General features: G+C 44.3%; 1 protein-coding gene across 3 annotated transcripts; it reads left to right on the top strand.

The window, feature by feature from the left end:
- Positions 1-1,889: 1,889 nt before the first annotated feature.
- ABHD6 (abhydrolase domain containing 6, acylglycerol lipase) lies at positions 1,890-47,726 on the top strand. Of its 3 annotated transcripts, none has more exons than XM_048857855.2 (10): positions 1,890-2,034; positions 15,308-15,369; positions 19,623-19,766; positions 29,503-29,659; positions 31,350-31,463; positions 34,164-34,296; positions 39,504-39,661; positions 42,240-42,294; positions 43,403-43,503; positions 45,690-47,726. In XM_048857855.2, the coding sequence occupies exons 3-10, from the start codon at positions 19,648-19,650 to the stop codon at positions 45,864-45,866; spliced, it is 1,014 nt and encodes a 337-aa protein (XP_048713812.1). In that variant the 5' UTR covers positions 1,890-2,034; positions 15,308-15,369; positions 19,623-19,647; the 3' UTR covers positions 45,867-47,726. The 3 variants fall into 3 exon arrangements, with proteins under 3 accessions (XP_048713812.1, XP_048713811.1, XP_048713813.1); XM_048857854.2 differs by lacking the exon at positions 1,890-2,034 and adding an exon at positions 2,168-2,325; XM_048857856.2 differs by lacking the exon at positions 1,890-2,034 and adding an exon at positions 2,539-2,558.
- Positions 47,727-60,598: the final 12,872 nt, after the last annotated feature.

The following is a 60,598-nucleotide window of genomic DNA, read 5'->3' as shown; positions in this document are numbered from 1 at the left end:
TAAGGTAACTTACTTCCAGAAATTATTTAAAACCCCATGGGAGGGAAGGGAAGGCAAGTTAAACAGAATTAATTACGAAGCCTGAAAAAAGGAGATTTTGTAGTTGTGAAGTGGAAATGGAATCACAAGACTACCCACTAAGTAAAAGCATGTAAAAGTTTCCTTCTGCTTTATGTTATAAGAGCTGTCTGACAGCCCGGAGGAACATATGCTGTATCTCCTTTATGAGTGCTGCAGCATGTGGGCTGGGATACTCTTGAAAGTATCATGACTCCCAATACTTCTGCTAGGTTGGGTGATTTGCACAGCCCCAATGCTGGAGATGTGCTAAAAAGCCCATATGAGCTCTGTGCGTTCAATATGAATAAATAAGTAAATAAAGCAAAGAGGAAATTCTTTTTGAAATGTGAGATCCCATTAAGCTTGAAAATGCCATTTTCTATTTGCCAGTTTTGAGGTTCTGCAAGTGACAAGCTGATTTGTTTGTGTTTTGCATGGATCTGAAATGGATATGGTTGTTTCTGTTTCATACTGTCATAAATTACATCTTATGTAAAATACTATCAGTTAATGTTACAGCAACTCTGGGAATAGAGTTCATTTGGTTTCTTCCAAGTCATAAGAGGGTACAATTTATTTAATGACAATTTTTTAAAGAGGTTTGTTTGTTTTAAAATACAGATGGAATAGTAGCTTTTTTACAACAAATATAAAATAACGGGGGAAAGTTTTTCCTATTCTAAATAACAGGTTTAAGGCAAATCACATTTCAAACTTCGAACAGTGGTCCAGGGAAAGGTGGCTAACAAAGGATTTTTTTAACATTAGGTTTATGCCCTTTTTTGCTGCTTGTCTTTTATTTTAGAAATATTAGGAATTTAACATTGAGACTTCCCTGGTTTTATTGGAGGGCCACTGGAAGATCTAGGAGATGTTCATTGTGAGCTCTCACACGGCACCTGAAGGGATGGAGGAGTTGAATCTTTTTAACAAAAATTTCCTTCCTTCAAAATGTTAATTAATTATGGAAGTTAATAATTACACTTTCCAAAAACAAAGAGTTTTAAGCAGTCTGGCTAAAAATCCCTTCCCCTTTCAAATAGCCAATTTTCATTCTCTTGGGCCCAACTCCTGCAAAGCTTTAGGCATGTGCTGAATTTTCTGCACTGTGAGTAAACCCAGATCAAGGGCGTGATTTTTGTGATGTGATCACAGTAGTGTTTTGCAGCCTAGACAGGACCCAATGTTCTAATGTTAAAAACCAAGCAGGGTTATTTTAAAGTTAACCCAAACTTTACAAGTCTTTAGATATATAAAAAAGAAAGAAAATGGCAAGTGCCCATTGTGCTTTCCTTTGTGGAAATGCTGACAGACTCTTAATGGATATTTTTAAGCATTTAGACTCAGTATCTAGATTTTCACAAAATCGAATATTAATAGAGATATTTTAATTTTTTTTAAGTTAAACAGTTTATTACTTTATTGTGTTTACAAAAGGAGAATCTGATTGGGAACAGGATCTTCTACTTTCACTATTTAAAATAAGCAAAATAAAACAAAACCAAAAATCCCCCCCACCCCCCCGAAGTATTCATTGTGAAAAATAAATTAGAAGTTTCACTATTCATTGCGTTGTATAACCCTGAACTTTTATTACTCGCACAGGAAAGGAAACGTTTTCATATAGGGCTTTTGATCTGCCAGTGTCCCTTTAATTACAAGAGTGTAGCTTAACTCAGTGACACAAAACGGCGGATTTATTGCTTGCAGAACAAGCCCAGCTGGGGCAGCCTCCCATCAGCTTTGCAGCAGCCTGTTAGTGGCGGTGCCCAGTATGATGTCATGCCACTTCTGCTGATGACGTCTGTTCAGCTCTGGAACAAAACAATCCAAATGCATACCCAGTGCAGCACCAGGGACCCTTAATCACGGCCCCCCTGGGGTGCCCGCCAAGAGCTGGTCGTCCGTATCTGTGCGCTATGTCCCAGGCAGGCACCAGCCCGTGGCTAAGGGGGAGCAGCTCCAGACAACGGGGTATAGCGATGGAGCTTTATGACATTCCATTGGCCCGGCGGGCAGGGCGGGCTGCTGTTCAGACTGAGCCCGAGCATTTTCTGTCGGAGGGGGAGGCTCCCGTGCTCCCTGCCTTTAAGGTGCAGGGACAGAGAGAGAGAGGGAGGCAGAAGCAGCGCGCGCGGCAGTTGCGGGGCTGCAGCCCGGGACAGCCGCAGCGTAAGGCGGCGTCGCGAGCGGAGCGGGGCAGCTGCTGCAGGGCCGGCCCCGGGGTGGGGACGCCGCGGCGGCGAAGCCGGAGAGCCCGGGCGGGTGAGGACGGGCTGAGCTAGGAGGCTGTGCATGGAGGTGCCGGGGAGGATGCTGCTGCTGCAGCGGCCGGGAGGGGAGGGGAGGGGATGGGATGCAGGCGGCGGCGGCGGCGGCGGAAACAGCTGGGGGCAGCCTGGCTTGGGCCACTGCCGGGGCTTGAGGCGCCGTGTCAGCAATCGGGGCGGGGAGAGGAGCTGCAGGTGCAGCCGGGGGGCAGACCCCGGAGCGCCAGGGTATGTGGTCTCTTCTGAAGCCTGACGGGAGCCGGGCCTGGGCAGCGTGTGGGTGGCTGTGGGGGGCCGCCACCCGCGCCCACATTCACCTGGCTCCACCCAGGCACATAGAGGCAGCGTCCCTGGCCCCCTGGGTCGGCGCCGCAGTACAGTCGGACTCCACACATGCATGTCCTGGACCTGGTTACTCCGCAGAGGCGGAAAAGGTCCCCTCAGAGCACTTCGCCTAGCAACAGCCACGCTCCTCCCCAGAAGCGGCTGGCTTTCGGAGGGTGCTGTGATGTGACCTCACCCGCGTGTGGTCTGTAAAGCGCTTTGTTGTGCGAAACCTTGTAAAACATCCTTACTGGGGCAGGGGGCGATCGCACAGGAAAGGTGGAACCAGATGGGATTCTATTCTAGAACGTTGTCCCTAGCTGCGATTTCCTGAGTCAGCATGGCTGTTCTCAGGAATTTACCAAAATTCTGTGAGAAGCTAACACCATGTGTGTCTGTCTGTGAATGTATATCTGTGATGGGATATCACTGGTGTTGCCAGACTGTTGAACAATGTTTGGTGTTTCTTTTATTGCTTAAATTGTGGTTCTCACAAGAAGGGCCTGTGAATTCTTCAGTGCCCTAGCCTCTCTTGTGGGCTGCAGGGATTCACTTGGTCATTCTCTAAAGTGGGTCTCAGGAATTGGCTTATTTAAATTTTTTAAAACAAGATTTTTGCACAGATCCCTGTGCCACTTCAGATATGAACCTGACATAAGACTGTAGGCGTTGTAAGTAAAATGGTTTACTGGTGAAGTTTGTTGAACGCTCTCCAGCCATCAGAATTACAGGCACAGAATGTTTAAGCTTGCAGAAGTTTTAAACTGAGTTTAAATATTTATTTCAGAGAGCATTGAGCACAGTGAGTGGGATTTCTCTTGAGATTATAGGGCATAAGGCACATTCCTATCTGGGAGAATCAAAAGCAGTTTGGGGGATTGTTTTCAGTTGAAAATTCCTAATCTGTTTTAATACGGGGGAAGTCTGTTGATGTACTCAATATAAACCGAAGTGCCTACACGTGACCTCCTGAGCACCAGTGGAAACAACACTGAGCTTCTTCCATAACAGAGTAGGATATGTGTAATGCAGAATTTTCTCATCTCCGAGATCTCAAAATTTGGGCCAGGATTTAAAATAATGTGTTTTAGTGTTTCCTTTTTGAAACGGAAGAGTTGTTACTAATCTGTAATTTAAAGGGGAGGGGGATTTTGCTGCTTTATGATCTTAGACTTTAATGAAGGACAATGAGGAAGGCTAGGGGAAATTTCTGATGCAGCTAAGCTGACCAGATGTCCCAATATTATTGTGACCATCCTGATATTAAGAACTTTATTTTATATAGGCAACCTATTCCCCCCTCCTGATTTTTCACAGTTGCTGTCTGGTCACTAGATGCATCTGAGAACACTGATATGTCAGGAAGGATTTGTTAGTTATGTATTGCTTACTGTACTGTGTCTGAGCCATTACAGGCACCTTCGTTTTAGAAGTAATGGGACAATTTCATCAAAAGGGAGTATGAGTGTTGTGTATATGTATGTCTTTCATATTTTAACAAATCAGTGGATCTTCGTGAGCACCTATACAGTTCTTGTATTTAAAAAAAAGTTGTTATGTTCTCACTGTAACTGTTTTTAATTTGAAAGTAGATAAATAGCCACTGAAAAATGTCTCTATTGATTTTTAACATTGGAAAAGCAAAGTGGGATCCATGTCTATTATTTTGAAGAACCCGCCTTCTTCCAAAATGAAATTCTATGCGTATCAGATGGTGTAGTATAAATGCTACTTTGATCAATGTCTATACACTTGGAAAGAAATTCAGAATCTGGTTAGGCTGGAGCCATTCTTTAGATTTATTAGGGGAAAGCATATAATCTGTTCCCCCAACCTTTCACATTCATATCCTCTTATATATGAGCAATGATAACTTCAGACATACAAATGAAATAAATAGGGAAATTACGCAACTTGTGTACACCACTTAAAATGTGTCTTTATACATGCTGATGTATACGCATATACATAAGGGATGGAGATTATTTTTGGATTTGGAAGAAAGAAGGGGACTTTTCTCTGTGACTTTAAGCCAGCTGCTATTGTTGGAATCACAGCCAGTACCAGTTAAGCTTTTCAACGGTGTTTTAACCATGCTGTTGACAAGTACCAGTAATCAGTTGTTGCTGTGTTTTGATAACTGATACTGAAAAACAGGGATAGAAACTGAACCCAAATGACCTGATTTCAGTTTGTTTCTCTTGTGTTTTACAAAGTAAAAACAGGTCAAAGATACAGAGACTGTGAAACTCAGAAAAAAAATATTTATTTGTCTTGAAGCAGTCTGTAAATAAAGTCTAACAGTTGCTTTTCTTAATTCCATTCCTTTTAGGACTGGATTAAGCAGGATAGCTAAGTGGCTCCTGGACAAGCAGTTCCCTCCATAGCATTTCAAATATTAATAGATCTTAATTTACATTATACAATTATATGGCTTCTGAAAGACTGCAGAGCATAGCACGTGTGTGAAAAGTCAGAACAGCTGGAATAAATTATAGCAGTATCAAAATGGTACATCAAATTATTTCTTATATATATGGCATTGTAAGCAAAAGATGGTTTCAAAGAGAAACTTCAATTTTTCTTGTGTTATTAGCTAGTTCAGGTTGGGGTTCTGGTGACAGACGCTCTGCTATTGTGGTTTATCATAGCCTGAAAATCCCTCAGCGGGGTCTTACATTTGTATTATGTTGTTTCTTCTCTATTAATATTTCAAGAAAAAATAAGATGGATTTAAATTTTTTGTAACTTTCAGTATTTTTAATTTAAAAATCTATTGCTGTGTAAGTCAGAAATTGAGTGCTCTGGAGCCAAGTAACATTAAGCTAAATATAGACTATATCCAAAATTATTTTGATTTTTACAGGCACAGTTCTTTACTGATAATGGCTACGTTAAAGTTCAGCGGGCCTGTTTAATGAAAATATATATATGATTTCTACAGAAAGAAAGTCCTCCATGACCTTGCACAGATTTGCGCAGATGGACTTTTTTCTTCCCTTGCTGAACTGGGTCCTAAATTCTCACCTACATTTTTAGCTTCTGAATTCAAAAATTGTTTGGTATTTCAGTACTCCCAGTGGCGTGTATTATCCTCTGTATGCGAAACACCATTTCATCAAAAGGAGTTTGCCTTGTAGGTTATGTAACTTTCCCCGAGACACATTGTACAAAAAACTGGTGATACTAATGAAGAGTATCAGTGCTCTGTGCATGCAGCTCTGGTACTTCACTGCTTCAGATTTGAATTTCACCGCCCCCTACTTGAATCTCATAAACAATATTAAACTAGTTCAGATTAATTTAGTTTTGGTGAGGAGGCATCTCTGCTTTAATTGTGCCACTGAGCGTGCTGTTTTTGAAGCCTGTTTGGGGTTAACTTGTTAAAATCAAAAGAAACATTTGAATTATACCCCAAGAATTCTTTTATACCAATTCACATGCCAGCAAGGAACAAGACAGACTATAGACAAGGATTTTAAACTCATTCAGACTAACTAGCCAGTCTTTTGGCTGAGTGCTGCTGACAGTGCAGTTATTCTGCCATACTCAGTAAGTGGCAGCTTTTCTACTTTTGAAACTTAACATTTTTACATTTGAACAGGTTATTCAGTTAATTGAGTTCAAATGGGGAATAATGATTTATGACCTGACGAATGCTTGGTTATAAATTTCCTTGCTCTTCCTTCTGCTTTTGATAATTATTCATTAGATTATTTTGGACGAAGGGGCTGTTGGGTAAATTCTGTGGGACTATCTGGAACTGCTCTTGAATGATTTAAATCCTGTTTCACCACCTACGTTACTTCTGTCACTCACTTACATGCTGTTTCTGGCAGCAGTAAGACATTTGGGATGACAGGGTTTTATTTTGAATCCCTTTCTAGAGAATGCTTTAATCTTAGAGGCGTGTGGTCCAGTGGTTAGCTCAAATCTGGGCAGCAGCACTCATGGGTTCTAGTCTCAGCTCTGCTGCTAGCTCATTGTAAACGTCAGTGTTTTTCGTTACCCACCTTGCATTGGTATTGTATTATAAGGCTTGCCTAATTAATGTTTAGGAAGTGCTTTGAGGACCTTGCAAGGAAGGCACTGTAGAAGCCCAGAGTGGTGTTTTTCTCCCATCTGTTGCTATGCAAACAACACTTGGTTACAAAGCTCTCCTTGGGATAATTTAGCCTTTGAGAACAGATTGTGATCCAATGACGTGCAGCTTTTAATGAGTGCAAGTCATGGGTTTTGGCTTTTGTTTTAATTTAGTTTCTGACAGAATCAAAATGTTGCTTGTTGTGTTTCAGTGATGGTTAAATTAGCATCCTCTTTTTTAGTTGTGTTGCGTTTTTAATAGCAGTAATATTATTTTGTCTTTTGTTAAGAGCTTAGGTGTTACTGTGGGCTAAAAAATACAAGCTAACCAAAACCTGAGGTGGCTTCTGAAGAACAAAACAAAATGCATCCTTTCCCTAAGGGACAAGTTTGCTGCTTTCACACTCTTCCTGGTCCCTGCTGGCATGGCATGTGGTGCAGGAAGCCAATTTTGCTCCTGCTGTACAATTTTTGTTGTCTTTTTAACTCTATCCTTTCTTTAAAACAACCCACAACACGGTAAACAAGACACTTTCTGGAGGGTAAAAGACATTTTAAGTAGCTTGCTAGTCTGAATCAGTGCCACCTGCAGTTTGGGGATTGATTTGAAGAATTAATTTTCTCTATACGGTTTTGCTTGTATGGTTTTATGCTGCCCTCCTTGCCCTTCCCAGCATACGGGGTGTGAGGCAAGGTGAAGGAGTGCTGGGGTTTGATAGTTCTTGCCTATTGCCACAGCCGCAGATGGCTGGGGAGAGAACCACCCTCCCCAGAATCTAGGGAATGCAATAGGTACTGCTGGGGGAATTCTGTGCCACTGCATGTGCGCAGAATTAGTGTCCCCCTCAGATTTATTTGCTTTCCCACAGAAAAATGACTTTCTGACAGGGAAACAAAGGGAAGCTGCAAGCGCAGTCATGCATCACTTCCTAGGAGAGCAGGTACATCATTTCACGCACCCGGAGCAGCTGGCAGAGAGATAAATTACTGCAGGGCTAGGGACTTTAAGGTCAGGCTTGACAAAGCCCTGGCTGGGATGATTTAGTTGGGGATTGGTCCTGCTTTTAGCAGGGGGTTGGACTAGATGACCTCCTGAGGTCCCTTCCAACCCTGATATTCCATGATTCTATGACACCCCAGCCAGTAGCTTCTGCCCTGAGCTGCGGTCAGCTGCTGGTCCCAGCTGGGCTGTAGGCAGGAGAGGACAGGACTTCCTCTTCCCCTGCAAGGAGTGTCTGGGCTGTGTCAGAACCCACCCCCAGAAACCGCCCGCAGCTGCAGGAAGCTCAGCATCTTACCCTGCTTCCTGCCCACATCTCTCCTCAACTGCGGGGGGAGGGGTCACTATACGGGGAGCTGCTCCCCCATCCACCCAATGCCCATGTATCCGGACCTCCCATACCCAGACACCCCTGCCAGGCCTCACCGTGTATATCCAGAACTCCCCTAGCCCTCCATACCCGAACCCCACCCCACTGAATCTTAACCACTGCATCTGGAGCCCCCCTGCATGCAGACTCCCTGCCTCCGGACCCTTACTCCTGCACCCAGACCACTACCCACTGAGCTCCCTCCACTCAAACCCCCACCCCGTGCATCACCCTGAGCCCCACATCCAGACCAACAAATAGCTCCACCTCCACCCCACCAAGCCTCACTCCCCCAGCACCCAGACAACCCCGCCCCCCGCACTGAGACCCCCACACCCAGATCCCTCCACTGAGCCCCAACCACCTTCACCTGGAAGCCCTGGCAGAGTCCCATTGCCCCTGCACCTGGAACCCCCCCAAAAAGCCTGTGTGCATCCAGATCCCCCCACACTTAGACCCCCCACTGAGCTGCCTGCATCCAGATTGTCCCACACAGAATCCTCTCACACCACACCTGGATCCCCTGACACTGAGCCCCTCCGCACTTGGATTCTGCCTGGTTGAGCCTGCGTGCCCACACTTGGTGCGCGTGGTGCAAAGGGGGGGCCCCAGGGTGTTTCTGGGGCAGGCCCAGGCCCAGGTGCTGCATAAGGGTCAGGTGCAGCCTCACCGCTGAGTCCGTGTCCCAGGGGTGAGGGGCCTGCATGGTGATCTCCCACCTTTGTGCAGCCAGTGGCCTGTGCTCCCCACTGCCATGCTGGAGTCTCTGCACTTATTTATTGACAAATTAAACTTGAAGAATTTTAAAATATTTTGTGCAGCATTTTTAATGTTTTGGCCCAGAATGCTCTTAGGAGTAAATAGGATGGATTGATTTAAATCAAAGAAGTGTAAATCACTGATTTTAATCAGCAAGCAAGAAACCTATTTTTAGGCCATCGATTTAAATTGTGTACTTTTAATTTTCCTAAAGCAAGTTTGATTCTCATTGGTTGGTAACCATTAAAATATGTTGGTTTGCAACTAAATATAACTTTTACACTAAATTTGGTACTTCTTTTTGCTAACCAGGAGCATACACTATTTAATTTATTACACATTTATTTAAGCAATCAGGGATTTGGAGCAATCAAATTTTTGAATTGCTCCACTCCAGCTCCACTCTGGCACCAATAGTGACTGCTCCAGCTCCGCTCCGCCCCCCAACTCAAATGAATTTTTAACTAAATAAAAGAGTGCATACTGTAATTTTGAAAAAATATTATTTTTATTCAGACTTTTAAAACAATTTAAATGTCAACAATGATACAAACTAGAATCATTCATAATTCATTCTGTAAAAAATTATTGCAGCAATCAAGTTGTCTTTAATAGCCTGCTGCAAATCATTTAAAATTAACTTTAAAGCTAAAAGCAGTCACTCTACACGAGCTTAAGTTGTTGGCATGCTCGAAGCAATTCTACAGGCAGCCTGAATGCAGTGTGAGTAGCTGTGAATGGCCTCAAAAACAGACTTAACTTTTAGCCTACCAATAGACTCCATCGCCTCACAATCTTCCCAAAAATTTATCTCGAATAATGCTTCATTACAATTATGAATTGCAGAAACTCGCCGGCGTCTTTCTTGTTTATCCAATTCCTTTTCGAAGGCGTCATCTTCTAAAGAATTGGTGCTTGAATTATCTCCATTTCACTGTGATGGTTGAAGACATCTCAGGGTGGACGCTCGAACAAGTTCAGAGTGGAGATGGAAGTTTGAGACCAGCCTGCTATTTCTGAAGGATGTGAACTTTCTGAAACTGCAAATTCAATTGTTGATGACTCCTTTTTTTGTGTTTCGTTTTCTTCAACTTCTTTCGCTGAGTTCAAATGTAGCAATAGATTTTGTTGTTCGAGTCGTCGAGTAATATCAAGGAGCCTTTCCTTTGCCTTTGTTATTTCTCTTGAGCATATTTCTCTTGACCATGGGTCAACATAAACTCCAGCAAGGAAATTAATATTGTCAAAAAGCTTCTCTTCGCGTTTGTGCACAGAGGATAGAATTCCTTCTGCAATTTGTCCACCATTTTCTTGCAAGAATTTTGACAGGTTTCGCCATTCCTTTATTAAAACTCCCGGGGTTACATCGACAGCTTGAAGATTCACAGTTGTTTGGTTTGGCTTTGCCAAGAGGTCTCGCAGGTTCTTCACTTTGTCCCATTCAGCTTTTGTTAACTTGAGTTCTCTTGTTCCAGGAGCAGCCACTTGTTCACAGTAAGATTGAAAAAGAGAAGCCGATCAATCATTGCAAATGTTGAACCCCAGCGAGTCACAGTATCCAGTGATTGAGTTACCCCATGTAGATCAAGCAGAACACTTTGAATACTTGGGGTTCGTAGTTTGACAACGACTTGTTGAATTTTTGCCAGAAATTTCTTTGCATGTTCTTTGTTCAGTCCATCCCAGATTGCCAACTGAAGAGTGTGAATACCACACCTCATCAGTTGGACTTTTGAGTCATCCTCATGAAGCCATGTTGGAAGTATGAGGCTAGAGTCATTAACCCATTGTGCAGCAGCATCCATGTTGAGTTCGATTTCATCCATTCCTTTAGTTCCTTCATCAGGCAAAATAGCTTCATTTCTGTCCACATCTCTGTTCTCAAAGGTAGAAATGGTTTCATTGTCCTCGCTGAAATTTTTGACGGCACACGTCATGTTTGCTGCATTGGTCAATGCAGACGCTCAACACTTGCATTTCACTGATCCCAAATTTTTCTAAAATAGCTTTTACTTTTCACTTATGAAGAATTGTGACTCCCTTCAGTGTCGATTTATGTCCAAGGTTTTTTACCACAGCTTTATCTTTTCCTTCTTCGTAGTACTGAGCATTGATTGCAAGGAAATTTCTGTTTCCACGGGTTGCCGCATCCATTTTCAGGTAGCACAATTTTTGCTCCAAAGCTGTCTTGAGCTCTTTGCGACCAGACTCAGCTATGCTGACAACTAAATGACGAACCGCATCGTGCCCCGTCGAAATGCCAAGCTGCCGACCCATTTCACCTACAATTTTTTGGAATCCTTTGTTCTTTAGCTTGAAGGTAGTGAGTGGTGTTGAACTCAAGCAAACCATTTCCATCAGCCCTTCATGGAAAGTATTGGCATCCACAGTGACTGTAGCCTTTGAGGACTTCAAATATGAGTCAAGTTTTGTTTGCTCAATTTTGGGTTTCTTTTCAGATGAAGCTCCGCAAAAAATATTTTCTCCAGGAGTTTTCAAAGAGCCAGATGAACGTCGTTTAGCTGCGTCCGCTTTCTGTTTTGCCTCATCTTCCTGGTCCTTTTTGTAACCAGAGCCTCATAGTTTTCAGGATGGTTACGTTTTACATGCCGCCAAAGTCTGAAACTTTTCACAGCGCTTGCTTCACTTGTCTTGAAGCTAATGGTTTGAGCTCACCATTCACTTCCTTTTCCACCTTGCACGTTGCCGATTTCGTCTTTGCTTTTCCCAAAAGCCCAAATTTTGGCTTTTCAAATTCAAAAGTAAGGACGTCGTTGAGATCCTTTTCCGTAAATCGGCTATCAATCATCAGGAGCAGATTTGATTTTTTTGTTGAAGCCATGGCCAAATCTTCCTGTGCTGCTACCGCATCCCAGTGTTTCTTGTTTTGATCTTTGAAAAGCAATGAACAAAAGCATTACATTTTTTTATAATGTACCTGCTTGTGATATCTTAACCGCTTAAGGTATTTCATTTTTGTCCAGAAAATCCAAAATAAATTCGATCTTATTTTCTTTTTACACAAAATTATTATTAAAGTATATTTTAATATTTTAACATGTTTCTTGCAGTTTTAATGAAGTAAGAAGTATTTTTAATATACATAATTAATATAAATTTTTATTTATAAATTGCAAGTTAGTTTTCCTTGTGAAATTTTGCTGTAAAAATATTTGAAATATTTTCCAAGTTTTTAATTAATATCTCAAAAATGCTTTAATATAGATATATCAATGAAATTTAGTATGTGCCGTAGCGTTAGTAGGTGCTATCGCTGTTCTACAACATTAATTGTTGGGATGTAACGAGGCTACACGTTACGAGGTTGAAAATAAACTTTAACAGGAAAGCGGATTCAAATTGCAAGCACAGTCCTTTTAGTAAAGAGAGCAAATGTTCAGAAATACGTTTTTGCTTCATCAGCCTGAATGGATTATACAAAATAGAACAAATAACAGGTTCTATCTTCTACAATGTTTCCAGCCTGATGAGGGAAAAACTTGTTTCTGAAAATTTGCTCTCTTTACTAAAAGGACTGTGCTTGCAATTTGAATCCGCTTTCCCGTTAAAGTTGATTTCCAACGTTCTGTCGTACAACATCATTCAAATAAAATTATTTAAACTACAGGCGTCGTGAAGTGGGGGGAGTGAGCCAATTTTTTTAGTATTTTTTAAATCTTTGACTATTTAACAGGTTCGACCCTGGAATATGATTTAATACTAAAACATGTATTAAAATGGTACTCTTAATTTATTTTGTATAATTAACTGTTTCTGAGAAAACTGTTTAAAAATTTTAATCTGCTTAGATGCTTAGAGTGATACAAACAATTTTACTTATTACTTATTTTTCAACTTTGGAATCATAAATTTTAAATGTAATAATAAATATTAACCAAAAATTATTAACTTATTAGGGAACATAATATTATCGCTCGTAGCCAGGGGCAGTCGACATCTAGCCTTTCTTGAAATATAAAATAAAAATGGTCAACCACCAGTTCGGGACGCCTATGGTTTAAATAATTTTGGATAATGTAATATGGTAGCACATACTAACACTAAGACACAGACATAATTTCATTACTTTTTGAGATATTAATCAGAAATTAACTTTTCATCACCTCCTTGAAGGGACTGTAGCTCCCTTAGGAAGAATTTTAGGATGCGTGTTCATTTTTTCTTAAAATGACCTAAGGATTCACCCTCAAAGTTGTGTTGGATGTTTTCCAATCACTCTGGATAGATCACAGAAATCACTCCTAATTTACGCAAAAATGTTTACTGTATATTTATATGCCTGCTGCACGTGACTTTTTCAGTAAATTTAAAATGACAAACAACGCTACCAAAAGACCATCGAACAGGTAACATATAAAATAAGTCCGGCAGAGTGATACGGGAGCATGTACAAATGAACAAATGTACTGGTAACGGGAGCCTGTGGGAGAAAGGAGCTTACGTGGTTAATATCTCTTGCGACATCTTAATGTATCAATAAACAAAAACTTTTTTTTTGGGCAGTATATGTTCGTGATATCTTAAATATTGCGTCTTGCATCACACTTTTCCGTAATTGCAGTACTCAGTGCGTCTCGTTGATCAACGCTTACAAAAGAACTATCAGTACATACTTATCTAACTAATCTATACGAGTACGTACTCGCCTAACCTTGGCACAAGGGTGGGAGCAGTCTGCAGTGTTGCTGGATGTCTGTTAGTTATCTGATTCTTTAATAAAACATATCTCCAAAAAACTTTGTAATTTTGTATCTGTACATTAAATCTTGATTTTGGCCGAAGTGAGAATAACTGAGATTACGTAAAGTGGTAAAGTAGATGTTAATATCAGTTGCTATACAATCTGAAACTTTTTGGCACTTTTAGGACTTTCTTGCTAAATATCATTAATTTTGGATTGAAAATGAAAAAAAAAAAAAAAACTGGAGCAGTGGAGCAGTCAAGATTTTCTGTGATCCGGCTCCGCTCCAGCTCCGGGCAAAAACCTGCAGCTCCACTGCTCTGCGCTCCAGCTCCAGATTCTTAATTCTTATTTTTAATTATGTTTGAAAATGATGAATGATGCAGTTCTTATTGACTGGATGATTACTTTTTACTTGTGATTTGTGTCTAGCTCTGTTTGGCTGAAAATTCAAAATGCACAAAAAATAGCTTTTTTTTTTTTTTAAATAAAACTACCTGAAATGTTCTGGATACATAAATAAAAGTTTATTTACAGTACTTTAAATTGGGAGTAAGTCAGCTGAAGGCAGTAGAGTTACTTTGGTGGCGTGGAGTGAAGAATAAAGCCCAATGCTATAGTAATGGAAACATCAGTATTTTGTATTTTTCACCCTGATTTAGATTTGAAATTTCAAATTACATCAGTCTTATATCCGGAATGGAAAGAGAAAACATGCACATGTCATTCTGTATCTTCATGTATACATGCATGTGTTATATTAGAGCTTGCGAGAAAGGCATACCATATTTCTATTCAGGTTTGTCAGACGCATTTGGTTTATGAGGGATATGTTTCCTTGAGTAGTGTAATGCTCATTGGGAATATTTAATCATATGAGTTGTAACAGCTGCCATGGCTTACCTCAGGAGCAGACTGCAGGCAGGAAGCTGGTAAACATGACTTTCTTTGCTTGTTGAACTCTAATGCAGAACAGACAGTTGGAACAAATAATACACTTCCTGGTTGCTGCCCCTGCCAGCACACCCCTCTTAAAGGGAATCACATCAAATAACTGGAACTCTTAACCAGGCTTTCAGACCCTACCATAGACATTAATCAAATGCTGTTTGTGCATTAAATGTCTTTCCGTGTGTTCTGTAACTTGAATGCTACTTTATCTAGAGCTGCTGAGTAACTCATCAAGAAAGCTCAATCTATTATTGTAGGAGTACAAAGAAATGTCCATCTCTCTAATACATTACAGTCCCATTTATTGAAAGGTTGTGGGGCAATATAAAATCTTTGGGGAAGAGGGTTTCAAATAAATAGGAACAGTGGGAACTTGACTGAGTTTTAGTTAATGTGATTTAATTGTACTAATTATTTAATGATAGTTGTGATCCTAAGTTTCCATCTTTCTTCTTCCCTTCAGTTCAGCCCTTGATGAGGCAGATCCTACTGTTAAGTGGATTCTTTCTGTTGGCTCAGAATGCTTTAATCTTCTCACTCTTTTTCAGTGTTTGTCCTCCGTGTTGACTTGCACTTTGTACATGCTTGGAACTAGTGTCTTGATATTATTTTATTACATGAAGTGATATAAAATGTGAAAGGTTGAACAGAGGGTAGTGACCATGTACTTTGAAGTGCTGCTGATGGTTTAAACAGCAGAAATGAACAGCATCTCTGCTACTAAATATGAAAGAAAAAAGCCCTGGAATATAATTTCCTTTTTTTTTCTTTTTTAATAATGGTTTCAGAACGTCATCGGAACCGGTGGCCTGTGGCAGCTGTACCCAGGAGGAGGAGGCTTTTCTGAACCGTAAGCCCTGCTCTTAAAGACTCTGATTGTTATGTTTAAATTCTAATCAGAGAATGGGGTGTTTTTCAATAAATTAATGTCTTTTTGAAAGAAGTTATAGTCAGTGTTCTCCATCTGCTGCACACCCACCTACTGTCTAAGTTAACAAAGCCAGCCTCACAGTTAAATGTGCTATTTGTGAGATCTACAGCAAAGCAAAGGCTATATAGTGGCTGTAAGCCACTGTGCATGCGGTGGCAAACTGGGAAAGTGCATTGCCCAAGCAGAAACTCTAAGGCAGGGGTTTTCAAACTTTTTTCCTCGTGACCCAGTTGAAGAAAATTGTTGATGCCGTGACCCAACGTAATTATATCTTTTGACTAGAGTTTTCATAAAATCATAATATTGCAATACATTCCAGCTTAACCCACTTTACATAACTAACACTAGACACTAGCTTTAGTAAGCCTATGGTAAGGAGTGTGGGAGGTGGCCCAAGGTAGGGCCGAGGGTGAGGTGCAGAGGTGAGTGCTCTGTCTGTGGGTGAGGGCTCTAAGGTGGAGCTGGGGATGAGGGATTCAGGGTGCAGGAGGGGGCTCAGGACTGGGGCAGAGAGTTGAGATGCGGGGTGGGGCCAGGGATGAGGAGCTCAAGATGCAGAAGGGGGCAGGGGGTTGGGGTGGGGCCAGGGATGTGGAGTTTGGAGTGCAGGCAGGCTGCCACAGGGCTGGGGCCAGAGGACTCCCCCCAGCCCTCTCCCTGTAGACAGCAGCTAGCTCCAGGGGAGGGGCCTTTCTCTCTACCTGCCCGCAGCACAGAGCTCCTGGGGAAGGGGCCCCTTTCTCCTCCTGCTGCAAGAAGCACAGAGCAGCTCCGGGGGAAGGGCCTCTCTCTCCCTCTGCATGGTGCTCCAGGGGAAGGGTCCGAGTCCCAGCAGCAGCGAGCTCCGGGCTGGGGGAGAGGCCCGCAGCAGCCCTGCAAGCCCCAACTTGCTCCCCTCCCCGGTTCCCGCTCACCCCTTACCTCTCTCCTCTTTAGGTCCCTGCTGCACGGCCCTTTAGAGCTGGCGCGCGGCAACAATCATTATAATTTGAATCAGCAAGGCGACCCAGTGACTGACATTCCGTGACCCAGTACTGGGTCCCGACCCGTACTTTGAAAAACACTGCTCTAAGGTGTTTGCGCACCCCTCAGTCAAAATTTTTTGAGCACGCTCCCCCAATATATCTATATTTATTTATCTAAGGGGGCCCCGGGGCCCTGGCCTGCAGCTCTAAAGCCCCTTTCGGAATGCGGACCTGAGAGCACGGGCCGGAGGACTCAGGAGGAGCAGGGACAGCCGCGCAGCCAGCAGCCGGAGAGAAGCGGCGCTTTCCCCTTCAAAGCGACACAATGGCTCCATATCTAGTTGGCAGCCGGTACCCCAAGGGTCGGTCCTGGGGCCAGTTTTGTTCAATATCTTCATAAATGATCTGGAGGATGGTGTGGATTGCACTCTCAGCAAATTTGCGGATGATACTAAACTGGGAGGAGTGGTAGATACGCTGGAGGGGAGGGATAGGATACAGAAAGACCTAGACAAATTGGAGGATTGGGCCAAAAGAAATCTGATGAGGTTCAATAAGGATAAGTGCAGGGTCCTGCACTTAGGACGGAAGAACCCAATGCACAGCTACAGACTAGGGACCGAATGGCTAGGCAGCAGTTCTGCGGAAAAGGACCTAGGGGTGACAGTGGACAAGAAGCTGGATATGAGTCAGCAGTGTGCCCTTGTTGCCAAGAAGGCCAATGGCATTTTGGGATGTATAAGTAGGGGCATAGCGAGCAGATCGAGGGACGTGATCGTTCCCCTCTATTCGACATTGGTGAGGCCTCATCTGGAGTACTGTGTCCAGTTTTGGGCCCCACACTTCAAGAAGGATGTGGATAAATTGGAGAGAGTCCAGCGAAGGGCAACAAAAATGATTAGGGGACTGGAACACATGAGTTATGAGGAGAGGCTGAGGGAGCTGGGATTGTTTAGCCTGCAGAAGAGAAGAATAAGGGGGGATTTGATAGCTGCTTTCAACTACCTGAAAGGGGGTTCCAAAGAGGATGGCTCTAGACTGTTCTCAATGGTATCAGATGACAGAACGAGGAGTAATGGTCTCAAGTTGCAGTGGGGGAGGTTTAGATTGGATATTAGGAAAAACTTTTTCACTAAGAGGGTGGTGAAACACTGGAATGCGTTACCTAGGGAGGTGGTAGAATCTCCTTCCTTAGAGGTTTTTAAGGTCAGGCTTGACAAAGCCCTGGCTGGGATGATTTAACTGGGAATTGGTCCTGCTTTGAGCAGGGGGTTGGACTAGATGACCTTCTGGGGTCCCTTCCAACCCTGATATTCTATGATTCTATGATTCTATGACACTTTGGCCGGCTTTGAAGGGGAAAGTGCCGCTTCTTTCTGGCTGCACGGCTGTCCCTGCTCCTCCACGGGCTGGGGGACTCAGGGCTGCCCCCCCCCCTTTTTTTTCCCCCCTCCGGCAGTGCTCCTCCTGCCATGCCGCCCTTTTGCTCTGGTGGCAGTCCTCCTGCTGCACTCCCCAATCGATCGTCTTGCGCACCCCCTGGGGTGCATGCACCCCACTTTGGAGACCACTGCTCTAAGGCACCATGCCCAAAGCTGGCACATTGCCTCCAGGAGCAATGGTGGAGTATAGCTTTTGCTGTACCCCCCTGAAAGCTTGCAATGTGTGCTCCCTGCCTTCTCCCACAAACTCCTTATACTATGCCATAAAGGAGAGAGGGGGGTCCTCACACCTCTAGGTGTTATAGCACCACTGAATTACTAGAGACCCTACGTCCTCCTGTCTGGAGAGGATACAGGCTGGGAGTGTGCTGTTCTCCTGCACAAGGGTAAAGGGAGGAGAGCCCCTACATATTCTCCTCAATCTTTTACACATCCACAATGTGGCCCTGAGTAGCGAAAGTGCCTGGGACACTTCTGGGTTAATGCCCTTGGAAATTAGACTGTTTTTGTCTAAAAAACAGAACATTTTCTTCAGCACTCTTTCCCCCAGCTAATCTTAGCCATTATATTTTAAAATATGTTTCTTAATTTTAATATAAAATATGACCCAGTAGTACAGCTCCAGTTCAGAATAGATTGTAAATACAATGTTTGATTCCTGTTCGGCAACGTAATATACCAGCTGTAGCAACTACTGTAACGCCTCAAAATAATCAAAACCCATCTGGAGCAAAACAGAAGTAGGATTATCCATGGGCCCTATTGTGAGAAGTTGAGCAGTAGTACTGGGAGGTGGGTGGTTAGTGAACCTTGGATTTAAATATGCTTGGATTTATAATTCATTCTTGTGAGGAGGCTAGCATTGAGAAATGGATGGTATGGCAGATGTTCAGCATCAGGAATTAAGGGATATGCCCAGGATATCTGTGTGCCAGGGTTTAATCCTTCAGTAGTAAAGTGCATGCATGCTGTTTAGTGATGAGAGTATAGAAATAAAGGAATCCCACATTATGCTGTACAGACAGTTGCATTTGAAAAGCAATTTGTATTAGCAATCCCAGAACATGGAAGTTCTTTGAGATCTTGCATTTGGAGCACTCTGAGGTTCTGGCAGGGGGCCTTTTAACATAGCTCTTGGGAACAATATATTTTCAGTCTAGTACGAGGATTTGAATGCTCTGCTATTTTCTAGAGAAGGGGACCAATTTGACTCTTCTGAGGGCCTGCAGACAAAGAATGCTATGCCAGGTCTCCTTCCCAGACTTCCTTGAGATCTTTAAGAGGCTCTACTCCTTGATTATCAGCTGCCTGTCTAAAGCAGAAATGAGTCTGACTCAGGACACATGAGGTTGAATTTTAGGTCAGATATTGTATGCTGTGAATCTCAGACTTGGTATGGAGGCTGGGAAGGCTAATTGGGTTAAATGAATGCTTAATAAGAGCTTTCTTACCCCAGTCTTCAGATTGGGGATAGCATGATGGTAGGGAGGGGGCGAGAATTTATGTTTTGCAAAGTGCCATAGCAACTAAATTATGACCAGCTGTCTTAGCTTCATCCAAGAAGATGAGATTGCAGTTTTTAGGGTCAGTTTGGGTCTGAAAGAAATAGGGTTTTAAAACTGAAAACAGTTTGCTGTGTTCCTGACCAATATCTGTTGTATATTACAATATCTGTTGTATGTTTAATGCCTTCCTCTTATCTTGGCAGCCTTTCCTTCATTCACTGTTTTGTTGCTAACCTCTGGTTCTTATTTAACATATGCAGGTGAGGTAGAATCTTAAAGAACAATATGGACCTTGATGTGTTAAACATGTTTGTAATAGCAGGAGGCACTCTGGCTATCCCCATTCTGGCATTTGTAGCATCCTTTCTCCTATGGCCTTCTGCACTGATCAAAATCTATTATTGGTAAGTTAAAGTATAAGAATATTAGCATGGAATGATTATTTTTGGTTCACACTATAACGTAGATTTAAAATGTGTGGTTGCCAGATAGACTGAGTGCTCAGTAAGTCCCACTTATCTTAAAGATGCGGTCCCCATTGATCTTATTGTTTATTATTCATATTCTTAACTCGTGATCATACAGTAGTACATGGGTCCTCAGACTCGGGTGGAGGGCCCCATTATGACGAGTGCTGTACATACACATAGTAAGGAACGGCACTTGCCCCAAAGAGCTTACAATCTAACTAAACAATGAAGATAAAGGCTGGGAGAGAGGAAGTATTAATTATCCTGATTTTGCAGATAGGGACCTGAGGTATAGAGAAATTGAGCAACTTGCCCAGGGTCACATATGAGCAGTGACATTGGAACAATTTTTACAGAGAGGGTGCTGAGAGCCATTGAACAAAACTGTAAACCCTGTGTATGATAGAAACCACGTCAAGCCTTGGCGTGCTGCTGCACCCCTAGTTCCAGCACCCCTGCATGTGAGGTCACTGTCAAAGCCAGGTACTGAACCTTGGTCTCCTGAGTCCCAGAGTTCAATGTTGTGTTCTCTTCTAGCCCATAGAGATGAGTAACAGAGGAGTCCAGCTTTAATACATTTTAGAAGACAGGATTGTTTATTGACAAGGCATGTTATGAAAACTTCCCAAAATCTCAGTCAGCTATTCTTGATACCAAGGTACACTGGCACCTGGGGGAAGTATTCTTAGGGCCCGTAATATAAAATTAGATTAAGACTTTAACATGTGGATGGAGTTTTATTATAATAGATTTGTTTTACTCTTAAAAAACATAACTTTAAAACACAGACTGAAGGAATACTATCATTCCTTATCACACTCTCCCAACTGAGGCTTTTTGGGTTATGTCTTTGTTGCAGGTTGCTAGGCAGGGCTTGATTATCCGGGTTGCTTTCATTTGAGAGGGAGGGCTGCCCATGGGAACTGGTGTCATTTGCACTTTTCACAGTACGGGAGAACAGACTGGGGGAAAATGGCCTGTTGGACACCCTCATCAATCAGGAAGGCTATCTGGATCTTGTGGGCAGGAGTGATTGTCGCAATGGGACCAGAATGTGGGTTCAAGCAGAGCAGAGAAACAAAACAAGGTGTGGGAGAGAATTAAAAGCAAGAGAGCAATTGATAGAGGCTTCATGATTCCTCTGTGAACTGGGACAGGGCAATCTTCCAGCAAGACAGAGTGGAAACCTGGTAATTTCATGCTCAGGACAAATAGAAGTGTTATGCTCAGGAGAAGTAGAAAACCCCGGTGCAGCAGTAATCTGCATTGGTAATGCAGTTGTCAGAGTCTGTGCAACTCCTCTTGACATCTCATGACAAAGCTGCATTTCTGTGAGTCATTCCTTTGCTAAGGAGATGATGGTAATGGGCTCTCACTGAGAGAAACATTAATGGCTCTAAGTTCGTTCCCCATGACAACTGTATTCAGAGTAACAGCCATGTTAGTCTGTATTCGCAAAAAGAAAAGGAGTACTTGTGGCACCTTAGAGACTAACCAATTTATTTGAGCATGAGCTTTTGTGAGCTATAGCTCACTTCATCGGATGCATACCGTGGAAACTGCAGCAGACATTATATACACACAGAGATCATGAAACAATACCTCCTCCCACCCCACTGTCCTGCTGGTAATAGCTTATCTAAAGTGATCATCAAGTTGGGCCATTTCCAGCACAAATCCAGGTTTTCTCACCCTCCCCCCCCCCCTCCCCCCCACAAACTCACTCTCCTGCTGGTAATAGCCCATCCAAATGACAGGTTTCAGAGGAACAGCCGTGTTAGTCTGTATTCGCAAAAAGAAAAGGAGTACTTGTGGCACCTTAGAGACTAACCATTTTATTTGAGCATGAGCTTTCGTGAGCTACAGCTCACTTCATCAGATGTTTACCGTGGAAACTGCAGCAGACTTTATATACACACAGAGAATATGAAACAATACCTCCTCCCACCCCACTGTCCTGCTGGTAATAGCTTATCTAAAGTGATCAACAGGTGGGCCATTTCCAGCACAAATCCAGGTTTTCTCACCCTCCACCCCCCCACACAAATTCACTCTCCTGCTGGTGCTAGCCCATCCAAAGTGACAACTCTTTACATAATCAAGTCGGGCTATTTCCTGCATAGATCCAGGTTTTCTCACATCTCTCCCACCCCCATACACACACAAACTCACTCTCCTGCTGGTAATAGCTCATCTAAACTGACCACTCTCCAAGTTTAAATCCAAGTTAAACCAGAACATCTGGGGGGGGGGGGGTAGGAAAAAACAAGAGGAAACAGGCTACCTTGCATAATGACTTAGCCACTCCCAGTCTCTATTTAAGCCTAAATTAATAGTATCCAATTTGCAAATGAATTCCAATTCAGCAGTTTCTCGCTGGAGTCTGGATTTGAAGTTTTTGAAGTACATTGGTCAAACTGGACAGTCTCTACGTAAAAGAATAAATGGACACAAATCAGATGTCAAGAATTATAACATTCATAAACCAGTCGGAGAACACTTCAATCTCTCTGGTCACGCAATCACAGACATGAAGGTCGCTATCTTAAAACAAAAAAACTTCAAATCCAGACTCCAGCGAGAAACTGCTGAATTGGAATTCATTTGCAAATTGGATACTATTAATTTAGGCTTAAATAGAGACTGGGAGTGGCTAAGTCATTATGCAAGGTAGCCTGTTTCCTCTTGTTTTTTCCTACCCCCCCCCCAGATGTTCTGGTTTAACTTGGATTTAAACTTGGAGAGTGGTCAGTTTAGATGAGCTATTACCAGCAGGAGAGTGAGTTTGTGTGTGTATGGGGGTGGGAGAGATGTGAGAAAACCTGGATCTATGCAGGAAATAGCCCGACTTGATTATGTAAAGAGTTGTCACTTTGGATGGGCTAGCACCAGCAGGAGAGTGAATTTGTGTGGGGGGGTGGAGGGTGAGAAAACCTGGATTTGTGCTGGAAATGGCCCACCTGTTGATCACTTTAGATAAGCTATTACCAGCAGGACAGTGGGGTGGGAGGAGGTATTGTTTCATATTCTCTGTGTGTATATAAAGTCTGCTGCAGTTTCCACGGTAAACATCTGATGAAGTGAGCTGTAGCTCACGAAAGCTCATGCTCAAATAAAATGGTTAGTCTCTAAGGTGCCACAAGTACTCCTTTTCTTTTTTTTAGCCCATCCAAAGTGACAACTCTCTTCACAATGTGCATGATAATCAAGGTGGGCCATTTCCAGCACAAATCCAGGTTCTCTCACCCCCTAACCCCCCTCCAAAAACCACACACACAAACTCACTCTCCTGCTGGTAATAGCTCATCCAAAGTGACCACTCTCCCTACAATGTGCATGGTAATCAAGGTGGGCTATGTCCAGCACAAATCCAGGCTTTCTCACCTCCCCCCACCCCCTTTTTTTCCCAGGGACACACACACACACACAAACTCACTCTCCTGCTGGCAATAGCTCATCCAAACTGACCACTCTCCAAGTTTAAATCCAAGTTTAACCAGAACGTCTGGGGGGGTGGGGTAGGAAAAAACAAGGGGAAATAGGCTACCTTGCATAATGACTTAGCCACTTCCAGTCTCTATTTAAACCTAAATTAATAGCATCCAATTTGCAAATGAATTCCAATTCAGCAGTTTCTCGCTGGATTCTGGATTTGAAGTTTTTTTGTTTTAAGATAGCGACCTTCATGTCTGTGATTGCGTGACCAGAGAGATTGAAGTGTTCTCTGACTGGTTTATGAATGTTATAATTCTTGACATCTGATTTGTGTCCATTTATTCTTTTACGTAGAGACTGTCCAGTTTGACCAATGTAAATGGCAGAGGGGCATTGCTGGCACATGATGGCATATATCACATTGGTGGATGTGCAGGTGAACGAGCCTCTGATAGTGTGGCTGATGTTGTTAGGCCCTGTGATGGTGTCCCCTGAATAGATATGTGGGCACAGTTGGCAACGGGCTTTGTTGCAAGGATAAGTTCCTGGGTTAGTGGTTCTGTTGTGTGGTATGTGGTTGTTGGTGAGTATTTGCTTCAGGTTGCGGGGCTGTCTGTAGGCAAGGACTGGCCTGTCTCCCAAGATTTGTGAGAGTGTTGGGTCATCCTTTAGGATAGGTTGTAGATCCTTAATAATGCGTTGGAGGGATTTTAGTTGGGGGCTGAAGGTGACGGCTAGTGGCGTTCTGTTGTTTTCTTTGTTGGGCCTGTCCTGTAGTAGGTGACTTCTGGGAACTCTTCTGGCTCTATCAATCTGTTTCTTCACTTCCGCAGGTGGGTATTTTAGTTGTAAGAAAGCTATTACCAGCAGGACAGTGGGGTGGGAGAGGGTATTGTTTCATGATCTCTGTGTGTATATAATGTCTGCTGCAGTTTTCACAGTATGCATCCGATGAAGTGAGCTGTAGCTCACGAAAGCTCATGCTCAAATAAATTGGTTAGTCTCTAAGGTGCCACAAGTACTCCTTTTTCTTTTCATGACAACTGTATTGTGACTGTACTTACAATGGCCTGGCCAGTCTTATTTCAAAATGGCTAGGCTGCAGAACAAACACAAGGTACCTTCATGTGGTAACTAACATGTGGCCTGTCAGTTTCTTGAATATGAATGTTAATCTGAGGGTTCTGATTTGTATCAGGTTACACAAAGCTTCTTTGAAGCCACATCTTTCCTCATGATTAAGAATATAATTTGAAATGTGAAAACTGTTAGTTACAGAAAGAAGGTTCCCAGCTCTCTCTCTTTCTTTACAGTGGCGTGTTGAAGACAAGTTGTATAATTTTCCTCATTATCCTATTGTACCCCATCCTTTCCAATAACAGAAGAGAACCACACTAGTTCTTTAGTCTTCATGGAAACGAGATGAAGCAATGATGATGATTGCAATCCCTCTGTTTATTTCAGATGAGGGTTTAAACAGAAAATATTCCTTTAAAAATGCCTCATCTGGCATTCCAGTTGTGTTAGTTCAGCAGGATTGCTGTACCTGATGTACAGTTAACAGTATGAGTTGTTTTAATTTGGTCACTCATCAGTTCCACTCTACTGCTGAGGTATCTTAAAGTCAAACTGATCTTCCGTAGAAATTTCTGACCATAGTGCAATTTGTAATCCCACTTCCACTCATTCAGGCAAGGCAGCAGTATCAATCTCTCTCTCTCTCTCTCTCTTTTTTTTTTTTTTTTAATGGACAGACATGTAGGTCTAACAGATTTATTCTAAGTAATCTCATAATCTTATGTATTCAGGCAACTGAAGGTTAAAACTGGCAGGATGTAATCAAACCCTGGAATACTGGTAACTAAATTTGTGTAAGGAAGAATTCCTTTCCTTCACGCATCACATCAGGAACTGTGAGGCAGAATGATGCTTCTGCAAATGATTGCTAAAAAATATCACCAATTCTCTGCTATGGAGATGTCAGTCCAGATGCTGGGACTTCTGTGTCCTCTGGCTTGTATAAATCCGATTAGCAAAAGAGGATTAAACAAGTTTCACTTCCTTTGTAGATGCTTTTCCTATTTTTTTTAAATCTCTATTCTGTGTGTCCTGGGAATGTGTCTCCATAGTGCCCTATAACCAGTAGAGGTATCAGCAGCCATTGCTGTAACAAAGATTGTGCAGACTTGTTTACGTAGATTGTAAACTCTTTGGGAGCAGGCACCATCTTTTGTTCTGTGTTTGTACAGCATTGAGCACAACAGGGTCCTGGACAATGACTAGGGCTCCTAGGTTCTACAGAAATACAATTAATCAACAAGAAGAAGTAGCACAAGCCTATTAACAGACAGCGTGAAGGCAGGTGCTGCAGAAATTAGTATTTTGGTGAGTGAAAGAAACAAAGATGCTTTTTCACTCCCATGATTAGATTGTGGAACTCGTTGCCACAGGATGTCATTGAGGTCAATAATTTAGCAAGATTCAGAGGGGGATTGGATGGTGATATGGATAACAAAATATCCATAGTTGTTATAGCACTAAAAGAAGAGTTTTGGAAAGGATACAAAACCAGTCATCAGGGTTTAAGCCAATCTCTCAACTAGTTGGGGTTAGGATGAGGCCTTCATGGAGAGGCAGATTACCCCAAATCTGCCTGTTCTGGGCTTTCTTGCACCTTCCTCTGAAGCGTTTGGTACTGGCTGTAGTCACAAATAGGGTACTGGACTGGATGGACCTCGGGGCTGGTCCAGAATGGCAGTTCCTGTGGTCTTGAAAATATTTAGTCAGTGGAGACATAGGCAAGAGTTTCAGAGTAGAGACGATGATAAGAAAAGGGCTCATGACAGAGAGCTCTGAGGAGCCAGGCTAAGTAGGGAGGTAAGAATGTGCTAGATGTTTTAAAAAATGAGAGGATGGGGGGAGGATTTTTCTAAAGAGATAAATGCCCGTTTCTTTCTTTTCTAAGCTTAACTTTGAGTCTACATCTGCAGTAGCTGGATCTGTAATGCCTGGACATAACTACGAGTCGTGGAGGAGTCTTGTGTACATTTTGTTATAGAATATCCAGCCGTTCTCCCCCCCTCGCACGCCCCCGCTTCCTGTGAATCTTGTTTCTTCAGCATTTTTATTGTTTAATTTGTTGTTTATTCTGTTCATTAGAAATTGTTTTTTTGTTCTCAAATCATATTCTCTTTGTGCACCTGTAGGAGGGAATGAGAGGGAAAGTATTGTGGCTACTACATAACCAAACTCAGTCCCCTTTCAATCCATGGACAGTTTCCCCTTCTCAGGGTAGACTGAGCTCTTGGGAGCAGACTGAGGTCACAGACCTGACAGGGGTAGCCAGTGACAGCAGGTTGCATCTCTTTTCACCACACCATTCAAAACCTGTTCTCTTTGTCCCCCCATTCCCTCTCTCCCCTCCCCATTCTTGTTCTTACGGGTTGCACTAGGTCTACAATGAGCTACACTCTTAATGATAGAGGCCATGGCCTTAGTTTGTAGTTGGGGTGCTACAGAATGACTTTTTCCTTCTCACCTGCTTTTGGTGTGTGTCTCCCTGCAGGGTTTGAGATCTGAGACTGCTCCACTGCCATCTGGCAGTGGATCGCTCCTCCTTTGCTTTGTGTGCTAATCCGTTTAGCTGCCATTCCTGCCGCTGCTAATAGCGTTAACACCTTGTGAGGGATCAGTTCAGCTTTGGACAGATTATTTTGTCTTTTGGTGAATTGATCCATCAGGATCAGTTGCTAAAAATGTTAATATCTTGCCCAATGATGGTTTACACAGGGCCCCTGAGGCAAACTTTAAGACACTTATTCATTCAGGGTGAAATTCACCTCTGAATGTAGTACGTGCACAAGGTCTAGGCACCACATAAATCCCACATAAGTCCTCAAAATAGGGCTTACAGTAAATAAGGATTGAGGTGCTGTATAAGCTTTTTGCTGGCTTTCTGCACCCTCACAATGACAACACAATCCAGCCTTAGTGACATCATAGTCGCCTCTTATATGAACTGATACTACACAAGCTGGTATTTATCAATATTCTGGTCACCAGATACTGTGCAATTATTTGTTTAATGTGCAGACAGGGGCCAGAGTCTAATCTCAGTCAGAGTAACTCTGTTGACTTCACTGAAGTCAGTCTTGGTTTTGCTTCAGTGTCATGGAGCTTAGAATCTGCCTTGTGTTGCAAATTCTTGCTTTGTTTGCCTGAATGAACCTCCATTTGTTTTAAAATGTACTTATGGCACTCAGGATTGGTCCCAGACAGAGCAAGAGCAAAAGCAAAAAGGAAAATCTTGTAAAAATAGAGTCCCAAAGTAATCAAAGTTAGAGTGAGATGAATAGAAAGCCCTTGTGCTGAGCCTTGAAGAGGAGGGATTCATGAGACATAAGCAGGGAGGGTGTTGCATACATGCAGCCCCACTCCCCAGCTCATTTCAGATGGACACCTGAGAGCAACGACAGCCTGGTTGACCTCTCTTGCCTTGTGAGCAGCAAAATGGTTGTTTGTGTACTTCAGCCCTACGTGACAGAAGGCCATAGAGACCATCAGCAAAACCTTGGTTTGAAACCAGTGCATTATTCCAAAGGGCTTTATTTCGGCTGAAAGCAATGCAGGATGCTGTATAGCTGTCCACAATATTGTCCCGGTCACTTTTTGCTTTAAATGTTTTTTCAAATATTATAAAGCAGCTGTCAACAATTCCCCTTTGACACAGAGTGCTCCCTTTCAGATGGGCACCCTAGCACCAGGTTTACTGTCCTACTTCCCCCCTGGAGCTCCTGATGACTTCACGACAGGCTCTCTTGTCTCAGTAATACACCTCCTTAGGGCAGTTTATTACAAAATGCTAGTGCAAACAATCTGTAACAAAAGTCCCGAAACATAATCCATTTCTCATGCCCCCCGCCCCCATGCAGTCCTTAAAATCACATGTGATCTGGTCAGTAGACATAGCACATACCACACTCTGGAGCCTTCCACCACTCCTGGGCTCTTCTTTAGTGCTCTCCTGTCCTGCCAGGACAGCTGCTGCATCCCTTCCAGCTGCAACCCCCAGCCTTTCTGCTGGGAGTTCATCCTCATCAGGGAGCATCCAGCTCTGCCCCTGTTCTGTTAAGCTCCCATCTTAAACAGGCCAGAAAGTAGGCCCTGCACCTGTTCCCCAGCCCTCAGTCCTCTGTCACCCTCTGGTTCCAGTGCACCAGCGTGGAGCTGTCAGCGGGTATGCCCCTCCGCTGCTCACCTGCCTTTAGCCTGCTTTGGGCCTCAGCTCTGCCTCTCCAGCTTGCAAATCAGTAGGCAACTCCGTCTGCTGCTTTTTTGCCTTCCATTCGCTCCGGCTTGGGGAGTTCATCCAGAAAACCCCTCTTCTGCCTTCCCTGAGGAACCTTCTACAGTTTCCTTCAGGGACCTCCTCCCTCTCTGAGTCTGCACCTGTTCTAGCACAGGGGTGCTAGACAGCTTCATTTAAAGGGGTCAGCCACCCTGTGGCAGCAGCCAAACTATTAAACTTTGATAGAGGTTTGCTAGCTCTTCTGCTCTGTTAAAGTTCTCAGCACCTGTCTGTGGGCTGTCTTGAGTGCATGTTGTCCCTAAGGACAGGTCCCCCACAAGCCCTGCATACCAGTGGAGCCCCACTTCCCATGTAAGTGGTGTATCAGTCCCTTGTGGGGACTGAGTCTCTGTGGCATTTTTCACTGAACTCAAATGAGCCAGCGTAACAACTGCTGTCATTACATATCCGTAATACTTCGCCTTTATATATGTCATTTTACCCAAGGGTCTCCTTGTGCTTTTCAAATATAAACTAAGCTTCGCGATTCCCCTCTGAGTAAGAAAGAATTGTTTGTGTCCATATTAAAGACGAGTAAATTGAGCCAAAAGAGGCTAATCTTCAGCACATCCTCTGAGGCATCCTCAGCCTCCATTGACTTCACTGGAGATTGGTGGTGCTGCGTGTTTGCAAGAGAGGCTCCGTACTGCTGAGAATTGGACTCTGAGGCCCAGATCCACACAGGTATTTAGGTTCCGACCTTCCATTGAAATTGGTAGGCATTAGGTGCCTAAATACAATTGAGGATCTGGGCATTAAGTGACTTGTCTGCGTTCTCATAGCAAGTCAGGCCTGGAATTGAACCCAGGAGTCTTGTCTGCCTTGTCTTGTGCTTGGACTATTAGATCATGCTCCAGTGTCATGTTTCGCTTAATTGTTTTTCTTTAGGTACTGGCGTCGAGCACTGGGCATGCAGGTTAAATATGCTGACTATGATGATTACCAGTTCTGTTTTTCTTATCGAGGGAGACCTGGATTCAGACCATCCATACTGATGTTACATGGATTTTCAGCCCACAAAGATATGTGGTTGTCTGTGGTCAAGGTATGTTTCCATTTCTCTAACAATAAATGGATACCGCCTTAGCGAGAGAACACTTTTATTTGCCGGTGTTCTGAAGGAGGAGCCTCCAGCTAGCACATTAGGAAGCTTAGCTATACTGATCACAGCTATGACAATTATTTTAGAAAACTATATCCTCAGCTACTGTACATATTGATCCTCTGATGCATTCCACCCCTTTTGTCATTCAAAGTTTAGAGGATTTATGCTTCCAGACTTAATAATGTCATAGGCTTGTTCTATACTACAGAGTTAGATCGATGTAAGCTGCCTAATGTCAGTGTACATGCTACTGCCTTGCTCCCCCCGAAGTAAGTACCCTACTACATCAACATCATAACTCCACTTCCACGAAAGGCTTATGTTGGTGTAGATAGGGCGATGCAGTGTCCGTGTAGACACTGCATTACTTACATTGGCTGTTGGATGTCATTCTTGTCAATTTCACAGTTCCTGCATGGAGCTCGGGGCCGGTGGTGGGCTCCAGCGAGACCCCAGCTGTCCTCCATCCCGGCCCTCTGCTCTGGAAGGTGAGAAGCCTTGGTGGCTGCCCCCCGCAACCAGCGGGGAGGCGAGAAGCCAAGAGCCTGGGCGGCAGCTGGGCAGCTGTGTGGAGCTCAGAGCCTTGGCTCTCAGCTCCCCACGCTGCTCCTCTTCTGGCTGGTGGAAGCGCTCTTGGTGAGGATGCACACCACCAACACAAGGAGGTAGTGTGGTCCTCCTCCACTGCAGTAATTACTGCAATGGCTGTAAGTTGACGTAACACAGGTTGACTTAAGTTTGTAGTGTAGACATGCCCATAGAGTTTAAGGTCAGAAGGGGCCACCAGGTCATCCAGTCTGACCCCTGTATATCACAGGCCCTTAAATTATATTTAATAGGATGGAGCCTTTTCTTAACAGCTGGAGTCTGGTGTATAATAATTCTGGTGAATAGGTCATTTCCGGTATTTAATCTATAGGGCCAGATTCGCAGTCTAGTCTGTGCCAGCACCTAGACAGAGTCCCCGTGGAAGGCCCTTAAGACCCAAAATCTGCTTGGGGAGAGGAGGTTGTAGTCTCAGAAAACAGGCTTCATATCCTTGACACTGGAGATGTTTTTAGGGGCCTTACACTGCCAGAGTGAAGGTGTACATGGGATGATTATGGGAGGTACTTATTTCACACTTCCCCATAATAACTCCCACCTGCAGAGTTCCTATGGAGCCAGCAGCAGGAAGTAAAGTTGCTCTCTCCCAGCAACATCTCTGATGGAAAGCAGCAAAGGAGAAGCTACCTGTGCTCTGCTGGAAACTATCTCTGTGTGGTGGCAAAGTTGTGCTGTGAGAGAGAAGTTTTGTGTGAAGGAAATCTAGCCCATGGTATTTCATCACTTCTCGTACAGGGTGTACACGTACCAAACATTCATAACACAGTCCCTTTTTCAGGATCTCCCCTCCTCTTTTTCTTGGATTCTATTTTTTAAATAATAAAACTTCTTCAAGCTTATAAAAGATAATACCAGCTCGCAGTGAACTGATGTAATATGGTGCAGCCATTGGCCACACTGTACTAATCAGCACAACATTTCACAGAGAGATTCTAATAGGAAATCAATTTTTTTTTCTGTAATTACCAATTTCCTTCATAGCATCCCTTCTCTAGGCTAACTGCCCAGCGCTTTCTTTCCGCAGTTCCTTCCGAAGAACCTGCACTTGGTTTGTGTTGACATGCCTGGTCATGAGGGCACTACCCGATCATCGTTAGATGACTACTCCATCAATGGGCAAGTTAAAAGAATACACCAGGTGATGGCCTCAGATGTGTTCTATGCCTGTTCTTCTTCATGTCCCCCTTCCTGGGCAATCAGAGTATATGGGTTTGATTTGTCTTTGAAGTGATTGGAAACCAGGATTTCCTCTCTTTAGAGGATTGAAGGTGAAACATGGAGGGCTAGATTGTGCCCTTGGCTCAGCCCTGTGTAGATGGCAGTATGTGAGTGTGCCGCCTCAGGAAAACCCCAAAGAAGTAATTTCATAGATAGATTCATAGATATTTAGGTCAGAAGGGACCATTATGATCATCTAGTCTGACCTCCTGCACAACGCAGGCCACAGAATTTCACCCACCACCCCTGCGAGAAACCTCTCACCTATGTCTGAGCTATTGAAGTCCTCAAATCGTGGCTTAAAGACTTCAAGGAGCAGAGAATCCTCCAGCAAGTGACCTGTGCCCCATGCTACAGAGGAAGGCGAAAAACCTCCAGGGCCTCTTCCAATCTGCCCTGGAGGAAAATTCCTTCCCGACCCCAAATATGGCGATCAGCTAAACCCTGAGCATATGGGCAAGATTCACCAGCCAGATACCACAGAAAATTCTTTCCTGGGTAACTCAGATCCCACCCCATCTAATATCCCATCACAGGCCATTGGGACTATTTACCATGAATATTTAATTACCAAAACCATGTTATCCCATCATACCATCTCCTCCATAAACTTACCGAGTTTAATCTTAAAGCCAGATAGATCTTTTACCCCCACTGCTTCCCTTGGAAGGCTGTTCCAAAACTTCACTCCTCTGAATTTCCCTGCTCTCCTCTTATTGCAGGGGAAATAATCTACTCCTGGCCTGTAGCAACTGCAATTTACTTTTCCTTCCCCATCCCCTCCTGCAGCTCAGCTGTGCATTCCTTTGGGTCACTAAATGGGCCAGTATTGCCTTTGCTCCTTGGCTCTCTTTCATGTGCTAAGCTGCAGCCATCCTCCAGAAGGAAGTTTGCAGAGTTGTCCCTCTGTTCCTTCAAGGACTAACCCCCTACTGTGTGACTGATTAGCCTGAACAGTCTTACTGCTTTAGGCACATTCGAATACATTAGAAAATTCAGTGTGCAAATTACAGCTAGGATCCTGTGTGCCAGAATCAGATGCGTTCTTAAAACCCTGCAGCTCACAGGAGCTTCGTATGATGGGAGAGCTTTTTTGTACTTTGCTGCACAGATTATAAGATGTGTAAATTTTCCTTTCAGCATAATGGCTGAGCCATGCAGAGTCATAATTCAGGTGTATGGCCGGGCTGAAGAAAAATGCTTGGGGGGGGGGGGGGCAGGGAGGAAAATGTGGAGGAACAGCCGTTGCATTTTCCCCAATCATATACTCTGATTTTATTTCAGTTCCTCTCCACCCATAAATCTTTTCAAGAGCCAGCAGTGAAAATGGGCAGGGATCCAGGATCACCACCTACAAGCCTCTCCCTCCCACCCCCGTCACTCACGCACCGCTCTATCAGATTAAGCACTGCTGAAGTGGTATTGAATCCCCATCTCTGTAAAAGCTGCCAAGCGTCTCTGTCCATTTCCTTTGGCATCATCAGCAGATGCCTTCCTTGTGACTGTGTTGCTTTCTACTTCACATTTGAATTAAGTATATGATATATTCTGGGTCAGATTCTTATTTATGCGAACATCTCTGCACTGCCAGAGTGGTGTACAGGAACCTCCATGTCAATGAGTATTAGGCCTCAATGGAGAGCGTTAAATCTCTCCTAAGATAAGCTCTGCAGCAGAGCTCTTAAAATGGAGAGGCGATTGGTAAGATGCTGCTGAAATAGACAGCAGGTGGGGACCACATTTTTGTATTTTGTAAGTCTGTATTTTTTCCCCTTGTTCCTTCCTGGCATGATCAAGATGGGTGAGTCTGGAATGTAGGACAGAAGAGGAACAAGACCAAGCAGGAAGGAGGCAGGAGATGAAGCAAGGGCTGTTGTTCTCTATAACGTGGATCAGACTGCAGATTATTTTTGTTTGTTTGTTTTCCTTTCCTTTAAAGAGGGATGTAGATGAGGCTGGATGGTTCAGAGGCTTGGTAACGGCCTGTGAAGCCTTAGCCGTTCCAATCCCACCTGGGTCAGTAGTGACCGAAAGTTATAGTCAACGCTTGTTTGCTAACCATCTGGTTTGTAAGCATCTGTGGGCCAGGGACCTGTGTTCTTGTTTGTCTGTCAAGCACCAGCCAGACCTGTGAAACAGTAAACATAACCGCAGGAAAGGAGAATGGTGTTCTCAGTGGGCACGTATCCTGTCACAGAAGCTGCTTCCACGCTTGTTGCTAATTTGACAATCTCAGCAGTGCTAAAAACTAAAAGGTCATGGACCCCTAACTACTCTTGTAGCTCTCGAGCTTGTTCCTCCTGCTCATGGACAAGGCACTTTGCTGGGACAAGGTGGGGAAGCTTATCCTGCTCTGTGGATGGTGATGTCCTCTCTCAGCACTGTTAAGCCAACACCTTCCATGGGAAATATGTTTCCTTTGATTTAAAGAGGACGCACGGGCAATCTCAAGATTCTGTGGATCCACCACACTGCTCTAGCTTTGCTTTTAGGATTTACTGCAATGCTGCCAGGAGCTCGTGATTGCTATATGCTGTAGCTTTGACGTTTATTTTTTCTAATGACTCTGATTGTAACTTTGCAATTGGTCCCTGTGGCCTCATTGCCCTTTCCATTTCAGTTTGTTGAATGTATCAAGCTGAACAGAAAACCTTTTCACCTGATCGGCACCTCAATGGGTGGAAATGTTGCAGGAGTTTATGCTGCTCAATACCCAGCAGAGATTTGCAGCCTGTCTCTTGTATGCCCTGCAGGTGAGTGGCACAATAAAAAGTGAGTATGGAAGTAAGTAGCTAGGTATATACTCTGTACCAAAGCATTAACCTAGAGAACCTCAGGTAGTACTGAATCCAGTGTAAACTTTGTGAATTAGATAGTGGAAAGAAATACTTGGCACCAACTGAGATTTTAGAATCCAGTTCAGATTTATTTATACTCCGTAAGACTAATTAGACTTCTAACAGAACAGTACATGTACTCCTGGAACTCAGCACATGAAGTGTGAGGTAACAAATGCTGTGAAAGCTGAATTCCAGTCTCTGTTCTAAGCCCCCTTTTTCACAACTTTCTCCAGCAAACTCCTGTTTAGGCTGAAACGTTCCATGCTTAGTTGCAGCCCAAAGGTGCCTTTTTTTTTTTTTTTATGGTGTGTGCAGAAAACAATGTGTTTGCATAGCTCAATATTGGCTGGAGCTGTGGGGACAGACAATCTGTGCTTTTGAAAAAGACTGGTTCTGAATTTATTTGAGCTGTGAACATTTAAAATGGAATGTTCACCCATGTACATAGTGGAGGAAGAATATGGACAGAAAGAGAGCTGCCTTAATTGGTCCCTCATCCACAGTGCTCACTGCAGAGGAGGACAACACACATCAGCGCCTTTGCTTTCTGCTATCTTGGAGTCTGTGCTACACCGAGGTGGAGGTTTTCAGAAATTGCTATGCTGGGAGTAGCTTTTCCATCTGTTGCAGGGAAGGGAGGGCAGAGATGGAAGTGTAGGTAAGAGGAGGGATCAGGAACGTGGAGGAGTATTTGCAGGCCTAGTGAAAGAGTTGCTGTTTTCTCACTGGCTTTTACAGATCAAAGGGTTGTGGCTTTCCTGAAGTGGTGGCATTTGGTATCACAGCAGCTACTTCTGTTACAGACACATTGAAAAGTAACTGGAATCCTAAATGTGGACCCCTACATCTTCATAGGGAGGCACAGAGGTTTAGTTCCAGGATTGCCATTGGAATTGGAGTGAGTTAAGAACATAAGAATGGCCATAGTAGTTCAGACCAGTGGTCCATCTAAACCAGTATCTTGTCTTCTGACAATGGCCCGTGCCAGATGCTTCAGAGGGAGTGAACAGAACTGGGCAATTATTGAGTGATCCATCCCCTGTTGTCCAGTCCCAGCATCTGGCAGAGGCTTAGCTGTGGGGCTAAATCCCCACGCAGCTCTGAATGTTTTGGTAATGTGTGTGTAAGCGTTCAGTGTCGTTTGTAACTGAGAGATTGCTAAATGTGTCATCTTCCTGTTTTCAGCACGGTGGGAGGAAACCCTTAGACCTTTTTTAAAATCAGTTTTTTGTAATACCCATTTGACTAGAAACTTGTAAATTGAAACACCTTCCAACAGTTATGCTTCTTGCCAACAGCCTAATCTTAGCTGTTGGGTAGCTAGGCAGCTACCTTTGTGCTCTGTGTGATGTTTCTAAGGGAGAGAGCCCAAAGCTGTATGGCTTGGACAGGAGTGGCTGAGATGAATGGAAATGGGTATGGGGAGGGGTATCAAGAGAGGTGTTCTGAACTGACTTCACAAGAAGTGTCTGTTTTAAACCTGCAGGAGGATTTAGCTGTGTAGTCTCATCTCTACAGGTCCAGTCCTCGCTTACAGTAAGGCCTCTCTACAGCACTCTGTCAGCTCTGTAAGATGTCTTGAAGTGGGTGTAAATTACATTGACCCCGCTTTAAGACATCTCTACACTGGCAGAGTGCTGTAAAGAGGCCTTACTGTAAGTGAGAATTGGGTCCTTCATGTTCTGAAAGCCTAAAAGGGAAGATTGCTTTAAAGCTACAGCTATGGCTACACTTGCAGATGTAGAGCACTGGGAGTTAAAGCAGCCCTCAGAGACCACAGCAGGGAAAGTGCTGCCGTGTGTTTACACTGTCAACTGCAAGCACGGTGGCCTGGCCACATTAGCAGCTCTTGCAACGCCACAGAGAGCAGTGCATTGTGGTAGCTATCCCAGTGTGCAAGTGGCTGCAGTGTACATTTCAAATAGTGGGAGGAGGTGGAGTGTGACAGGGAGTGTGTTGTGTGTATGTAGGGGGAGAGACTGTGTTTTGGGGGGCAAAGAGTGTGTCAGCAGGCTGTCTTGTAAGTTCAGACAGCAGCAGGGGGAAACCCCGACATCAGCCCCTTCCCCTTGCAACCTCTCTCACACAGTGCACACACGCCCACCTCTGCAGCAGCAATGTTCCACAGTAATGGTTTGCTTTGTGTCCCGGAGCAGATAAGCATGCCGGATGTCACACACAGAGCTTTGAAAGGGGATATCCGCATGCCTGCAGCAGAGTTCAAAACAATGACCAGAGTGGGCACTTGACTTCAAGGGATTATGGGACTTTTCCGGAGGCCAGTCACAGCACAGTAATGCAACAGTCGTCCACACTGACACCCGGGCGTTTCAGCCAGGGCGCAGCAAGCTCTATGCTTCTTGTGGAGGTGGATTACCGGGGGCGCTCCAGGCACGGAGTCCATGAGCTCTAAGTGCCTTGCCAGTGTGAACACCGCAGGACTTAGGGCACCTGGGGCTGATTTAATGTGCTCTAACTTGCAAGTATAGCCAAGCCCTACATCTATGCTATAAACTTCAAAAGCGCTGCTGTGGGAGCACTTTGAAGTGCGAGTGTGGTCACGCATGAACTCTGGGAAAGAGCTCGCCCAGCGCTCCTGGTAATCCACCTCCAGGAGGGGAATAGCTCTGAGCACTGGGAGCTGTCCACACTAGTGCTTTAAAGCACTCAAACTTGCTGCACTCAGGGGTGATTTTTCACACCCCTGAGCCAGCAAGTTAGAGTGCTATAAAATGTAAGTGTAGACAAGCCCTTAGTTGATTCTGCCCAAATCTGCCACTAAATCCCCAATGCTATCTCCAGCTGTTTAGAGACTGTTACAAGAAGGGAAGTTACTCAGTAAATGTGAATTTTGAAATACCTGGTTATGCAGAATTTCACATTTCATCAACTCAGTCTTCTGTCTTGATACCTGGCCAGACTATTCAGTACAAGCTAGGGAATTAAATGCTGCAAATGTGTCTGAGTGTTGGCAAAGTGTTATCTGCATGCACAAAAGGCTTTGGTGTTTGCCCCTGTTGTCATAACAGCTGCTGCTGCTGTTTCTTATCCAATAAACTGGTGATTCCAAGGCAAGAAATAAAGAGCAAAGTGGAATGTTACCTAGCTACCGCCTATGCTGCTCTGGAGAAAGAAAGTGATGTGAAGAACTGTCTGTGTGTATGCCAGGCATCTGTGAATTAGAACCAGTGGTTCTCAACCAGGGGTTACACGTATTGCTGTAGGTACGCAGAGGTCTTCCAGGAGGTACATCAGCTCATCTAGATATTTGCCTAGTTTTACAACAGACTACATAAAAAACACCAGCAAAGTCAGTACAGACTGAAATTTCATACATACGATGACTTGTTTAAGTACAATGTTCATATTCCAATTGATTTAATTATAGGGTAAAAATGAGAAAATAATCAATTTTTCAGTAATAGTGTGCTGTGACACTTTTGTGTTTTTATGTCTGATTTTGTAAGCAAGTAGTCTTTAAATGAAGTGAAACTTGAGGGTTCACAAGACAAATCAGACTCCTGAAGAGTCACCTCCCAGTGAAGAGGTTTGAAGTAGAACTGGTTGGGGAAAATTTTTGCAAAAATGTTGTGTAAAGCCTAGAGTGTCACTTAATGATAAATATTTTATTCCACTGGTTCTGTATTTTCCCTGCAGCGTTCATTGTTAATTTCCCAGCACATAGAGATAGCTTAGCAAATGATGCATACAGTAATAAAAAGCTGGTGCTTCCGGAGTTCCCTGTCTGAGAATTCATTTTGGTGGGCAGGTTACTGTTGCCACCTGCAAATTGTATGTCCCGCATCATGAGGGGACCTACAATGTCGTGCTGCAGCTTAACTATAAAAATAATTAGAAAAAGATCATAGAAAATAGAGATTTGTTTGTTGTTTCTATCTTCATCAGGATTTTTGTTGTTGTTTCTATCTTCCTGTATGTGATGAGTTATTCAGCCCATTAGCTGTTCGTGGTATTACCATTTCAGCAAGCAAACCATCCATGCATAATATATGTAAAGTATTTGTCAGATTGCATCCTGACTTTCTCTGCACCCACTGTATGCTCCTAGCTCCCCTTCTGCATCTCCTTCCACACCTGCAATTGGGTACCCACCTTCCCTGCTGCTGCTTATGGCTTTCTCCTGTGTAATGCATTTGGGAGGCAACCAGCCATGGGAGCAGTAGGGTCAAAGCTATGGTGAGTAGGAAGGACTGGGATATAATTTTGTAAATACTATGCATATATAGTGTGTAAAAAAAAAAAAAAAAAAAAAAAAAAAATTCCTCTTGGTTGAATGAGTAAGCAGGCAAGTAGGCCATAGAAATCGGAAATTGAATTCCCCTGGGTGAACTTCAGTCATTTTCAGGAATAGATTATATTGTACATGTAATATATTGTATAATACATATATATATAGTCATAAAATTTTAATTCCATGGATGGCACTGGGAATGAGATTCACTGGATTTATCTATTTATTTATTTATTTTTTTGAAAGGACGTAAATTGTGGCCTATGGAAAGTGACAGTGTTCCTTTTGATAGGCTTTTAAAAAATTATAGGAAAAACAGTTCCGGAAATTAGAAAACAGGAGAAATCAAGATCTACCAAGGACTGAGAGAAAGAGAGAGAATAAAAAGAATTATTTTGTGAGAAGACTGACAAACTAGCTGAAATTCTGGTTTAACTGAGAAATTACAAAGGTTCTCCCATCCACGTCACACAATTTGGTAAAATTGGCAGGTTCCATTTATGAGAGGCTCCCACAGGACAGAGATGCCATGGTGTTGCAGGGCAGAACCATATCTTGATTAACACTGCGTCAGTCTCAGTTCATTTTTAATAGTATGTGACAAAACCAGAGGTTTTATTTTTCTTCAGAAGAATGGGGGACTGGGAGGAACACAAAGCAGGCGTGTATTTGCACTGTGTTTAGTGCTATTAGTTTGATTACCATAGCTATTAGCAGAGGCTGTCATGACTGCGTGAAAGTTTACAGCAGTCAAATGTACAGTACGTCCAGAAGTAACTACCTTCTGTGGCAAGTTGCCCTCTCTAGGAAGGGCTGTCTTGTCACTTTTGGATTTTAGCATGTGGTTATTTTTGTTCATTGTATGTAGGTCTGCCATATCCAACTGATAACAAATTTCTTAAGTGTCTGCGGGAGCTGAAAGAGTCTGAACGTATTGACAGGATTCCTTTAATTCCATCAACGCCTGAGGAAATGGCAGACATGCTGAAGCTTTGTTCTTATGTGCGCTTTAAAGTACCTCAGCAGGTAAGAAATCCTAGTCAGTCATCATCTTTAATCATGACAGAAGGTAGTAGATTTGGCCAGGATGAGCCTGAAGCAGAATAACTCTCACAGAGAGAGTGAGCGTGCAAGCTTGCCTCTCACTGAAATCCATGGGTTTTAAACAGAACAGTTATGTCAAAGGCAATGAAACTGACATGACACAATCTAGGATGTAGCTAAGAACAGTGTAATTTTCCAAGTAACGTTGCTGTATATTTATGGAAGGGGAAAGAAAGAACTGTTAGCAATTTACACAGAATGCTGGCCCCCTAAGACACAGTATGAAATTGTCCATCAGGGCAAGAAATTTGTATTTATATTTCAGGTTTCAGAGTAGCAGCTCTGTTAGTGTGTATCCGCAGAAAGAACAGGAGTACTTGTGGCACCTTAGAGATGAACAAATTTATTAGAGCATAAGCTTTTGTGAGCTACAGCTCGCTTCATCGGATGCATAGAATGGAAAATATAGTAAGAAGATTATATATATATACACACACACATACAGAGAAGGTGAAAGTTGCCATACAAACTGTGAGAGGCTAGTTAAGATGAGCTGTTATCAGCAAGAAAAAAACTTTTGTAGTGATAATCAAGATGGCCCATTTAGACAGTTGACAAGAAGGTGTGAGGATACTTAACTTAAAGAAATAGATTCAATATGTGTAATGACCCAGCCCCTCCCAAACCCAAGTTAATGGTATCTAGTTTGCATATTAATTCAAGCTGAGCAGTTTCTGGTTGGAGTCTGTTTTTGAAGCTTTTCTGTTGCAAAATTGCCACCTTTAAATCTTTTACTGAGTGGCCAGAGAGGTTGAAGTGTTCTCCTACCAGTTTTTGAATGTTATGATTCCTGATCTCAGATTTGTGTCCATTTATTCTTTTGCGTAGAGACTGTCCGGTTTGGCCAATGTACATGGCAGAGGGGCATTGCTGGCACAGGATGGCATATATCACATTGGTTGATGTGCAGGTGAACGAGCCCCTGATGGTGTGGCTAATGTGTTTAGGTCCTATGATGGTGTCACTTGAATATATATGTGGACAGAATTGGCATCGGGCTTTGTTGCAAGGATAGGTTCCTGGGTTAGTGTTTTTGTTGTGTGGTTGCTGAAGAGTATTTCCTTCAGGTTGGGGGGCTGTCTGTAAGCGAGGACTGGTCTGTCTCTCAAGATCTGTGAGAGAGAGGGATCATTTTTGTTCAGGTCCAATCCTGCAGTCTTCACTAGGTCAAACATGCTTTGATACATCATTGATGTGATCCTAGCTGAAGTATATCTTTAAAGTATACACCGAAATGTAATCATGGCATTTGTTTCTTCATGCTCCATGAAAGGAGCCCAAAGAGCTAATGAGAAGGTGTGGGACTTCTGCCAAAATCCCTCTCTCCTCCCCTTCTTGTGCTCCAAATCAACTTGGAAGGTGTCACCCTTATGACTAGTCGTTCATTTTGAGTATCTCTGAAATTAGCTCTTTACAAAGGGGCATGTTATTCATGACTAATTTCATTTTATTAAACCAGGAAGAATGATAATGGACATACAGGTCGTTCTGGTGTTTGCATAGTTCTACCAATAGCTTTATCTTTTTGACTTCATAGAAACTTTAGAAGGTTTCTCCTCAGAAATGTAACTTCTTTACAGCAACCCTTGCAGACAGCGTAGGTCAGTGTTCCTGGGGGTCTCTTGCTCCTGTGATGCCGCCCTCCTCTGGAGATTTATCCTTCTTTGGGATGAAAATGTTGATGGGAAAATATTTTCCAAGGTCTCTAATTTTCCATAGACTTTAAGATCAGAAAGGGCCATTATGATCATCCTAGTCTGACCTCTTGTATAAAGCAGGCCATAGAACCTCCCCCAATAACTTCTGCATCTAACTAGTATCTTCAGTGGTTTAGACCACTTTCCTTCTGTTTTTTCCAGCCATACTTGCCTGATGCTTCCCTGTTGGAAGGATCTAAATTCTTTGGCAGCTTGGTGGGAAGTCTGGTTGCCTTTAGTATATATAGATAACAGGAAAAGCTAGATAGACGAAAAGTTATTGTCCAGTACATAAGAGATTTGTTTGTTTTTTCCTTTTAGCAAATGCAATGGAAATGTTAATTGTTCCATTGTGAGGAGAGAGGAACTTAGCAATATGTTTTCCTAGGAAGTCTTTGATGAATAGATTATAGGAGAAGAGGAAATGTAAAATAATGCCAAGTTTTAGTAATGCCAAGGTAAGGTAATGAAAAGTATTAATTATTATGTGAATAATAAAGAAATGTGTGATAACTCCTGAGGCAACCTGGCAGGAGTGCATAGTCTGGCTTGATAGCAGATTCCAACTGCACAATATGAAGGACATTCTTCTGCTTCCTTTTTATCCTACAAGCTTGTAGCCCCTTTATGAGTAGTCAGATCTTGTGTGAATAATATACTTACTCTCTTGCTCTGCAGCAGTGTAACAGAGCCTTGTGTCCAGTGTCCCCAGGAAACTTCTCCACATGCTGTCTCCTGAGTGTCAGCGCGTGGGCCATGTGTGGTGTATCTGTTCTCTTACCCTGATACTTATTTATTTATAGATCCTGCAGGGCCTTGTTGATGTTCGCATCCCGCATAATGAATTTTATCGGAAATGTAAGTGTGCTGGTTCTGCTCTGCTAGAACCAAACACAAAGTCTCTTGATCTGTATCCTAAGTACCCAGTTTGTGTACAAATCTATCCCCCTCATGCAGAAGGGTACCTAGCTGCCTCCACAACAGGGTTTCCCTGTGGTGGGTGATCCACCAGTGTGGAGATTCCCTGCTGGTGGAGGAGTGGGTAGGGACAGTGTCATGGGGCACGCATCATCTCCCCTCTTGCAGCCAGCCCCATGAGGAGTGACACAGCCAGAGTCTAGGTGTCTCTTCTGCACCCCTCTTTCCCCTTCCCAGAAGTATTGTGAGCTGACAGAGTCCCCACCCAGCTCCAAACAAACTACACATTCTTCACAGAGGGACTCCCCCAAAAGAGAAAAAGAAAACAAACCCTCAGGTTTATTAATCAGATGTTTATTCCAGAAAAACCCCGCCTGCACCGCTAGCCAAATCCTTCTCCATAGGCTTGGCTGCCTTTCAGGGCCTGACTATTCCAGGCCCTAGCTCCCTCTTCTGAATGTAAGGGAGGTGGGATAGAGCAGCTGCACCTGCCCCAGTGAGTCCGCTTCAGGGGCTGAAATAAGGGGGAAGTAATGGGGAGGGGAGTGCAGTTCCCCTTCTCATTAAAAGAATATGGGTGTTCCCCCCCCCACCCCAAGCTCCCTGGCTTGGGATAGCAGCCCTCCTCCTCGGCTGGAGCAGTTAATTTCCCCCCTCCTGTTTGTATCTGCTTTAATCATTGGTCAGCTTTAATGCCTGCTAACAGAGTGGCGCCGTGAGAGAATCTTGTCATGCTAGAGATCACAGACGTCCTGTCCTCCCACTGATGGCTCCTGGAGTGATCTGTGGTTTGTGGGCAGGCCCTACATCCTGTTCTGCCTCCCCCGTGGGCCAGCTGGGGTACCCCCCTTTGAGAACACAGTAGGGTTTTCCTCCCACTGTTGCCCCCTCTTGCAGGGTTTCCTGATTCATGCAAACCCTCACTGGCAGCCACAGGAGCCTGCTGAAGGAATAAAGGAAATCACTTACTCAGGATTCGGGCCATGCTGATTAACAGTAAATGGGACAAATCCCACTTGTGTTTGACTAATTCTTCTCTGCTGAAAAGTATTTTTAGAAATTACAGATGAAAAGTCCAGACATGCTCTTCATGAAAACATGAGCAAGATCAAAGCCCCAACGCAGATCATCTGGGGAAAACAAGATCAGGTACTGCTGCTGCTGCCCTGTTTTATTTTTTTTTTATAAAGGATTGGTGCTCCGTTTCCATCTGTATGAATGTTACATAAGGAGCTAGCACTAGTGACTTGCATGGTGCTTTACAGACCAGTAGTAAGAATGCAAGGTCCCTGTCTGCCCCAGGGATCTCCCAGTCAAATTAGATATGGGAGCCTATGAAGGATGATAGGTAGGAACAGACAACAGAAAGGAAAGGGGACAAGGATTGGCTACCGAGAGCTCAGATTCTGTCTGCTTAATTGTCATGAGGGAGGGAGCCGCTAGTGGAAAGCTCACTGAAAGAAGTGGGCTTGGAACAAGAATTCTGAAGCAAAAAAAGAGTTGTCTTGGCAACAAGGAAGAGAGAGGCTGTTCCTTGGGTAGGCGGCAGAGGAAAAGAAAGGCACAAGGATGCAAGACTGGGAAGGAGACCAAGGGAATGTTAAGGAGTGAGGAGAGGAGTGTGTGTGTGCACACGTTTGCAAAGGAGAGAGGAGAAGATTGTGTGCATGCATGCAAAGGAATACAGGAAAACAGGCTGAGACATAAGCAGGGGTGGAGCTGTGTAGAAGTGAGGCTATAAGGTCAATTGTCCCCTGCACCAGAGCCCCTTTATGCGGCTGTGATGGCATAGAGGTGGTGGAAATGCTGCAGCAATAGGGAGCTCCCCTGCTAGAGTAGCCCTACGCCAGTCCGTGTCATAAAGGGTTTTCAGAGATGGTAGGAGGTGGGGAGGGAGCGAGGCCAGTGTACTGTGCTCTCTGGATCTCTTCTACTTCCCACGGCTCATAAGAAGCCAGGAGCAGAGTTTGAACTAGAACAACTATGAGGTTGCTTTAACTTATACTCAGAGCCAGGCAGGCTCCCAAACAGCCCTGGAATCCAAGGACTGAAAGGGAGCTTAGAGCCACTTCTGCCCTGCTCTGCACCCCAACCACATCTATCAGGGGACTCAAAATTGGGGCCTATATCGTGGATTAGAAGGGGAGATGTAACACCGTCAGAACCGGTGAGTGGTCTGGAACCAGCTGGAAATAGGATGGATTTTAAAATAAAAAGGAGTGATGAGCTTGGAACTCTATTTTATTTCATTTTTTTAAAGAGCGTGGTGCTTGTGAAAGGTACCCTAGTGATAACTCCTTCCCCACGGGAGTCCCTGCTTCCCCTCCCACATCTCTCTTTGCCAATGGGGTCATGTCCACCTTGAATAGAATATGCCTGATCAGGGCTGGCTTCCCCTTCGTCTGCTTGCCTGCCATGGAGTGTGGGCTGTATGAATCCTACTAGTCATCTTCCCCAGTTACCCTAACAGAGGGGGGAGCAGCCTCTGCTGATGGGAGAGGTGCTATCAGCATTGGTAGGAGAAAGTGCTTCTGGAGCCCTTGCTGATAACAACTAAGAGGGAAGCAGGGCTCAAACTGTGGCTGAGGCTGCTGTAGAGTAGCCTGAGTTGCCACAAGACCTCAAAACCAGGCAGGGGAGCCAGAGAGAACCCTTGTCTGTTTAAATCCTCTCCTATGCTCATAGATCATGTTCAGTGATAGGGAAATTCAGATGAAATGGAAATAAAAGTAGGGACTTGCATTTGGACTGGAGAGACATCTATGGTAAACATTGTCAGTGGAACTGGGTAAGTGATGGGAACAGTCAGACTTAGTTCACACTGGGAGCAGAACTCTGCTAGCCACAGTGCTTGTTATACTCGGTAGTTGCTATTAGGGTTCTAGAATGGTTTCCCGGATAAATATGAACAAGGATTGTTGTATTTTGTTGGTCTGCAAACCATGTTAGCACTTGGTTTATAAAGCTGTGCTACAAGGGGTAGAAGTGTATGATTTACCCACTTACACGCATGCGTGTGCACAGACATGCACAGAGAGTACCTAAATTGTAACCAGTAGGATTCTGTTGCATGTGGTCAGTGCCTGAATTATTCCCACTACCAGGCACAGTTTGTACACAGTGCAGGAGGGCCAGCGGAGACGCCTGGACAACAATGAGCTATTCCTGAAGAATCTGATGTGGGAAACAAATGCATTCCATAGTAACTTAGTATCCCACTTTGATATCAAAATACCCAAGAGATGGTTCAAACAGGGTCATGGAACAGCCAATAAAAACTTTGTTTGGACTCTGAGACTTTTTCTTTGGTACTTACTACTTTTTCTCTCATTCAGGTTCTGGATGTTTCTGGAGCAGATGTTCTAGCAAAATCTATTTCTGACTGTCAGGTACATATTTTGGAAAACTGTGGACACTCTGTGGTAGTGGAGCGGCCCAGGAAAACGGCAAAGCTCGTGTTGGAATTTTTGGCATTGGTGCACAACACAGAGAACAATAAGAAACTAGCTTGAACTTCATGTAGAGTCAAGCACTTGAACATGTTTTGAGTTGTGAATTACTCATGCTGTGATAAGTTCTCAGGGATCTTGTACAAAACATGGCGAATGTGCCAGAGTCCCTGAGGAAACCAGAATCGTTGATATGTAAAACTGTAACGCTAATACCACACAGTGACCTAAGGTATCCATTGAGCAATCTCCATTTTTTAAATATAAAACTAGAAAATCAGAAAATTCTAGCCATGGAATGTACTGAGAACTCGGGGTTTATGCAGCCCATGATATGTGATTGTATTTAATGTAAAACTTATTGAAACATAGGTGTTAGACGTTGTTAGAATATGGAAGAAGGAATAAGGGAAGAGGGAAAACTTCATAGACCGAGATTTAAGGTATTTCTGCTACTTAAAATCTGTTACGTTGCATGATAAATTGTTATAAAAGAATTCTGATGTTCCAGGCATTTGCTGAAATGCGGTTGATATAACTCATTAACTTATGATTTATGCAGAAAATGAAGGCAACACATACAACTTAGTGCGCAAAAGGAAAACTGCTGTATGTCCAGAATGTTAACACTTACTGGGGATGGGTTTTTACTCCCTGAACAGCTCCTGTGTATATATACTGCCTTAACAGTTTAGAATATTGAGGTTTTTGTACAATCTGGCTTTGCTTAAAGGGGGATACTTTCTTTTGATGTTAAGCCCATGCACTCAAATATGGAGAGCAGCTTCAAGATAGTTATTAAAACAAGTGAAGAAAAACTCCTGGAGCCATTTATTCTTTTAGGTTTGGGGCCTGATTAAGCAATAATACTGTAGATAGATGAGTGAACGAACAAATTCAGGTTAACACAAGGGTGTGAGCTCTTAGCTCTTTTCTGTTTATATTGTGTTGCTGAATATTTTGATGTAAATAATGAGTTTCTTAATGAATTCTGTGAATTCTGTGATTGGTAATGTAATTGAAAACAAGTGTATCAGATGTAAGCTTAATGAGATAAGTGTAATAATATTGGTTAGATGCTATACAGGTTTGTGTATTTCCTATACCTTTTACAATATGAATTGTTAGCAGATGTATTATAAGTGCCAATGGAATGCATTGTAAAAAGTAGTAGTGTTTCCTTTTGATTTGTATGTGTAATTAAATTTATAGTCGTAACTTTCATCTAAATGAAATTATATCAAAAAAGAGCCAGACTAATTAAGTTTTGTTATCTGTGATGCACCTTTTATGATATGTAGAGACTGATTCTGGACCTCCTCACCCCCAGAACTATGCAGCTCATATCCCTGCGTATCTTCAAAATCAGCTGCTGTGCATGCATTCAAGCTATGCAGCAGTTCATGCTGCAGCACTGATGAAAATCTGCTCCTTGGTCTCAGGCATTGTTTGTATTTAGTCGAAAGCTAAAAAGGGCACTGTCTCCTTGAAAGTGTGTGGGATGACATCATTGAACAGCTACCACCACTCAGTCCCTTTGGACTCCTTACTTGGACATCAATGTTTGACATTTTTTCTAAATTGTGAAGATTCTTGTAGACTGTATATTTCTATTTAAGCCTGCATTTCTAAGAGCCACCTTTCGAGCTCCTTTTCCAATGTACTATGATCTGTATATGTATTTGAAACCCGTTGCTAGTCTGTTTTTTGTTTAAAGAGAAAAATCTTCATTCTTATTTTAGAAAAATTAGAAACATGCTGTTAGATTAATTGCTTGGTCATTGTTTCTACTCCAGGAATCAATACAGACAAAGGGGCTGACAATTTTATTTGTGGAAAGCTGGAAAAAACGTTGTTAGATATTCACATGGTTTCCAGAATATGCAAAGGACTTAAATTACTATTAAAATCTAGTAATTTACAGAGTGCTTCATGCATGAATTTTTCATTGCGGGGAGGGAGATAGTGGTGGCCATCGAAGGGGTGGGTATTTTGGTTGATTCTGAAATTTCTGTGAATTCTGGGTTATTAAAGCCACATTGCAGTGATGATTACTTCAGAGCACCAAGAGACATAAAGGTGGCAGTGAGGGCAAAATTCTGCTTTCTTTAAAGTCAGTGGAGTTTTGCCATTGCATTCAAAATGGGAACAGGATTTGGTCCTAAAAAGCTTGAGGTAAAATCTGATTTCAAATGGCAGATCAGGTGCATAGGTTTCTAACTGAGGCACATTCAGAATTTTAAATGAATTAGTGTCCAATATTGCTGGCCCTCCATTTACATAAAAGATGTATGTAATAGTGTGGGGATTTTAATATGTCATTAGACCTTAGCAGGGATAGGTAATTGTTTAGGGTGGGAGCCACACCACTACAATCCACAAAACTCCCAACTGTGCTGCAGCCTAATGTTGTCGGCACCTAAACTCACTTGGTGCCCAAGTTTTTGCTACAAATGTTCCCTAGATGCCTGTGTTCCTGCTTCTGAGCATGGACCCTGCTGCCTCTCTGTAGGCACCTATCTCCTGCCTCAGCTGCAGAGCAATCCATGAATGGGGGATGTGGAGGGAAAGGCAGGCATTCTTCTGCTTAAACTGTGTGTGTGGCCCACTCCGGTAGGCATGTTCAGAGGTTGCCTTGCTCCAGAAAACAGCTGGGGGTGGAGGGACCTCCTTTATAACCTTTAGCCTTGTGGTTAGAGCGCCTCCCCAGTATGTGGGAGACTCCTCAGTCAAGTCCCCCCTCTGTGTGATGAAGAGAAGGGATTTGAACAGATATCTGCCACTTTTCTCAGTTGAATACTCTAACCACTAGGCATGGAATATTTTGATGTGGGGCTCTCTCAATCTTTTCTATTAAAGTTCTTCCACTTACGATTTAGTTATTCAGTTAAATTGGGCCAGAGAGAGAATGACTCTATAGGCCCACGAATAGGGTGCTCCCCTGAGAAGTAACAGATCCCTGTTCAAATCCCTTTTCCTCCCCGGTAGAAGGGGAACTTGAACTTGTATTAACCCCTCAGCTAAAGGTTATAAGGAAGGTTGGTGTCACTTTGTGGAATCAGGCAGTCTCTGAGCACACCTACCAGATTGAGTCCTACCTATGATTTAGGCAGGATCACCTGTCTTCCCTCAGTTCAGGGATTGCTAGCAGAGTTAGGTGCCTCCCTGCAGAAGAGGGGTGAGGTTTAGGATACACCCCTCTCATCAGCAGCTCCCATGTGCTTGTTTAGGCAGCTCCATTCCTAGCATGCTGGATTTTGTGGATCACAGTCCAAGGCACCTCTCCCTCCCCGTTTGTTGTATAGGGAGCGCAGGCACATAACTTGGGCTTTGTGGATCGCAGTGATGTTCCTGTGGTTTTTTTTATTAGGTGCTGTCAAGGTTCCTTCCCCACTCTGAACTCTAGGGTACAGATGTGGGGACCTGCATGAAAGACCACCTAAGCTTTTTCTTACCAGCTTAGGTTAAAAACTTCCTCAAGGTACAAACTTTGCCTTGTCCTTGAACCCTATGCTGCCACCACCAAGCGTGTTAAACAAAGAACAGGGAAAGAGCCCACTTGGAGACATCTTCCCACAAAATATCCCCCCAAGCCCTACACCCCCATTCCTGGGGAAGGCTTGATAACAGTTCTCACCAATTTGTACAGGTGAACACAGACCCAAACCCTTGGATCTTAAGAACAATGAAAAACAATCAGGTTCTTAAAAGAAGAATTTTTATTAAAGAAAAAGAATCATCTCTGTAAAATCAGGATGGTAAATACCTTACAGGGTAATCAGATTCAAAACATAGAGAATCCCTCTAGGCAAAACCTTAAGTTACAAAAAGACAAAAAACAGGAATATACATTCCATTCAGCACAGCCTATTTTGCCAGCCATTAAACAAAAGGAAATCTAACGCCTTTCTAGCTAGATTACTTACTAACTTTTTACAGGAGTTCTGAGCTGTATTCCTGATCTGTTCCTGACAAAAGAATTACACAGACAGCCAGCCCGCCCCCCAGCTTTGAAAGTATCTTGTCTCCTCATTGGTCATTTTGGTCAGGTGCCAGCGAGGTTATCCTAGCTTCTTAACGCTTTACAGGTGAAAGGGTTTTTCCTCTGGCCTGGAGGGATTTAAAGGTGGTTACCCTTCCCTTTATATTTATGACAGGTGCCTAAAAATTAGGTGTTGCAGTGCTCAGCATCACAATGCCTAAATCCCTTTTGCGGATTTGGGCCTTAAAGATCTGTCATTACTGATCTCCCCTTAGTGGACATTTGATGACTGATAGATACATTGATTTAAGGGTGTTGGTATGACAACTCAGGTGTAAGACCCACCCATCAAACTTCTAGAGTAGGCTAAATACCTGATTCACTGTAGCCTGAGATTCAAATACATGATAAACTGGAAGCATTTGCAGCAATCTGGCATAAATGGTCTGATTCTCCATCCTTTTCTTTCTTCCGGTTGCTTTATTGGAATGAGATCCTCCCCTTGATCCTGTCTTCTTTCCCAGCACTCCATTCCCCTACTCCTTAGTTCTCAGGGAAGTCCACAGACCCCTTGTAAGGGCTGTAATTTGAGAACCACTGTCCTAGCAGATCATCTATTTAATAGCAGACCATTTTCTTCCAAAAATTAAATAGTAACCGTGGCATTTCAAAGAAGTTCAGTCAGAGGCTGCTAAATATCGATAAACCTCGCTGTTGCAATGAGAAGATCAACTAGCTTCAAAGTAGCTGATCTTCAGACCCAGCCCAGAAAAATCTGCAGAAAGCATTTCATTTTCACACAGAAGAAAACCTAGGATTGGCAAATGATGAAATCTGGAAGGTGACCCAGGCATCACCATTGTTCAAGAGCAGTGGGCTGAGGTACCACGAGATCTGTGTCTTAGCAGCATCCCTCATCTAGGTGTTCTGCCATAGTGATCTGTAACAATGTGTAGACCTAAACTGAAGTTAAATTGTATTTGTTGGTCCTACTGTTTAACAGGCATCTTGATGTGCGTTGGTTGAATGCAGTTCTTGTTTTACAAAATGTTTACTCATGTGATTGAGCTTTCATTATTGAAATATCTAAAATTGACTTAATCTTGGGCTGCAGCATTAAGAGATTGAAGTGGCTGTGGATGCAACTCTGGAAAACATACACTTACTCAAAGTGTTTAATGGGAAGTTGGCTAAACTCCTGGCTTCTTCATGGGGGACTGGTCTAATGCAGGGAGTTCAGATTACAAATTTAAGAATGTTGCTGTTTTAAGTAATAAAAATCCATTGGTCTAGTCTTGTGCAGTTTATTTAAAGGTGACATCACTTCTGATCTATGATTAATTTTGAGTGCAGCTCCAAGGCACTTATTCCCTGCTGTTCTGTGATGGATTTAATCATTTCTTTTTCATACATTCCTGTGTTCTCAGGCTGTAACCACTTCAGCAAGGATGCACTCACTTATGGACCCCACTTCTTTGGCCTCAAAATACTTAACTCAGCTACCCACTGGGGCTCCATGGACCATAGCTTGAGAAGCAGAGCATGTAGCACGCAGTGTCCCTTTGAATCTCTGCTTCTGGGGTTGAATTTATGTGTTTTTAGAGCTGCATACAGAATAAAACATTTGTAGAATGGATTTTATATACATGTATGTCCACCTGTGCTACTCTGGATAGATATAAATAGCTGAGTTTTATTGCAGGGTATACTCAGGATGAAATTAAATGAACCGGCATGAAGGTGGCTAGGCAGGATTTGTGGAGGTGAAATGCACCCCCACCCACACATCAGGCCAGGGACACAGCATAGCCTCCAACGCCTAGCATTTGCTACTCCAGTCTATTCTCTAGAACAGCAGCTGTAGCCTCTGTGCTAGTTGTGTGGTGTGGAATGGTCACTGGATCTGTGTAACCCCAGCTCCCCTGGCCTCTCCTTCACCATAACCTGACAGAGATTCTGAGTGGCATGCTGGGATGGGACAGGTACCTCTATGGGACAGATCCACTGATGTCCCTCCTTCTCTACAGCCCCCCTTGGTGCTTATGTAAAGCAAAGGGCTTGGGGTGAAGTTTTTGTGCATTTGCTTTTCCGATCCAATTATCAAACCAAGTGTTCTCCATTCTTCCCTTTGCAGAAATGTTCATGTGCATAGCAAGCTTTGTCTTGGCCACAGGCAGCTGTAGGGGGTGCAGCAACATGTAAGGAAAATTGGGTAATGGGAGGGGATTAGGTACAGGTGCTATACACCTTCAATGTAATGTGTCCTTGTGTGATAGTCAGGGCCTTTCTCAGGGGTCACACTGAGGCAGCTGCAGCACTCTTGCCCCTTTCAAAGGTCTTTTCGGAAGTCTTTGTGGGCAGCAGAGGCTTGTCAGCAGTTTCCCTCTCAGCTGCTCTGCAAGAAGACTCAGTGCCTTCCAATGCACGGCAGCTTCCCTTATGAAGCCTGTTTCTCCAGCTGCAGGCGTCTCTGGTAGGGACTGAGCCCCCAGGAGGAGCTCCTTGCCTTCTCCTGATTGGTATGGGGGTGTGCCCCATCACACCTTGCTTTTGTGGATGGCTCCCTCCCCCCCTCTCAATAAATTGGTCTCAGTATGATGGTCTTTGTGTTTGATATTCTCTCCTTGTCAGCTCCATCCCTGAAAAACAGGTAATAGATACAACATCTTAAAAATCCCCTCAAGGCTGAGAGCTTGGGCTTTGAACGGGTGCATTGAAAACCTTTCTACAGTTCTGACTGGCCTTGTTCCGCCCTGAATGGCTGTTTTTTAGCTCCAACGCTGCCTCTCCCTCACAGTCTCTTCCCCTTAGCATCACTCCACACCTGTCCCTCTTATCTTCTCCTCTGACCTGTCACCTTCAACCCTCTTCCCTTTTCTTTCCATTTTGATGATAATTAATTAAACCCCTTCTCCCCTAGAAAATTATGGAACTAACATGACATTTGCTGCCATTACGTTGTTCACTCTGCTTGCGTGTTCTACCTCTTCCCCTATCAGTGTCTGGTCTGTGTAGATGGTAAGGTCTTTGGGCAGGGACCATCTACAACTCTGTGTGTGTACAGTACCTAGCACAATAGGGCCCTTCTGTTGGTCCTTAGACTCCAATGTAATAAACATGATTAATAATGATAAACCACTGTGGCATAAAAATCCCAAATAGGAGAGGCCATAGTAGAAGCTAAATTCTCTCCTATTGTGCCATGAAATCATAAATGGAGAGACTTTGTAATTTGTATAATTGTCCCTAGATCTTGGTCTCAGATTTGTCTTGGGTCTAAACATCTTACAAGCTGCAGATTGTTACTATTGTGCTTTGCAACCCATTTGAATGAGGAAACCCCAATGGCATAAATAAAATTGCTTGTTACACTTGTCTAAGGGGCAAACCCTGCTCTGGTGAGGTAGGCCCTGCCTGACCAAAGGGGAACTGTTCTGCTCTGGAGTGGGTGGACAGGACTTGGAGAAGTCCAGAGGGTCCACTCTCCCTGTGTGTCCTGGAGCACCAGTCCAGGTAGGGGGGAGCAATTGCTGCATAGGGGAGGCTTTAGCTGAGGATAGGCCATTTTGTCTGATGAGAGGTGTCGTATGTGAAACCCGATAGCTCATGTCCTGAGGGCACAGTTCCATGGCCTGGGGCAAGAGAGATTCCTTCCTCCAGCCCTTGTCCCTATGGAGAACCACAGCCCAGAGCCTCAGCAAGGATTCATCACTGGAGTGCTGTATGCTACCTTGAGCGGTTAACTTGGTGTGTGTGGTTTTTTTATAGAGCAACATTTCTACTTTTAGTCATAGTTATAAAATGCATTTAGTGGGAAAGAGCTCCACCTGGAGGCTGTAGTGGAGAGTAGCAAGCCTAGGACCTCACAGAGGAGATGGCAGGGATTTCAGCAGGAGGTTACTGAACTGTCCTTGTCCATCAGGGAAGTAAAAGGGGAAGCAGGTGGGGATAAGTATCTTAGTAGAGCCTCACACCCCCCACACCAGAAAAAGAAGGGAGACTACGCACAAAAAAAGTGAGAGAGACAAAACTGGGAAATATCGGAGCCTGTTGGCGGAGTGCAACAACCCAAGGATCAAACGACAAAACCAAGAGAGATGGGGAGGCGAGGAGAAGCATGAAATCTGAGAAGGAGGTGCGAGGCCAGAGATCAGTTTGTGAAATCATATAATAACAAGCACTAGAGCTGGCTGGGAAGTGCCGCATATTTAGGCTGGCTCCGATTAGTGCTCACAGGGCACTTCTCAGCGTCCGAGTGATTTCCTACCACCATTGTCAACGCCTCACCATGGGCCGGTGGGTCTTATCCCCACCAGGGGACAGTGCTGTCAGAGAAGTAAGTGATTTGCTGAGGGAGTCAGTGTCAAACCCAGGTTTAAAACTGAGGCTGCCCCTTGCATGTAATTAGCTTTGTGCATATGAGTAACAGGAGAACTTGGAAGTGTCACGTTTAACACTTTCACCAAGAATATAATTCTGCTCTGGCCTTTATAGGCTCAGCACCCACAATTAGAAATCAAACTCAGAAAACAGCTAAGTTCCCATTTTTGCCTCTAGCTAAGGGCCTGATTTACCAACGTGCTCAGCACCTACCATGCACCCCAGTATGCTGAGCTCTTCAGAAAATCTGGCCTGTGGAGTCTGACCCCCAGCAGCAACCTCTCATGGGCCTGCCTCCCTTTGGTTCTGTCAGTTAGCCTACTCTACCTTTCCATGCTTCCACCATACTGCCCCTCCCCTGGGCCCCAAGAAACCTTCAAACCTGCCGGTCTGGGACACAAGCCATCAAATGTGTGACAAGTGCCCAAAATGGGGAACAGCCATGTTTTGCTGCATGCTGCTCCTTAGGTGACAGGTTATAATATTTTTTAGGTGTAAAATCTGTTCTTAAGGCTATTTTCCTCCTCTGTGAATCAAATAAACCTTTCTTGTGGCCTGTCACAGGGTGTTCCCATGTGGGGAGAGGCTGCTGCAGGTCACAAAGTAACCAGCACACAGGTGTTCCATAGCTTGGTCATTTGAGGTCCAAATAGGGGAAGAGAAAGGGGGCTCTGGTAGGTGGTTTGGGAAGTGGGTGCCTGCCCAGGCTTCTGATGGAGCACTGGCAGGAATGAGAGGATGATCCCTGCTCAGGCTCCCCCCCACAATTAGAGCTTTTTGAGCATTTCCTGTCTTAGGGGTTCTGCTACTGCCCTCTTGGGATCCAGGGACTTCTAGGTGCTGCAGCTTTGAGCCCTCTGCCCCATCCCACCTCAGCCTTCCCCTGTCTGAAATCAACTTTTGGCTCTTGGGCAGCTCTCCTCTTTCTTCCACAGGCCTCTCTCTGCTCCCTGCGAGCCGTCCTGAGCATGCAGCAGAGCAACACAGGGAAGCTGTGGGGTGGGTCCAGGAGGCTGAACAATGAATCATACTTCATAATGTGGTACAGGTGAGAGCTCTGCCTGCAAACAATATGCCCCCTTGAGCTGTGGTCACCAACAGGGCTTGAGGAGATTCCAGCACCATGCACTGTTGTGATGAGGGGAAGAGGAGTACAACCGGGGAGAAGAAAGGTACAGCAATAGGAAACAGCCACCACCAACCTACATTCATTCTCTTACTTTCAGCTAAGGGACATCACAAGACTAGTGTTGCTGTGCTGCCCAGGAGTGGTGGCGTGTGGGCTCATAAATCAGAAGCACTTGCCAGATCCCTTACAATATTCAAAATGGCTTCTCTGAGCGCGATCTGTTGTGCCTGTGCCTCCACAGGCAATCTCCCCCTACGAGAAGTGCCTCCTCGAGGTAACGCTGAGCCCTGTCTTTGTTTCTGCCCTGCAGTATGCAAGACGCTGGAGAAAACCAGCTGGGCAGTGTGTATGCTGCAGCAGGTTCTGCCCTCTCTCGTGTCATATTAGACCTGAGGTGAACTGGGGTTATCTTATTCAGTGGCTTCCATGTGCTCTTTCGGCCTTCTTTTCCTCTGTGATGGAGCACACTGTCACATGGCCAGGTTGTGATACTCTTCACTGTGTGTAAAGCTATCTGACTCTGCAAGGAATCCCATGGAAACCAATGGGACTTCTCACTCCTCCGCGTGAGTGGGATAGTGGAGTCTAGCTCCCAGTTTGCAGACAATTGTGTATATGGTGTTGTGCCTCTCTGCTGCCTTAGGTGTTATTTGAGAGTAGTTTTTCTTGGAAATGTGAGGAAAATCAAATTCCTCCCTCTTGGTTTATTAGGTTTAAAAACAAAACAAAGAGTACATCAGCAATGAATAGTAACAACGTAGCTGGCTATAGTAGCTGGCTCTTCATGGTCCTCCAAGGCGTAATTGTTGTTCCCCAAAAATCTCGTAGCTAACAAGGGGATGGCAGGTCCATGAAGCACCCAATAAACAATGGGGGAGAGAAAGGACTTAAAACAAACAAAACCCCAACATGATAATGTAACAAAACTAGTATCTTACCAGGCGCTCTAAAGTTACATGGTGGAACATAAAGAGCAGGGGAATTACCAAGTTATCTAGTTTAGAGTGGAGAAGAGCTGTGGGACCCAAAATCAGTAGAACTGGCCACTGCTGATGCTCATGAATTGAGGCTCACAGATGTGTAATCCGGAGACCACGTAGGGACTTAAATAGGTGAGTGCTTTTTTATTGATGTTGAGGATTTAGGAGGGAATATAACAGTGGTGACCAAGGTCCCTTGGACACCCATTCTCTAATAACCTTGGCAGAATGCATCTCCTAAAGCTCAGGCAAAGCAGCAACAGCACCCTTGCGTCCTGCCGAGGGAGGTGTTCATGAATGATTTCCTTGCCAGAATTAATATAGCTAATACTTTACATTTAAAATGTGCTAAATGCGGAGCTGTTGTCCCCACGAAGCCACAGGCCTCTAGTGCTGACTTCTAGTCCCTGCCTTGAGAGCTTGCCTGTTAAATCCCAAAAGCCTTTAATCTTGTTACCAGATGAGATCATGTAAAAGGGGATAGGGCTGGGCCCACTGCACCTCAGACAAACAGCTCCCTCCCATCCAATGCACTTGCAAAATACGTGCAAGCATTACCACTAGCTGATATGCCTTTTACCCATGACAGGCTCAAATACAAAACCCAACAAGGTAAAAACATTCTGCAGGTATCTCAGTGTTCCTCCTTTTTACAGGGATTGTGGAGATCTCTCTTCTGTATGATTTGTGGCTAGCAACCTGTGTGTTCACTTGCAGCTAGAGCTGCTCCTCAGATGGAATATGTGTGTGGGGGTGAGGGGGGAAGGCATCTGCAGAAATTAATCTGCACAGCTGAGCCCTCTCTTGTGCTAGTGTATTTTTTCACAAGAAAACTTTGCTGTAAAACCAGTTTGCTTGGAATGGGGAAGGAAGAGCCTATGGGAAAAGGAAGGGTGGTCCAGTGGTTAGGGCACTAGCCTAGGACTTAGGAGACCTGGGTTCAATTTGCTGTTCTGCCACAGACACTGGGCAAGTCTGTGGATCTCAGTTCCCTGCCTATAAAATGGGGACAATAGGTCTTCACTTACCTCACAAGGATGATGGGAGGGAAATAGGTTAAAGGGTGCCAGGTGCTCAGTTACTGGTGTGTTAGGAGTCATATGAATACCTTAGATGGTAAAACATTCCCCCTTCTTGTCTCTAGAGTGCTGGCTGGGCTCCCTTCACTCCAGTTTATTGTAGGAGATAGCAAAGTCCAAAGGTTTGAGAACGATGCTAGGAGCAACGTTTCCTGAGTTCTCATCCTGGGTCTGGCATGGCCTCCCCACGTGGCCTGGGGCTAGGGTGACCAGGTGTCGGTTTTTGACTGGAACATCAGTCGAAAAGGGACCCTGGCGGCTCCAGTCAGCACTGCTGACTGACCCGTTAAAGGTCTGGTCGGCAGTGCTGCAGTGCTAAGGCAGGCTAGTCCCTACCTGTCCTGGCACTGCCCTGCGCTCCAGAAGTGGTCAGCAAGTCCGGTTCCTAGGCAGAGGGGCCACAGGGCTCTACGTGCTGCCCCCACCCTGAGCACCAGCTCCGTATTCCCATTGGCCGGTTTCCGGCCAGTGGGAGTTGGGGTGGGCGGTGCCTGCAGTGGGCGAGAGCAGCGCGTGGAGCCTCCTGCCCCCCCCCCCCCCCCCCCCGCCTACTAGGTGTCAGATCTGCTGGCCAATTCTGGGGCACGCGCAACATGGTGTCAGGACAGGCAGGCAGCCTGCCTTAGCCCCGCTGCACTGCTGACCTGGAGCCGCCTGAGGTAAGCCCCGAGGTGTTGAAAACTGGACACATGGTCACCCTAAATCCCTCATCCCTGGCCCCACCTCAGAGCCTGCACCCCCAGCCCAGAGCCCTCATCCCCTTCACACCCCAACCCTCTGCCCCAGTCCAGAGTCCCCTCCCACACCCTGAACTCTTCAACCACCCCAGAACCCTCGCCCCCTCCTGCACCCCAACCCCCTGCCTCAACCCACAGCCCCTTCCACACTCTGAATCCTTCGGCCCCAGCCTGGAGCCCCCTCCTGCATCCCAAGCCCCTGCCCAAGCCCAGAGAAAGTAAGTGAGGGTGGGGGAGAGTGAGCAACCAAGGGAGGGGGAATGTAGTAAGCAGGGGGTGGGGACTCAGGGAAGGGGCAGGGCTAGGGTGTTCGGTTTTGTGCAATTAGAAAGTTGGCAACCCTAACTGGCACAAGTTAGTTAATTTTTCTGACTCCATCTGTAAAGTGGGGATCATAATCCGTACAATTCCCTATCATATAACCCTATGAGGGTAAGCTGAATGTAAAATGCTTTGTAAACTTAACTGGCAGGAGACCACCATATTTTCATTCCCAGCAAGGAGTATCTGTATCAAGACCACTTTCTCTTTACTCTGTGTTGACCAACTACAGCAGGAAGCAGGGGTTCTTCTACACCCCCGGGGGAATAGGGACTGTCTCTTCTGGAGGAGGAGGTGTGAATCCTCTTACAATGCAGCACTTGGTGCATATCACCCAGGTGGTGAGTGCTTTGTTCTAAGGGGAGTATCCATCTGTAATGTGTCAGCATCCCCTCCCCATCTGCCTCCCCAAAAAGCAAGGAGGGAAGAGAGAAACAGCATGTGACATGGCTATAAACCTGCTTGGTTTCATTTCAACAGCAGCACTCTCTACTCCTGTGTGGAACTTTCTTGGCTCTCTGTAGGTCTTCTGAAAACTTGTCCTCCCCATTCATGAGATCACTAGCACAAGAGACAGCTGGGCTGTAGAGTCTCTCTACCTTTACCTATAATGCAGCTACACCGCTAGCACCCCAAGGGTTACGTTAGCATTTTGCCTTAGAACCTTCTCTGCCGATGGCTGCTCTGGTGCTCGATGGCCAGCGTTAGACAGAGTTGAAATCTTTTCAAACTTGTCTGTGTCGACTTGAATAGGAACAGCCCCTGTGCTTATGGTGGCCAGCTCTGTTCTGTGCCTCCATTTGGGTGCGTTGGTACCATTGAAGGACACTGGCCCAGTGCCGGACTCCGTGGGGTTTGTGTGTGTGGGTGGTAAGGAGAAAAAAAAAAGCTTGGCTTTTGTGCTAATGCTGTGCAACTTTCTGTGGCATCAGAGCTGAAGTCTTCAAATCAGTGAAAGGCTGCCACCTGCTGGTTCTGCAGGTGTGGACACAATATTGGATCCTACTTCAGAAAATCTGCTTTTGGGTATTAGGATGGAGCCAGATGTTTTTAAAAAAAAAATAGGTTCTGTGCCCATTGGCCTTTCAGTCTCCGGAGGGGAGCAGGAGGGAAAGGTTGCTGGTTAGGTTCTCACAGTGAAGGGACAGTGACTTTCCCGTCCCCTCCTCACCAGTCTCTGCAGTTAAGAGTGGGGAAGGGAAATGTCTGCTCCAGTTTCTGAAGGCCATGTGGTATCTTTCACACACAAGCGTTAGCTCTGTAACCTTGTCCATGGAGCTCAGACCAACACAACTGCCCACAGCTATATCCTCAAAGGCCAGGGAGTGGAAGCAGGGGACAACCCACCCCCACCCCCTATCCTGCTGCTGTACAGCCCCTTTCCAGCTGCCAGCACACTGCGTATTACACCGAATGAGAGCTTTAAACTAGGAATCTGGGGGAGATGGTTGGGAGGTGTCCAGGTAATCTCAACGCCAGATTTTAGCATTGAGAGGGAAGAAAACGAAGTAAGAAAGGATACAGCCGTGGGTAGGAGAATGGACATAAGGAGGAAGGGTAGTGTACATACCAGTCTAATAGGTGATACTAGAGGTAGAATGTCTGTGTCTAATTGGGTAAAGAATGTGAGTGAGGCCAAACAGCAAAAATTAAGATGATTGTTCACCAATGCGAGGAGCCTAGGTAACAAAATGGAGGAACTAGAGCTACTGGTGCAGGAAGTGAAACCAGATATTATAGGGATAACAGAAACATGGTGGAATAGTTGTCATGACTGGACTACAGGTATTGAAGGGTATGTGCTATTTAGGAAAGACAGAAATAAAGGTAAAGGTGGTGGAGTAGCACTGTATATCAAGGATGAAGTAGAATGTAAAGAAATAAGAAGCGATGGAATGGATAAACAGAGTCCATCTGCGCAAAAATCACATTGGGGAAGAAGACTACTAGAGCCTCCCCTGTGGTAGTACTTGGAGTGTGCTATAGACCGCCAGGATCTAATTTGGATGTGGATAGAGCTCTTTTTAATGTTTTTAATGAAGTAAATACTAATAGAAACTGCGTGATCATGGGAGACTTTAACTTCCCAGATATAGACTGGAGGATGAGTGCTAGTAATAATAACAGGGCTCAGATCTTCCTAGATGCGATAGCTGATGGATTCCTTCATCAAGTAGCTGCTGAACT

Source organism: Caretta caretta, chromosome 7, assembly GCF_965140235.1.
Source record: "Caretta caretta isolate rCarCar2 chromosome 7, rCarCar1.hap1, whole genome shotgun sequence".
Classification (NCBI taxonomy): Eukaryota; Metazoa; Chordata; order Testudines; family Cheloniidae; genus Caretta; species Caretta caretta.
This window is presented reverse-complemented; position numbering and strand designations above follow the sequence as displayed.

Excerpts from the sequence above, each read along its gene's own strand:
- ABHD6 (XM_048857855.2), top strand. The coding sequence starts at position 19,648 with ATGGACCTTGATGTGTTAAACATGTTTGTAATAGCAGGAGGCACTCTG. Across the intron at positions 39,662-42,239 it reads GCTTTAAAGTACCTCAGCAG|ATCCTGCAGGGCCTTGTTGA; the intron begins GTAAGAAATCCT and ends ATTTATTTATAG. Across the intron at positions 42,295-43,402 it reads TAATGAATTTTATCGGAAAT|TATTTTTAGAAATTACAGAT; the intron begins GTAAGTGTGCTG and ends TCTGCTGAAAAG.